At 39.6% G+C, this 60,948-nt stretch overlaps 2 protein-coding genes and 1 long non-coding RNA gene across 4 annotated transcripts; 2 read left to right on the forward strand and 1 right to left on the reverse strand.

Moving 5' to 3' along the window:
- Positions 1 to 21,735: 21,735 nt before the first annotated feature.
- Positions 21,736 to 30,731, forward strand: LOC113008670 (arg8-vasotocin receptor-like). Its single transcript, XM_026146260.2, has 2 exons — positions 21,736 to 23,090; positions 29,171 to 30,731. The coding sequence occupies exons 1-2, from the start codon at positions 22,169 to 22,171 to the stop codon at positions 29,452 to 29,454; spliced, it is 1,206 nt and encodes a 401-aa protein (XP_026002045.1). The 5' UTR covers positions 21,736 to 22,168; the 3' UTR covers positions 29,455 to 30,731.
- A 4,964-nt stretch (positions 30,732 to 35,695) lies between these two features.
- Positions 35,696 to 45,671, reverse strand: LOC145421269 (uncharacterized). Its single transcript, XR_013902603.1, has 5 exons — positions 45,536 to 45,671; positions 45,354 to 45,441; positions 37,585 to 37,698; positions 37,113 to 37,489; positions 35,696 to 37,030 (listed from the first exon to the last, which is right to left on the reverse strand). It is a non-coding gene; the product is annotated as an uncharacterized LOC145421269 (long non-coding RNA).
- Positions 42,949 to 55,482, forward strand: LOC113008669 (acyl-coenzyme A thioesterase 1-like). Of its 2 annotated transcripts, none has more exons than XM_080291332.1 (11): positions 42,949 to 43,115; positions 45,576 to 45,781; positions 46,399 to 46,498; positions 48,782 to 48,966; positions 49,427 to 49,587; positions 50,610 to 50,729; positions 50,859 to 50,944; positions 51,013 to 51,106; positions 51,218 to 51,298; positions 51,458 to 51,599; positions 53,911 to 55,482. In XM_080291332.1, exons 1-11 carry the CDS (start codon positions 42,964 to 42,966, stop codon positions 54,033 to 54,035), a joined length of 1,452 nt encoding a protein of 483 aa, XP_080147458.1. In that variant the 5' UTR covers positions 42,949 to 42,963; the 3' UTR covers positions 54,036 to 55,482. The 2 variants fall into 2 exon arrangements, with proteins under 2 accessions (XP_080147458.1, XP_080147459.1); XM_080291333.1 differs by lacking the exon at positions 42,949 to 43,115 and adding an exon at positions 43,182 to 43,317.
- The last annotated feature ends 5,466 nt before the right edge of the window (positions 55,483 to 60,948 follow it).

The following is a 60,948-nucleotide window of genomic DNA, read 5'->3' on the forward strand; positions in this document are numbered from 1 at the left end:
TGTCACAGCTGTTTCGGCTGCTTAGTCCATCTCATGATGTTTTTAAGTGTCTCGATGGTTTGGCACCGCCCTGCTAGACCAAACTCATACATTGTTACACTCCCACCAGAGCCCCGAGGTTTACAAACCAAGTCCTTCTGGTAGAGCATGCCTGAAACACCTCATCTCAGAAGTGTCCTAGTGGTGAATTAAAAATGACTTGTGATCCTTACAGACATAAATCCAGTCCAAATGGCCTTATAGTCAAGATTTCAAAGACACATTTTATGCGATCCTAATCATGTTTGGACATCATCTCATGCTGCATTGCTGGTTAAACTGTCCTGAATAAAGTGATCTAATCTTGGATCAAACCAGGCCACAAATGTTTGCTCAAATCTTATCAGTATAGCTTTTGAACCTCATGAGGGCATAAAGTTATTTAGTTTTTAATACATGCAGTAAAGTAATGCTCTTATATTTTATCAGAGGAGAACAGGCTGTATTCACCATGGCAACCAACACAGTCACTGAGAAATGTTCACATCAGCTTGCGGATATGACAGCGTCTGACTGCAGCAGCAAGTTTGACATAGTCTCCAGTGCTTCAACTTCTTGCCGATGGTTGGATGACTTTCCTTGTGCAGCATGTGGCCACCAACTCTGCAGAGCTGCACAGAAACTAAGTGGACAGCAATTTTAAATGTATGCCAAGTCCAACATTTTTCCACCTATCAGTGTCTGCTCTCATCTCCCTCATCTCCTCTGTGCTTCTCTCAATCAAATTTTCAGTGTGTTAATTAACCCCTGGCTCATTATCCGCCCTCCACAAAGGGATTCATTTCATTTTAATTTTATTTCCTCGGCCAAAATAAAGCAAGCAGGGGTGGACAAACTAGTACGCTTCACAATGGCAAAAACACAATATTACATAACACACAATAATATATTAATATGATTAATATGATAATACTTAATCGGCAAAGCCGAAGGGTCCCAAAGGGTCATGATGCCCCCAGTGTTCACCTTCACTCATAAAATATCCAAGAAAGAAAGACAAATTCTTCAAATCTGATGCAAAATTGCTTCCAAGAGGCACAATAACAGCAGAGAGTGACCTAAAGTGACCAGAATAAGACGTAAGAAGACACAAACAATGGGCTAAAATATATAGAATCACAAATATACACAAATGAGCGAGACAAAGCGATACAGAGTCACAAAATGGCAAATTTGAGACTTAATATGAAAACAAAGAGGACAGAAAGAACAAATTCAAGCACACTAAGCCTGAGCTGTTTCCTGTAGCCACATGGAAGTTCTGTACTCTTGTTAGCGTTTGCATAAAAGTCAGATGTGGCATTGAAGAGCACTCATTGCTCATGTATATGTCACATAATGTCCTGACTCCCTCCACTCACCTCCAACCAGTCGCAGATAGCTTCCATGAAGCTGGTTCTTCCTGTTAAAGGGAGTTTTTCCTTCCTACTGTCGCCAAACACTTGCTCATAGACGGTTGTTTGATTCTTGGGGTTGTCTCTGTATTGTTTCAGTGCCTTTACCTTGCAATATAAAGCACGTTAAGGTGACCTTTATTGTAACTTAGAGCTATATAAATAAAATTGTATTTAATTAAATAATGCTGATTTTGACATTAGGTGATGCTATGACTCAATGAGTCTATGGGAGCGTGTAGACATCTCCCGGCCTGGATTTTCATGAAATACGTTAAATTTGGTGAATGTTGGACAATGTAAAGTAAGTTGGACTGACCAAATACGATGTGAATAAATCTCCAGGAGTTTTTAAGTTAAAGAAGTTATAAAAGCTCTGAAATTGAACCTTCCTTTTGATTCAGGAGTCTATTTTTTGTATATCTCTAACTGATACCTATGTGTTACTGAATTCATATACGTCTGTAAAACATAGCAGTGAGGCTACTTAGCAGTAATTTTGTTGCCTCTATATGCAAAATGTGGAGGAATGTGTACATTTGCACACCTGACATGCATGCATAATATCATCTTTTAAAAGTTAGAACTATAAACAGGTTCTTTATGGGTTGTTGTTTTTTTTGGTTATATCTTGTGTTTCCTTTACTTGCCCACTTCTTCCCTCAATTGCCAGTTGCTTTCTGATCGGTGTAATCAGATTCTTAGGGTCTTTTCTTTACAACTTAAAAGGCCTTAAGATGACTGTTGTTGTGAACTGCTGCTCTATATAAATAAAACTGTCTGCAAGCCCTGATTGTTTCACTCTGCCCAGTTCCCACAGCTGTGTTGGAGCTTCACCTGATCAGAACTCGAGTGTCAACATGACCCAGCAGACAACTTTCCGGGCATGTCAGGTTGCCTGTATTTAATTGTCTAAATAATTTCCTGTGGCTGCTGGACGGTTCGGCTATTTGTCTGTGTCTCTGCAGAGGGAACCCATGAAGTGGATTAATGCCTGGCAGATAGCAGAGCAGCTCAGTTTGGACAGATTTTCAGGGTGACACAGCTGATCAGACTTAACTCTTATCATCCTCTAAACACGCCCAACTGCACACACAGTCCGTCCTTTCATGTCCTACACGGCACAGATGTGTCCACAGTCAAGAGACATGAACTGAACTCAAAGCAGTCAAGTCACGTAAAAGGCAAAACAAGGAAGCGACTGACAGTATGATTGCAAAACTCCCAAAACTGATATCTGTCATAATAAATGGTATCTTCAGTAGTTATGTGTAATGGTCTGATTCCTGCTTATAGGGCAAGGACTGCTTTGTGTCTGTAGGTAATCAAACAGCAGAGCAAATAAAAAAGATGCGGAGTACCACAAGGCTCCATCATGGGGCCTCTTCTGTTCAATATCTACAACTCCCACTCCCACTGACCCAGATAATGAATGGTTTGTTATTGTTTCAGCAACTTTATCAGAGTTTAAACTGTGTGTGTAAAATTTTGTTATTTTGTTATGGTTTTTGCCTGTTTTCTTTTGACTAGCTTCCTTATTCTCATAAACAGATAAATGTTAACAAAGCAAAAATATTGATATTATCTTAGGATAATGACAAAAAAGTAATTTCATTGAAAACAAGTGCATGCTAAGTTTACTGACTGTCAATTAATTTGTATTTTTAAAATCCTAACATATATGATTGACTATCAAAGTCAATTATATCGTTAAAACTATCAAAATTTTTATTTTAACACAGATTAATGTGTTGTATATATGGTGTATGCAATTTACCACTGAGGACACTGCAGCCTGCAAAATGCAACACAAAGCCACTAGCCTGTAACATAATTTCTCCTTTGTCCTGTATTTAATTGTCTTTTTGTCCTGTAATGTCATATGTAAGATCATATGCATGGAATAAAGAGGGATTATAAATAAGTATATGTTAAAGTAATGTTTATATTTGCTTTTGTATCACTCAAATTAGGCCCTGTTATACTACAGAATTTTTCAAAGTCAAATATTTTTCACATAACAAATTGACAATGAGAAAAATATTGTCAACTGCCTTGTGATTTTTGTATTTTGTACTCGTGTGATTTATTCTATGGTTTCTAGTTTTGATCCCTTGCCCTTCATGTTTCTCTGTGCCCCCTCTGTTCTGTGTAAAGTCCGTGTTTCTTGGTCTGTGTCTTCGCATGTTTTGAGTTTCTTGTGTTTTCTGTCACCCTGTAGCAGCACTCATGCAGCCCCAAACAATGACGTTCCACTACCATGCTTGACTGTAGGCAAGACACACTGTCTTTGTACTCCTCACCTGGTTGCCAACACACATTCTTGACACCATCTGAGCCAAATAACTTTGTCTTGGTCTTATCAGACCACAGGTAATCAATGTCCTTAGTCTGCTTGTTTTCAGCAAACTGTTTGCTGAAAACTGTTCACTCAATATTCTTATAGCCTGGGCCATCCTTACATAGAGATTTCTTTTCCTTTTTTAGATCCTCAGAGAATTCTTTGCCACGGTGTACCATGTTAGACTTCAGTTGACCAGTATGAGAGAGTGTGAGAGCAATAGCAAGCAAGCAAGCAAGCAAGCAAGCAAGCAATTTATTTATATAGCGCTTTCAGATCAGCCACGAGCTGAACACAAAGTGCTGTACACTTGACATGCCAAACATGATACATTGAGCTTGTTAAAAAAAATGAGAAAAATAGTAATAATAATATAAGATAAGTAATATATATATAAACACATTTAAAACAATAAAATCAGCACATTAGATTAAAACAATAAAATCAGGGTCAGACTGTGTCATAAGCCAAAGAGTAAAAATGAGTTTTAAGATGTGTTTTAAAAGTGGACAGTGAAGGGGCCTCTCTAATGTGCTGGGAAAGATTGTTCCACAGATTAGGAGCAGCAATAGAGAAGGCCCTGTCCCCTCTGAGCTTCTTCTTGGACCTGGGTACCTCCAGGAGCAGCTTGTCAGCTGACCTGAGAGACCTGGGGGGTGAGTAAGGATGCAGAAGCTCAGAGAGGTAAGTTGGGGCAAGACCATTTAAACATTTAAACACAAACATGAGAATTTTAAAGTGAACTCTAAGATATACAGGCAGCCAATGGAGTGAAGCCAGGACGGGAGTTATGTGCTGTCACGGTCCGGGGCAGCGGCCGTGTGGAGAGCGGAAGGAGGACTCAAAACGCAGCACTTATTCAGGTGTGAGGGTGATTTATTGATAATATCCAATATAAAGTGGGGATGGTAAAACAGAACTAAGGATGAACTAACTGGGAGAAACTACACAAAGAAATAGCAAACCTGAGCATGAAGGGAGAACAGCAGGGAGAGCACGCATGGGATTACACCAGGTATGAACACAGACGACGCGACGAGGAGCAGAGGAAATCACACACTATAAGTACACGAAGAGACACTGGGAAATCACACACAGGTGGGGGAAACAGCTGGACCTGATTAACCTGACGAGACAGGGGAACACTAACACCAGGGACCAACAGAGGGAGCACAAACCCAGAACCCAGTGTCTAAAATCCCAAACACAAACCATCCCAAAACAGCCATGAATAATAATGAAAGTAATAACAATAAAGAACATAAACATAAAGTCACTGAGTCATGGTCGCAGGACCATGACATGTGCTCTCTTTTACGAGTTCTGGTTAAAAGTCGTGCAGCAGAATTTTGGACCAGCTGCAGACGAGAGAGAAGATGCTGACTAACTCCACAATATAGTGCATTACAGTAATCTAAACGACATGAAATAAAAGCATGGATTACCGTTTCAAGATGCGGCTGAGATAAAATAGGTCTTATCTTTGCCAAGCGCCTTAGATGATAAAAACTGGACTTGACAGTACCCCTAATTTGACTATCTAATTTAAAATCACTGTCCATCTTAAAACCCAGGTTTGTAACAACAGATTTAAAATACTCTGCCAGGGGTCCCAAATCAATAGCGGAGGGTTCACAAGGTCCACTAGGACCAAACAGAATGACCTCAGTTTTGCTGGAATTGCATCTTAGAAAGTTTAGGGACATCCAAGATTTAATGTCTTCTAGACATGCTAAAAGTGGCTTAATAGAGAAGGCATCGTTCTGCTTCAGAGGCAGATAGATCTGACAGTCGTCAGCATAGCAGTGGAAGGATATTCCATGCCTTCTGAGGATGGTTCCCAGGGGCTGTAAATATAATGAAAAAAGCAGAGGCCCTAAAATTGAGCCCTGCGGGACCCCAGACTGAAAAGTGGCAGAGGAAGACTCATACCCTAAAAAGTTAACACTAAAAGTTCTGTCGCAAAGATAAGACCTAAACCATTTCAAAGCAGTACCACGAATGCCTGCAAGATGGTGCAAGCGAGACAGTAAAATGTTGTGATCTACAGTGTCAAAGGCAGCTGTTAGGTCAAGGAGGACAAGAACAACATGATTGCCAGAGTCACAGGAAAGGAGGATATCATTAAAAACCTTTAAGAGTGCTGACTCCGTGCTATGCAAGTTTTTAAAACCTGATTGAAAGACCTCCAGGATACCATTCTCATTTAAAAAATCCATCAATTGGCAATGTACAATTTTCTCTAAGATTTTAGACATAAAAGACAACTTGGAGACAGGTCTGTAGTTAGCCAATACAGTGTGGTCCAGGGCAGGTTTCTTAAGCAAGGGTTGTACTACCGCATGCTTAAAATTAGCAGGGACTACACCAGATATTAAACTGCTGTTTATAACACTAAGAACAGCCTGGCCTATGCTAGGAAAAATCTCCTTAAAAAATTGTGGTGGGACAGGATCATTTGGGGAACCAGAGGGCCTCAGGTGGCCAACCACATCCTCTAAATAAGAAAGAGACACAGGCTCAAACTGGTTAAAAACAGCAGAGCAAGGGATCAAGACAGAGGGGTCAGACTCAGGAGAAGAAATGAGAGCCCGCGTGGTTGCAACCTTCTCAATGAAAAAACACATAAAATCATTAGACAGTTTATGAGAGGCCTCCAAACAGTCACTTTGTGGAGCATTTAAGACTAAGTCAATAGATTTAAATAACACACGTGGATTGTGACTGTTGGAGGAAATGATCTTTGAGAAGTATTTTCTTTTAGCCTCTTTGATTGCATCCTGATAGAGGCGCCAGCAGTCCTTTAGGATTTGAAGAGACACCTGCAGCACCAAATTCAACACACCTTCTCCCAGTTTGCAGTTATTTGAGTTATTTAGAGGGAACAGCAAATTTACACTGCTGTACAAGCTGCACACTGACTACTTTACATTGTATCAAAGTATGTATGTATTCAACATTCTCCTATGAAAAGATGTAACAAAATATTTACAAAAATGTGAGGGGTGTACTCACTTTTGTGAGATACTGTATATCAATAATTTTTATACACTGATTACAGCTAAAACCTGAGTGAACTTCATCACTTGGACCAACTTCATCAACATGAGCTCATAAAAATATTATTGACTGGAAAAGAATAGTGTTACACCAGTGTCATTTAAGCCAAGCCAGAAATCTTGGATTTCAAGGGTTAAAAGCAGCAGGATTTTGATAAACCCCTAATGCACAGACTGAGTTCACACTATTCACCAAAGACTATCTCATAATACCTAAAGTATCCAAAAGAAGTCAGCAAGAGTTCAAAATATTCAACTGGTAGGAGATTTGACCAAAAACAGATTGTGGTCTGACAGTTCTAGGCTCTGTCTTTATAATTATGTGAAATCTGAAGGTTACTTCAAATGGATTTTTTTTTCCCAGTGTTTACTCAGCATAACCACAACTGACTGGGACTCTCTGGCACAGTACTAAACTGCTTGGAGCCTCATTTAAAGAATGGGAACTTTTTTGTGTTTGCAGGTAATTACACACCGATTACTAAAGAAATAGTCAAATTGCTCTTGAAAGATTGTCACATAATTGCTCAAATAGCAAAAAGTAAGTTGCTAAGTGGATGAAATGTTCATGTTATGCAGACTCATCCAAAAACACATTAAGTGCTGACAGTTCAATGTCTTGGATTCACATTTATGCGAAATTTGAAAGAAACTTCCATCTTTGCCCAAAAAAGAAAAACACAGAACACAGCTGAACTGTTTTGAACTAAATTGTTTTGAATAATTTTTAAGGACAGGGGTGCTTTGTGTCTGTAGGAAAGTATAAGTACCTCAGGAATCCATTCTTGGGCCTTTTCTGTTTATCTACTGCTCCCACTGGCTCAGATGATGGAGAGCAACAAAATGTGTTTCCATAAGTGAGAAAGTGATGCACAGATTTATATATTCATGTCACAATGAGAGTAAACTGCACACATTTGGTGGTGGAAACATTTGCTAAAGCTAAACAAAGATTAAATAGAAAGCAGTGGGGTTTTTGTTGTTGTTGTTGTTTTTTTAACTGGGGTAGTTTTAAAAATCAGTGCTCAGCTTCAATCTGCAAACCACATCATAGCTCATATAGCAAAAAAAGAGGCTGAAATGTTCAGGTGGTAGCAGTAAATGCAGACTCGTCCAATAACAGATTAACTTCTAACAGTTCAAGGTCCTGGCTTCACATTTATGTGAAATTTGAAGGAAACAAAAAAGGATTTTTATTTTTTATGTGCACTCAACATGACCACAGCTGAGTGGCAAACTGTGTGGCCATCTGGCATGGTACTAAACAGGGTAAAAGAATAAACTGAAATGCTCAGCTTCAGTCGGTAAAGCTAATAACTACAAACCAACTCAGAAATCTTGGATTTCAGTGATTAAAGAGCATTTGCCTCTGCAGGATTTGGGAAAAAAATAAAGAGAGTGGGTGGCTGAAATGTTCAGCTGGTAGAGGTATGAATGCAGTTTAAGTTCAGATAGTTTGAGGTCACATTAATGTGCAGTTTGAAAGAAAATGAAACTTTTACCTAGAAAATGTTAAAAGGTGCATTCAAGTACACCCACAGACTGCATCTAAAGAGTGGATTACTGCAATGTGGAGCTGAGGTCCAAAATGAAAGGTATGAAGGCTAAACTCTTTGGCTAAACCTGCTTTGACAGGTATTGAGTGTAGTAAAAATAACATTGGGAGATTATAACGGACAAGATAGTACATGTTAACCACATTTAGATTAATCTAAATATCAGTTGGTATTGGTATTGGCTCGATACAAGTGCCATTGGGTTGATATTTTGTTTCTATCCTCCAAGTTTAGGATGCAGCCCACTGAAGTGTTCTAAATTATTTGGGGGGGGGGGGGATTAAAAAATATGCCTCAAACATGCAGTATGAAACATGTCTGAACTTTTTTGTGTTGATTGTCACGTCTGTTTACAGGTTAAAGGTATTGGTATCATAGTGGCCCTGTATTTACTTGGTATTTGGTCGATACCAAAATTTGCAGTATAGCACTGCACTTCATCCACCACACATGTGTGTGCCTGCTGTATTTTATCGCTTATCATTTTATACTATTTGTTATTATCAAAAGATATGCCAATTAGCATTCATTAGCTGAATGCTAACAGAGCAAAAGCATTCTTTTGTTCCAGTGTGGACACGTTATCAGTGCTGTCTGTGAAAACTAAACTAGAACGTGAGGTTTTGTTTATTGAAAACCAGTCATGTTATCTCATGAGCTCCCTTGCTGCAACCCAAGTTAGCTCCACAGTGGGATGAAGGAGAAGTTGGGTGGGGTTGTAAAGAAGCCACGCCCTAAAGCAGTGTCTTTTAAGCTGTGATTTATTTATTTATTTTTTCAATTTGTGTTTATGTTGTACATCTAGATAAAAAAAATCTCAAAGCAGCCCTTTGCTGTGCTGAGTGTTTATTCAAAAATGAAGAAATTTTCATGCTGTGACTCCCGAGTGAGTCTCCACAGCTGCTGGTGTGTGCGCTCAGTCGGATCCTTGAGCTCAGTGGCTGTTTCGTAACTTTAATTAAAGGGTCGTGTTGGAGTCAGATAAAAGTGCTGCTAATCAAAGCTCATTTCTTCCTTAGCTGCACCAGCCATTAACAATTCTCAGAAAGGTCATTACACATGTAATCATGTTTCAGTGCGTATGTCAGGGACATGTTTTTCTACTCGCTAACTAGGGTGTGTGTTTGTGTTCTTGTGATTCTAACTTCCAAACATGCCAATCATTCTGTGAAGGGCAGCTTCGCTCCCAGCTGAGAAGTATCACTAAACTAAAGCTATTTCTGTCTCCAAAGGGACTTATCCACACTTATCCACGCTTTGATTACCTCTTGGCTGGACTGCTTAACTTCCTGTATATATACAAAGCTTGAAAATAGTGCGGCTGCTAAAGTACAGAAGTGTATCAACGATCTAGAAACAGCTCACAAATATATTACAGATCCATTATTTGCCTCCAGGTCACTGAGGTCCACACCTCTCACTTAAAAAAGTCTGTGTGTCCACTGTCGGTGCTTTTTTGCTGCTCTTCTAGACCAGCCTGATTCAAAAGCAATGGAATGGAAATAATAGCAAGGCTGAGGCTGAATGAGAGGCTAAGGTCGGCTCGGTGGAGAGTGGGTTGAGAAGTAAGGTGTAGGTAAGGCTTTGGTTCTGTGTGCTAGGTTTAATGAGCTGGCGTGGCTAGAGGTTCACCACAGGGAAAGGGATGATTTCCAACACAAGCTGCACAGAAGGGAACCAGGAAAAGGATGAGAAAACCGCATCAAACTGGAACGCACAAAGTTTCAAAAACATCATGGACAGTCAATTTAGCATAAAGCTGGTGAAAACTATCTGGCAGAGAACAGCTGCACCTCCTAGTCCTCAATTACCCAGAGAGAAGGCTCTGCTTACAACTCCACCTGAGGGCATGACAGAAGGAAAGAAAATCATATCAGAAGAAGGCCACACGTCTACCTCGACTTTAACATAGGGTGGTTTTTTTAATGTTTTGATCTTTTATGAATAGTTGGATTCTACCGTGAACAGTGATATCCATTTCATGGTTACATGAAGAATCCAGTTGCAGTAGCAAAGAAAGCTTTCTCTGACTTGGAAAAGACATTATGAAAGATTTTTGAGACAAGAAAAAGCCTTTGCTTCCATTACAGCTATGTCCACATATGGAAGCAAAACAAGGACAATAAACAGGAAAACTGTGAATACATCACTGCAGCATATGTGGCTCATCTGGAGGATGAAAAACAACAACAAATGAGTTACTTCACGGTGTGAGAGACAGGGCATCTTGGAGGACCATGACCCCCAACACCGTTTATCAAGACACTTCAGAAGAAGATGTTTTTGAGTGTAATGAATTGTGACATACAAATAAATGTGCATTGTTTTTTTTTTCTACCTTCAATATATAAAAGGGGAATGACACAGATCGTAGGAGAACTCTTCTAAAAGAAATTCATTGAGCATTGTTCCAACTGCAATGATAAAAAACCCCCCAAACATCTGTAAGCATTCATAAAAATATGGACAGGTGATGCAGCTGTGAAATGATGGCTCCTAAATGAGGGTGTCTCTTTCAGTTAAAAACCTGTTGCCTCAAGCCATCGCCCCTTGGCTGCACCACGCAGGCTCCACGCAGGCAGGAGGGCGTGAGGTGTGACGAGATGAGTCGAGGATGTGCAAAGGCGGAGAGGCACAGAGATGGAGAAGCGATAGGAGAAATGACTGAAATGCAAAGAAACAAATCAAAAGTTGAGAATAGAAATGATACTGACTATGACAGTAAAACCAAACAGAATTCAAAACTTCGACATAAACACTGATCGAAGCATCACCAAACTCTGGGGTCATGATGCTTTTATTGTTGCTTTTTTAGACTTTTCAGGAAAGCGTATAGGAAGAATAATTTATTTGGATTGCAAGTCCAAGAAGTAAGGAAGCAAAATCCAAACAGACACTCTGGACAGAGCCTGATCCAAGAAAAGGGAAATGCCAGGATAGCAAAAAACCCACCTGAACATAATCAAGGTAATGAGATGGGAAAGCCAAAGGGAACAAAGGCTTCACAGAGAAACACAGAATCAGGATACTAAGAAACAATAAAAACGTGTGAATAAGAAAGCACTCAAACCCAGAGGAGCCATTAACCAGAATATTAATTAGAAATAGAAAATAAGCCCACAGACCATGAAAGTTTTATTATATCTATTAAAATTAATCACACTTTGTGTTTTTCTTAGCTGCCTGAACCATTCATGATAAGAGAGGCTACTTATCTAAAATCATGTTTTAATTCATTTTTAATAGTGTGTTTTTTTCTTTCTTTAACTTGGACTTTAAATCTGTTCTCCTCTACTGGAACACGCTTGGGGTTGTTTTTAAGTGTACATTATGAATAAACATGATTTGACCTAACTGAATTTTATCCACACAGGAGTGAGTGAGGACATTTTGTCTCTTTGCGTTATGAAGGATTTTCACTGTCCTAAAGGGGGAAAACGTGACAAAATGCTGAATAAGAATATTAAATGGCTCCTGTGCTGGGATTGTGTTTATAAACTAATGGTTACACCTCAGGTCATTGAATCTGCAATAATTCATCATCAGGGATCCTCATGCTGATGTTGAGCTGCAATAATGAATGGCGGCTGGTTTTTTTTTTTTGTTTGTTTTGTTCAGAGGCTGTTAATGACTTCCTGCCTCTTAGGAAATAAATGAGAAAAGTTTAGACGACAAAGATGACTGACTTTGTAAGCAGCTGCCATTTTTTCAAAAGCTTCCTTAGACTTTACAACAATAAATGGTAAACGAATTGGATCTTATAAGGTGCTTTTCTGCTGTACCATCACTCAAATCGATTTAAACACCAGGTCTCATTTACCCATGTGCCTTTCTTCTAAGTGCTTTTTACTTAACATTAACACTCCAGTGCAACTCAGGATACGTGCATGCAAATTGGAGCAGCGAAGGACCGAACCACCAACCTCCTGCTTAGTACAACCACCCCAGTGTCACTTGTCAGTCCTTCTCAGTCAACATGGATCCTTTCTCCACTTCATCCGTCCAAGTTCTCATTTGAGCATTTTCAACAAACAGCTAGATCCACACTTGTGGCACCTCCACCTGGGCTCATGCTCTCGAGGCGTAGCTCTTGCAGCTCTTATTGCTAACAATGCCCAGTTATGGGCCAGACGCTCTGATGCCATCCATTTTCAGGTTTTAGTTGATTCAACAGGTCAGTTGTTATGTACGCCTTAGAGGATTCCAACTTCCATGGTCACCGGTGTCCCGCAGGTTTTAGATTTCACCCTGGGTCAACACACCTGGATCTAATGATTAGTTCATTACCAGGCTTCTTGAGAACTTCAAGATACAGTGAGGAGGTCATTTGGCCATTTGAATCAGCTGTGTTGGATCAAGGACACATCTAAAACATGCAGGAAACCAGCCCTCGAGGCCTGGAGTTGCCCACTCCTGCCATAGGCACTAAAGCCTCAAGACCAGTTGGTGAGTGGTTGCTAAGGTTGCTACATTAAAGCCCTTCTTGCGATTGCTTTGGCCACTGTGACAGCAGAGCAACTCTGCTGTCACTTCCTTCCCTATCCCGTCCCACTTTTCAGCCAGGCAGCATTTGGCCGATTGTCCGGGCATTCGCATCCATTTTTGTGCAGTAGGTGAAAAGCGCTTCCCGTGGGGTTACAAATGAGTATATTTCAATTGTTTTATAGCCCAGGCCACACGTCAGTAGTGCAATCAGCAGGAACATGTTCTTCATTTTCTGCAGGTTGTGCAGACCTGAACTACCCGTCACATTTGACTTGGAGGATGCTCAGATGGGGAAAAATGCCTAAATATCAGGAACGCTGAAGGTCCACAAGGAGACGACCTTGAAGGGGAGACTCATCAAGTTTAAATCAGAGTTACGATATTTCTGCTAAATTGGGGTGGCTGTAGCTCAGGTGGCAGAGCAGGTCAGCCACTAATCAGAAGGTCGGTGGTTCGATCCCAGGCTGCATCCTGGCTGCATGCCAAATATCCTTGGGCAAGATACTAACCCCATGTTTGCCTACTGGTGGTGGTCAGAGGGCCCGGTGGCGCCAGTGTCCGGCAGCCTCGCCTCTGTCAGTGCGCCCCAGGGCAGCTGTGGCTACAATGTAGCTTGCCATCACCAGTGTGTGAATGTGTGTGTGAATGGGTGAATGACTGAATGTAGTGTGAAGTGCTTTGGGGTCCTTAGGGACTAGAAAAGCGCTATACAGATGCAGGCCATTTACCAAATTAAATTTTAATTTCACCTCGCATTCTGTTTTTTCTATGTGTGTTGATAAAGACCCGTGAAAATAAAATGGTTTATCTGAAGTGGTTTAGCCTCCTGCTAAAATTGTAAATACATTTTTAAAAAGCAATGAAAGAATAAATAAATTCTATAAAAATAAATAAATAACAAAACAAATACAAAAAATGAATTGTAATAAAAAAGCATGACTTATGAGGTTTAAGATATAATTGAGAGGCTTTGTTGTTCTTGGTTTATCTTACAAAGCAACACTAACATGTGAATTTGACATATCTAGCCTTCAGTTCAAACTGAATCATCAAAATAATTTTAAAGAGAGGAGAGTTTGGTGCACAGGGTGAATTCACCATGATTCAACAAAAGAGCACAGAGAGGATAAAAGAAACTTCCTCCAACAAAACAAGCAATCATAAAACCGAGGAAAAGATTTGAAATTGAAGTTTTGAGTTTTGAGACAGGAAAACGCAGCTTTGTTGTTCTTTGATTGGCCTGTAAAATTAGACTACGTGCATTTTAAATTACAGCATTTTCACAATAAAATTTAATTAGAACCACAAAAACATTCATTTATGTAACATCTTCAGTTCAAAATGACTCATCAAAATGATCAAAGAGAAACATTTTATCAAACCGATGATTACGAGAAGTTCACAAATATTAAAATATATGAAAAAACTGGAAAAAAGAAGCACCCAGAGGTTAAAATCACCTTTTCTGTTTTTCATTGTGTTTCCTAAAAAGCAGTTTGAAAATGTTTAATGTCAGGGATTTCAGATGAGAGCTGTGGTGGAAGCTCACGTTGGTAAACAGCTCTTTCTAATGTCATATCTCCCAAAAACACACTCAGTAAGAGCTGCAGCAGCAGACAGAAACGATGGTCCGTTTCTCACCGTGAGGTTTTAGAGGACGAACCCACTCAGATGCTGTTTGTTTGAGGTTGTTTCCCACTGAGGGATGTCAGACTGTGGCGATAAAACCTGTGAATCTTTTCCATGCAACATTAAGCAATTTTGAGTTACTTTGCTTCCTTTAAAAAAACAAAACAAACAAAAAACAACTTTATGTTATTTTTATTCCTCTTAGAGGGAGATTTAGGTTTCTGCATCATTTCTCTGACTGATGGAGTTCCAGTAAATTAAAGAAAAGCTCCTGCTGTCAGGTAAAAATTGCATTTGGTCTGAAATGTATTTAAAACTTGAAAAACCAGCTTTGTTTCAGGTCTGTGACAGCAATGTAAGTAAAGTTACAAAGTTATATGTCTGATATACGGGAGTTAGTTAGTACGTGCCAGGTCATCAGCCAGACTTTGTGGAGATGTGTGATCCACATGTCTCAAATCATTCATTGAGGCTTTGAATGTAGCACTATATTTTAATATGTACACCTTACAAGTTTTCTTTGGTGGTAATTTTACACATGTTATCGTTTTGAGTCTCTATGTGCGCTTTTTTCTTTGTGTTTGCTTTAAACTGTGAGGTTGTCAAGTGTGTTTCTTTGCGTTGTTATCAGTCTTTCTACAAAATTATCCTTGTGGTGCTTCTTTCTTACATACACCACTTCATTAGGCACACCCATTCAGTTGCTTGCTGAATATGCAAATATCTAATTAGTCGATTACATGACAGCAACACAAAATATTTAGGCGTGTAGACGACCCGCTGAAGTTCAAGGTGAGCATCAGAATGACAAAAGAAAGGTGATTTAAGAGACTTTGAACATGACGGGCTGGTCTGAGCATTTAAAAAACACTGCTCATCTGCTGGAAATTTCCCACACAATCATCTCTAGGTTTTACTGAAAACAGTATAAAAAAGAAAAAGAAAACAGAGAGAGACTATAACCAGTGAGCATCAGTTCCACAGGTGAAAATGCCTTGTTGATGTCAGAAGTCAGAGAAGAATGACGAGACTGCTCTGAGCTGATGGGAAAGCAACAGTAACTCAAATAACCACTCGTTACAAACAAGATATGCAGAAGAGCATCTCTGAATGCTGCAACAGCAGAAGACCACAACCTGTCAGGTAAGAACAGATAACTGAGGCCAAAATTCAACAGCTTTCCAAAATTGAACCCCAGGCACAAGGGACGAATAACTAAATAAACAGGAAGTGAAACGTGATAACTAACTGGGGAAAAACACAGACACAAATGGACAAAAAATTGACACAAGACCATAGAACTAAATTCTAAACAACTGGGAGCTGGTGGTCCCTGGCAGAAACGCAAAGTAAAACAATAAAACAAAAAAATGTATTATAAACAAAACTATAACCAGGAACTACAGAAAAGATAGCTGTGAAGCAAGAAGCAAGGTAAACTAATGATCACCAAAATATCCAAAATTCAAAATAAAACAAAACTAGTACAATGACAGAGGCCTACTTGACGTGAAAGCATGGATCTATCCTGCCTCGTGTCTTCACCAGTTTAGTGTCTTTGGCATAGAGGGACATAAAAGAAACATTCATATCGTAGATGGGCTTTAAACTGTTTTCTGATTAATCATTAGTTTTTATTTAAGTCTTCTTTTTATGTCTTTATATTTTATCCTGTCTTACTCAACGCCACCTCTTGCCTGGTTCTTCTTGAGGTTTCTTCCTGTTAAAAGAGTGTTTCCTTCCCACTGTTGCCAAGTGCTTTCTCATAGGTAGTTGCTTGATTGCAGGGTTTTCTCTATATAACTGTCAGTTTCAATCACTCTTTTAATCACTCTCCATTTGCTCACCTGCTCCAGCCAGCTTTAAGTCTCACCAGCACAAACCACCCCTGACAAAGTGCATGATTACACTAAAGCTTTTGCTTTCCAGCTGCTACTTTGGGGTCCAATTTAATTCATTTTAGGTTCATTTTGAGCCTCTTTGTAAAACATTTAGGACTGTTCTGAGTCACATTTGCATGTTTTGTGTCTTTCTTAAGCTGGTTTGAAACTCTTTGTGGTCCTTCTCTAAATTTGGAGTTATTACAATAAGCTGTAAAGCTTTTCAAAGAAGAAGCTCTTGCTTCATCCAGAAGCTCATGAGTCATGTGTTTTGGTACAAACTTCCAGTAGAAAAGAGGCTTTGATTCATTTGTGGCCAGCACTAAAGGGTTTGAATGGTGGAAGAAGTTCTGGCATCTCAGTTCATATCAGTTCTGGTGTGCTTTCTTTCTGGCTTCTCACAGTTTGGACCCGAGGCGTGCTGTTGATTTAGGATTGAATTATTGTGTATTGAAGTGCCCAACCTGGACCCAGGGAGATAATAGAGAAGCCCAGCACACTGACTGGGATAATGTATAGTTAATTAAAGTGTACCGAGAGCTAAACTCAAAGGGGCAATGAGTGAGATTTAGTTAGAGCCTCGGAGCAGAAAATCCACATCTGTGAGTCCTGATAGCGTTGTAGATCGATACTAATGATCTGCCTGGAACAGATGCTGATACTTCTGGCTCCAGAAAACCTACATAATCTATTTTGGAACAAAAATTCCTGAACTGATGATGTTAAGAGACTCATAGCCTTCAGGGACTGACAAACACGTAAATGTATAGGCTAAAAATGTGATAGGAGACAGAAAAATGTGAATTTTGTGAAAAAAATATTCTGACACAGTGCTTATTTGTCCACATCACCTCCAGAGAAAGAGTCAAAATTAGGAAAAGTGTTTATCAACATATCAGTCAATCCATCCATCCTTCCATCTGGGTGGGCTGAAGTCTTTCCCAGCTGCCATAAGGTGAGAGGCAGGGTGCACCCTGGACAGGTCAGAACGCACCAAAAGCTAAAATTACCCTCATGTTTTTTTTTCTTTATTAAACTACCAAAATAGCTACAGAGAGACTCAAACATCCCTAAAGACACACAAAGCACTGAAAAAAGACCACTGTGGCTATGCAAATGGTAACCTGCAGTTTCTCTAGTGGTCACTTGAGGCTGGCTTCAAAGGTGAGTCTGTCCTCATAGCCTCTTTGCATAAACTTTGCAGCAGAAATAAACATGTTTGCAGCCTGACACAAAACGCACTTGTCTCCATGAAGAATTTCCTCCTTCATAATGATAATGAAGACAGTAGATTTGCTTTTATAAGTCACCCATTTAGTTTCTATTACAGCTTAAAGTTAAAGTAGTGCCACTTTGAGTTCAGTGGCTCCACTGACCTCTTCGTTGTGTTTGCAGTTTCGCTACCTTTTGGAGCATTTTTTGTTTCGACTTGTTTCAAACATAAGAAGTTTGTACTCACTTTGGACTGTTTAGCAAATATCTGCATCTGTGCCTTACACCTTTATAACCAAGCTTTCTAGTATTTGCTAATAATTTACTTATTTTACTTAAACCTTTAGTCTGTAGCGCTCAGTGTATCATCCCACTTTTTATGAGAAAGTTATGAGACTTTTCCATCATCCTTCTGTTTTTTCCCCCTGAAAAACAAATAAAACCCACAATACATTTTAGGCAATTTTCATCTTCACAAGTTTTGAAAGAAATTTGTCAAATGGTTCAATAAACTTTCCATTCTCAAAAACTTTTAAATTTTGGGGGATTTTCTGGCTTTTGTTTCATGATCCAAGCGTTAAACCACTTCACATCAGCTTCACTTGTTCTGCCTAAAATCTATTTTTTGACTCAAACTTTGTGTCCACTTGTTTACCTACTTGCCTGCCTTTAACGGCAAGCTGCCTTTTTTTTGTTACAGATTTGGATTTTGGATTTTATTCTGCTTCAGGAGTCAGACCAGTGTCAGGCTTGAGTTAGCTTTAAGTGAACCAGTCTGGGGGCAGAAAACGACAGTGGCCCTGAGAGTTCAAGCGCATTGCAACTTAGAAAACAACAGCTAACAGAAAAATACCTCGAAAGCACAAAAAACAAAACAACCGCGAAACAGAAGGAAAGTGTTTCTGGGGACATAATAACGTGACGGAACAGTGACAGAAACAAAAACGTGAGACACACTTTAATCACGCGACTCATATAATACTGTAGACACACGTTTGCTATTAACTGTTTACTGTTTACTTTGTCACTTCTTTGAGCTGTTCAAAGAAGTGACAAATATTTTTCTTCCCCAGAAACACTTCCATTTTCTATTTTTAAAATTTGCTGAGTTTTTGTATTTCCTGGTGTTTTTGACCTCTCAGGGACCACCACTGCAATCAGACCACATGTGTCTAAAATATCTTTCTCTGATGTCATGCTGGCTATGTCCATCTTTTATATACAGTCTGTGGTTTAAAGCAAGCGATTGTTATAGATTTTGCTTTCCTGTTTGGTATTAGCTGAATGTTTTTGTTTACATAATATAAATAACTGAAGCTAGACACCATGTTGTGATTAGGATCGCACCAGCTGAAGTAGATCCTGTATTTTGAACTGAGCTGTACACCTGCTAAGTTTCATGTTTGAATTTTGCACATTTTGACAGACAGACAAAAACACTTCTGCCGAGCTCCTGAACTCTGGCTTTGAGGTGGTTTCCCCTGCTTTGCTGAGGTCTCCAGGTCTCCAGTGAAATCAATATGTCTAATATATGCGTGCTTGGAGAAAATACTGATTTTTGTGGCTTTGGTCACATAACCCTTTCAAAACAGAGAATGGAAGTGTGTTTGCCGTGTGCACCTGTATATCATACACATGTAACATGCGCCTTTTCCCATGTGTGCCTTCCTCTGAGGCCTTATCAGTGTGCACGCCGGCCTGGGCCATGCATCATTTTCCATACCAGCCTGACAGCTTTCCTAATCACAGCGTAATTAATCTATAACTCCTGACAGCCCTGACCATTACCCACCATTGTTTAAACACAACACATTATGTAATCGTCTGCATCAGCAGCTGGCTCTGCCTCTGACATGAAAAACAGTCCGCTTTCTCCACCCCTCGCTCAGCTTGCGTTCTTTGCATATAGATTGAACATTAAGATACTAAGTTGTGGCCTTGTAAGGCAGCAAGTGCAAGAAGTGACGGTGTTATTTACTTCATTGGCAGAGGACGGCGGGACAACGAAGTTCTGCCACAGAGGAGGAGAATTAAAGGTCCCGTGAGGCAAATTTGGTTTGGAAAATGTGCGGGAAGCCTTTAAGCACTGCTGTTTATTATTTCTAATGGTTGCGGTGTCATCTTTTTATTTCTATTATGCACATAAACTGAAAACAAATGTGGATTCACACTTTATTCCTCATAAGAAAATCAGCCTGTTGGCAAGTGGGCTTCTGATGCTCATGGAGGGATTTTATTTACCTTTTGGATCTGCTGTTTTCAAGCATCATGGTTTGCTTCTGCCTACTGCACATGCTCAGTATCGTTTCATCCACCTGCAGGCGTTACATGTGATGCCACAAAATGTAAACTGACAGCTAAGCTGTGGTGTTGTATCTAATGGTATTCATTATTTCACCCAAGTTTGGTGGTTTTAATTTTTAATTTTTAACTTTTTAAGTTGGATTACTGAATGCTTGTTTGACCGCATTATAAAACACTTATTAAAGACTCGCAGAAAAAAACATATACAAGTAAATGTAGTCGCTCTCAAAGTCCGACTCAATTAATTTTATGATATAAATAAGTTATACCGTAAATAGAAATAATAAAACAGTTCTTTCCACTCAGGCACACAAAACATATTTCTACAGTGCCATACATTTGTTGTCACTGTGTGCATTAAAAAGTCCATTATTGCACATTAAAAATCCATCAAAGGGTTTACTCCTGTAACTGTTGTTGCATGTGTTGTAATTGGTGTGTGGTGTGTGTTGGTTGGAGGGGGGGGGGGTTCAGTCATTGTTTCGGATGATAATGGCTTTAAGATGGAAAAGTGTGCGTTTTCTTGGGGGTAACAGGTCAGACAGATTAAGCTGAGTCTTCCAGGATGCTGAACATGTCTCCAGGGCAGCCAGCTGGTGTTTTCTGATGTTTTTATCATTTTTTGCAGAGCTGAGTGAGGACAATTTCAGTGGAGCACCAGTAGAAAGACACCAAGAGATGCTGTGTGAGGTTCACCTTCCTGAGCACTCTCAGGAAGTGTGGACACCTTCTCCACCTTCTCCCCGTTGATGTATCAGGATGTGTGTGTAACCGGGTCATAAATGACATATTCTTATAATTATACAAAATGTGTCCTAAACCCCAAACTGTTTGTGGTATGCCAGACTTCTAACACCTCCAAGCCTGTAGTTATCTTCATTATCAGCTCATTATCAGCCCCTCCTCATCCTTTTCTTCTTCTTTGGTGCAACCCTAATTTTGTGGTACCCGTTTGGCCTCTCTCCTTTTCTGCAATTCCTCTGTAGCAGAGGTCAGTGTCATTTCTTTTCTAACACTAATTATATCTTTCTCCACCCTGATGTTTCTGATTGTGTGTTTTAGTTCATTATTGTCATCATTACGCCTGTTTTTACTAGATGCTGTGAATATGTGGAACGTGTTTGCCGTGTGCAGGGACACACCAGTTACACACGGAGATTCTGCTTCCTCCCAAAGTGAATAATCATTTCTCTTGCCTTTTTTGTTGTGTTATGGGATGTGACATGCGCAGTGTTGATCCTGGTCAGACATCTTGGCGCAGTCTACTGGGTGGGATGGTCTCAAAGGCAGAGCTGTAGTCCCCATGTTGCTCCACTGATATTTAAAACACAAAATACTGCTGTGTTTGACCAAACATATCATTATGTTATGATGAGAAAATATAAATATACCTTTGATTTTGGTAATAAAATTATCCTGGACAGGTCACCGGTCTCTTCCTGTTAAATAGTGTTTTTCCTCCCCACTGTTGCCAGAATCTTGCTCATGATCATTGTGATTCTCTCTCCAATAATATGGCCCGTGGTGTCCAGTGTGCACCCTGAGATGTGACATTTTGAATTTCCATTATGTAATTTTAATTTACTGGAAAAGGGGTTCACAGGAGGGCAAATGGGAAAAATTTTGAGAGTAACAATAAAATATTCTGGGTCACAAGACAGCAGCAGCAGTTATGATCTTCTGATTTCACATATTTGTAGCTTAGGAAAAGTTTCTGACTTCCAGAACTGGAATTTTGTGGCTTTTGTTACTTTTCCAAAAATGTCAGAGATGAAGTTCAAAAACTGAAACTGACAAATTATTATAGTGACATTTACAAAAAAAAAAAAAAAGAGTCGATCTTGAAAGTAAATTTTTTAAAGACTAAATAAATAATCGTTCTTTCTTTTTTTTTAATCTGGTATTTTCAGTTTTTATTTTGTCCTCTATGTTCGTCTTTTACTCCCCCCCCCCCCCCCCCCCTTTCACTTTATCCTAAGCATGGAGCTGGTGGGAGGGAGTAAGGTGATGAAGTGCGCGTGTGTGGGGCTTTGGATACAGTGAGGCATGCAGAGGGCTGGTTCTCGGGGGCAGTGTACTTTAAAAGGGGCTAGATCTGCTGCTCGGATTCAGGTTGGAGTTTTTGTGCACCTCGCAGGGAAACAGATGGATCCCTTCTGGCTTTTTAACCCGTGAATTCTTCTCAATAGTCCCGTACACGCTGGAAGAGGGTTACGGTTACGCACAAGCGCGCAGACACCTCCATGCGCCCGGAGGAGAAACGGTGACCATGCCGCTCTCCTCGGTGAGCTCCTGCAATGCCACGCACCAAAACTGCACCGATAGCTCTAACTTTACGCAGCAGCTGAAGAGAAACGACACCGACCCGTTCGGACGTAACGAGGAGGTGGCCAAGCTCGAGATCACCGTGCTGAGCCTGGCGTTCGTGGCGGCGGTGGTGGGCAACCTGAGCGTGCTGCTCGCCATGTACCGAGCCCGGCGGAAACCGTCGCGCATGCACCTGTTTATGAAGCACCTGTGCCTGGCTGACCTGGTGGTGGCCTTCTTCCAGGTGCTGCCGCAGCTCTGCTGGGAGGTCACGTTCCGCTTCTATGGGCCGGACTTCTTGTGCCGCATCGTGAAGCACCTGCAGGTGCTGGGCATGTTCGCCTCCACCTACATGATGGTGATGATGACCGTGGACCGCTATATCGCCATCTGCCACCCGCTGCAGACGCTTCAGCAGCCCACGCAGCGCGCCTATATCATGATCGGCTCCACCTGGGCGTGCAGTCTGGTCCTCAGCACCCCACAGTACTGCATCTTCTCCCTGAGCGAGGTGCGCCCCGGCTCAGCCGTCTACGACTGCTGGGGGCACTTCGTGGAGCCGTGGGGGGTTCGCGCGTACATCACCTGGATCACGGTCGGGATCTTCGTGGTGCCCGTGGCCGTGCTCGTGTTCTGCTACGGATTTATCTGCCGTACGATCTGGAGGAACCTCAGATACAAAACCCAGAGAAGAAAGAGCGCGGAGGCCAGCAAAAGCGGGATGCTGAGCCGGAGCTCGGTGAGCAGCGTCAGCACCATCTCCCGTGCCAAATTACGCACGGTCAAGATGACCTTTGTGATCGTGGTGGCGTACGTGGTGTGCTGGGCGCCTTTCTTCACGGTGCAAATGTGGTCGGTGTGGGATGAGACATTCTCCTGGGACGGTGAGTGACCTGCTGACAGGACCAGAACCTTACTAAAAATATAAATCACACTTGTGGCAAAGTGTGAGTAAAGCGAATGGGCAGACTGAGGTTTAAGTAAATTTAGCGAACTTCACAGGTTTGAAATTACAAAGCTAAAGGCAGAATGCAGATTTTTAATTTAATTTAAATTGAATCACAACTTCTTGTGAGAATAAACAGAAGCTAACAGCTCCCTGTAACACTGTTATTTCAGCCTGTACACACGTCCACGTGTCTCCGTTTGAGCCACATCTTTTCTGGTGAGACATGTGTTCACCTTTGAGCCACAAAGAGGCACATCCCCTCAACATATGAGGCAAAAATGCTTTGCGCTCATCTACAAATTAGCGCACTTGTCCACCCCGGTCTGCAGTCAAATTTTCTGCTTTGTAGCAACTTTAGACGTTCCACCTTCCCTGGAAGGGATTTTAAGGGAATTAAAAGAATGCTAAAGAGCAAATTTTCTTTAATTAAGATGTCTTTGGTTCAATTATTGGCGGCTCCAGTTAAATAAAAATCACAATGCAAAGCCTATAAATCCAAATGTAATATTGCTATTGGTAGGCACGTGTTTAGCCTCGTGCCCGCATGCAGATGTTATTTTGCGCAATAATTTAAACGTGCTTCAGTGCTCAATAACTTTTTTTTACAAGGTAGTGAAACAATTTTTTTAATTAATCAATTAATGTAGTTGATTTGGGTTTATTTAACAAGAACAATGTGCACTACATATATTACAACAGATGCTAAGGGCTCATTTTCCTTAGATCATCCGATGGTGCAGATTAAAAAATGTGACATATTGAAAAATGTGCGAAATGAAGCACCTTCATAAAACAAAGTGTACTCATAATGAAAGTACTTAAAGAAGAAGAAGAAATTACAGTTGAAGAGCAAACCATCAACAAACCCACAGATACATTTCTTCAGTGCAAAGAAATTTAAGGCATGTGAGCCAAAGCTTCGCACAGGCAGTAACTGCAGACCTGAAGATATTTCAGCCACATTTTCAAACTAAAAGCGAAATTTTTCTTTTTTTCTGTGAGATTTTCTGGTATGAAAAAAGAAAAAAAATTCCAAATCTCTGCAGCCTCCGGTGAAAAAACGTTTGGTCCAAGTGATGTTTAGACTTTTCCTCAAATAATAATCATAATTATATACCCAGTGTTGCCAAACACGGCAAAAGTTTTAGCATAAAAATGTTAAGGCGATAAACATAAAGATTAATATGTTGCCATCACTCTAAAGATGCAGCTGGAGATGACTTTAATGACCTGATTTACTGCTGGTTAGTTTTACCTTCTATCTATCTATTTATAAATTTTTAACATCAGCATAAAAATGAGTAACTGAAATTTTAAAACTATAACACGGAGTACAAAACACAACATTCTCACTCAAAATAGAAAAGGAGCAGAACATAACATCAGAACTGCATATCAGTAAAACACCTGAGTAAATATACTTTGTTACATTCCACCACTGGAAAAATATTTTGCAAACACAGACAGTGATTGAATCAGCGAAGTCATGAAGCATTTCTAAACTCTTTAAATAAGATCTTGATCATAGCTTACAAAATAGAATATGCTGATAATCGTTTGGCAGTTTGGTAAACATTTGGTCAGTTTATAAATCGACAGATTCTAAGCCAGTTTACTGTCTCGCATATTATAACATTTCTCTCACACGTGAGGCTCAGTTTGGTTAAAATCTTTCATTTTAATTTGCTCCACTCTGCAGCAGTTTGGGTTCAAAATGAGACAAAGTGGTTAAATTGTTCCTTGCACTCAGAAAGGGATTATATTTAAAAAGTTCAGAGCTCTGACTGGTTTTACGCCAGAAAATGATATAACCCTGATGTTCCCTGAAAATGAATTCCTATCAAGCTGCTGGAAGCAGCACTCATGCCCTCACCAGTCAGTAAGGCTCTGTATGACAGTGATAATGAAATTCTTCAAGTGGGTGAGCAGACCAGGGCAGCCTTTTCTCCTTTAACAGACTCCGAAGCTGCAAAATAAAATTCATATCCTGACTTCTATCATTGGAAAATTACTCAGCACTGACATGCACAGGCTTGAGGTTTAATAAAAAACGTCAAAAGATAAAAATAAAAAAATTTCACATATCTCCTCTTTTAATTTATTCGGTGGTTAAGGTTGGCCACAAGTTTCTGCTTTCCAATTTCTCTGTGACCTGCCACACTTCTCTATATTTTCTACTTTTTAATTGGTATTTGAAAAAGCTGGAAACTTCACACATGGTTAAACTGGCTCAAAGCTAAACAAAGAAAGCCTTTAATTGGCCTTTAATTAAAACTTAAATAATTACAATATTGCAGGGAAATCTTCCAAACTTACACAAATGCCAACTCTTTCCTTCCAAACCATATCTGTTATTAAAGCATGCATTTAATGGCTGAAGCAGAGATGAAGCTTTCTAGTATCATCATATAGGGACCCTGTTGGGCTTGTTGGGTTCTGCTGGAGTTTCTGTACAGTTGAAAAACTAGAACATATCAGATTTGAGATTCTTTTTCAAATGTTTTAAAATGCCAAAAATTCAAACAATGATCAATGTAGTGGTGTTGGTCAGTTGGCAAATGCTTTTAAGTCTAAATTCTGGTATTTGGTCATCAGGAACATGGGCATGACCAGGCTGGACCTCTATTTCTTCCAGAGCTTCATTAATTCTTTGTGGAAAAGATTCAGCAAGGTGCTGGAAACATCATTTTTGGATCATTCTGACACGACAGCATCAAACAGCTGCTGCAGATTTGTCTGCTGAACATCCACAATGCGAATCTCCCATTCCACCACATCCCAAAGCTGAGCAGGCAACATTTTTCCAATTTTCTGCAATCAAGAAGACCCTGTGTGTATTGTAGAGTCACTTAAATCACTTTTATCTCAATCCTGCTGTTCAGTTTAAACTTCAGCAGGTCATCTTCATCGTGTTTACGTGCCTAAATGCACTGAATTGCTGCTCCGTGATTGGCTGGTTACATATTTGTGTTTCTGTCAACACACACGGGCGGGGCCACACTGGGAACCAGCGATCATATCAGCAACTGGATGTTATGTACGTTGTTTAATGACATTTTTGTCCACATAAAGGCCCCAAAAAGTCAACAAAAGTTCAACAGATTGCAGAATAACAGTTTTATGACAAGAAGCACGGCAAGAGAAACTTCTGATAGGCCAGAAAGTTGAACACTTTTGTATTTTCTACAAATTTACATAGTTTTAGCTGTTCTTTTAAATGTACCTTAGGACATTTGTGGTGATTTGTATAGAAGTATACTTCTAACAAACTATGCAGCTCATTCTCTCAATCATTTCTCTCAAATAGAAGACGTTTTGGCTCATCTTGAAAGAAAGGCAGCTCTGAAATGCAAACGTGAGGTCATAGTTCACAGGACAGAGGTCAATATAACATTTAGAATCCCTCGCTGTATCCCAATTCAGGGTCTGCAGCCTTAAAGTACGCAGCCTTAACGGTCCTCAAGGGCCGTACTCAAAGACTGCTGAGGCCGGAAGTGCGAGGCTTGTAAGGTTGTGAAATGGGACGGTCTAGCCTCCCTTGTGCTGCCCAGGTTGCCTAGCAACCATGATACTAACAGCTGGAAACGTTTCATACAGCTTTGTCTGACAGAAATAAAGGAGAACACATTTTATACATTTGTTTCTACATGAGCTTTGTGTGATTTGATAAGTATCTGAGGCTGAGACCACAGGACTGTAAAACATGATTGTTGGGCTTCATTTCTTTACTGAACAGTCATTTAAGATTAGCTATTAAATAACAATTAGCTAATGTTGTTCATGAGACTAAAGTCATCTCACTTTGGTAATGTAAATATAATATGGCCAATATTATGGTTATTATATTAATCATTATTAGTTATTACAACAGTGAGTTTGAACTCCGTGTCAAATACTGAGCTTCAGTAAAGAGTAGAGTTGCATTTATTTATATTTCCCATCACCTTAAATCTTCACTCAAAGACAAGTATCTTTGACAGTGTATCTATAGATGTATTATATATAAGAGACAAATATTGTTCTTTTAATATGTTGGCATTACTAAATTTGGCTCAATGCTTACATATATGTGTAAAAAGCAAATGTACGAGCTGTGAAAACTGTGTCTGATAAAATGAAGAGTAGACTGATATATGAAATATTCCTTTATTGGGTGAGAAAATCAGACCATGTCATAACTGCTTTAAGTCATACAGAATAGATATCAGAGCCTTAAACAGGCTGGCTTCTGCTAAATGGGTCAAACTGGGCACAAAGTATACAAACACATAACATCCTTATAGAATATGATGTAACACTATAGATCAACTTACCTCAGAATATATAAAACATATAAACAATTACAGCAATATGATGCAACAAACACAGCAGTGCTACTAATCCAAAATACTCAAAGCTTCATAGAACTGAAACAAACATTTTTAGGTCCATTCTGCTGCTGATACAGACTTTAGGTTTCTGAATATTAAACTTGTTTCTGCCTTTCATAGTGTTTAACTTGAAGGCCCTGAGTACTTTCTCCCACACTGAAAACACTGGGATGATTAAATTATTTAATAAGACTGATTCAGGACAGACAATTAGTTATTTTAAACTTTCCTAGCAGTCCTTCACAAACAGGGAACAGTCTGTCTATTCTCTCCATCTGTCAGCTGCTGCTGGCTCTTCCTCCTCCTCTTCCTCACACACTGCTGAGTTTGTCCTGGTGGATCATCAGGGGTGCAAAGCCTCACAGATGATGTGCAGCAGTGGGTCCCTCAGTCTGTGACGTAATCGGCCTTAAAATGCGGCCTTTAAGGCTGCAGACCCTGAATTGGGATACAGCCCCTGTATACCAGCATCATCCGGTCAAAGCAGATGGCCGCCCCTCCTGGAGCCTGGGTCTGCTTGATGTCTCTTCCTGTTAAAACTGAGTTTTCCTTCCCACCGTTGCCAAGTGCCTGCTGATTGTTGGGATTTCTTTGTATTATTGTAGGGTCTTTACCTTAGAATATAAAGAACCTTGAAGGAACTGTTGTTGTGATTTGATGCTATATAAATACAATTAAATTGAACTGAATTGAAGGCAGCAGAATTTTTATAGAGTTTTAAATATAAAAGTCTTTTTATTAAAGTTTTACCTTATTTGACCTTAAGGAAGAGTTCAGAGGTTCAAAGTAACGTGATATTTAGTATCCACATACGTATGGCTATATGTTGTCAATACAAACAATGGCAGTTCAACGAAAAGTTTTAAATAGCTCGACATAGCATTATCTTTACTTTGACCTTCAGATTAATCTATTCACCTTGAAGGAGAGGTCAGAGGTCAAATGTGACATGATATTTAAAATCTTTATGTGGTACTTTCTATGTGTTGATAATACACAGCACACTTATAAGAGGTTATATACGTTATAAATCACTAAGTTGACCTTGAAGACCTTGGTGAATGTAAGTTATCGTGCTTACAAACAGAATGATACGCTGACTCTTCCAAACACATGACCTTGGAGGACATAAAAACAGGAGGCCTGAATATGATAGCAAGGCCAAATAATGTATTTTTAGAGTAGTTAATGTATGTATTTCTATTTGATGCACTCTTGTTTGAATGCCTCACTGGACTTAACCATTTGCTCTGCTGTAATGAAACTTGTCTCAGCGGCTCCATCACGTCAGTAATTATTACCATTTCTATCCCTCCAAACCTCTGCTGCTGTCTCACCGCAAACGATCCGTCTTTAATCAGGAGAGAATTGCAGAGTCTCACGCGGCCTTCAGCATCAGCTGTCCTTGTTATCGGTGGTGCAGGAGAGCTGAGCTGGTCTGTTAATACTGGCGTTCGCTCGGGGTTGCTTTGCAGGCCACAGCTACATGAAGGCAGCCAAACCTTATTAAGAGCTGCCCGGCAGGCTGGCAGTACTCCAGTGTGTTTCAGACTAGTACATGTACTTTAAAAGGAAAAACACTTTGGTTTAGTTGCTGACGTCTCCGAGTGTGCTTCATAAATCTCTCTTCCCGTTTCCCCTGCAGACTCTGAGAATGCCGCTGTGACGCTCTCCGCCCTGCTGGCCAGCCTCAACAGCTGCTGCAACCCCTGGATCTACATGATCTTCAGCGGTAACCTGCTGTCGGACTTCGCCCGCAGCCTGCCGTGCTGTTGCCACCTGCGAAACCGGTTCCACCACCAGGATTCGGACAGCAGCATCCGCCGGACCACGCTGCTGACCCGCCTGCAGGGTCAACGCCCTTCAGAGCCTGTCAGAGACCTCAACCACACCCCCAAAAGCTGCCCGCCAATCCCATCTGCATCCTGACCCCCAGAAACACTACCTTTGTGTGTTTATGTGTGTATGTGTGTGCGTGGTTAGTAAAACTGCAGCAGGTTTGAAGCAGTGAGGGAAGGTATGACATCATCTGAGGGTGCGTTCACACCTACCCTCTGTTTTTTTGTTCCAATCCAGTGGGAAAGTTTACTCCAAAGGACATTTTTGGTGTTTGGCTTGTTTGGGTTCACACAGCTGAAGTTTAATAACTCATTTCCAGTCTGCGGGGTTGGAGACTGTGGGGATAGTAAATAAGTGCTGTACAGTACAGGCAGTGTGGATGTATTTCACTTTGAATGCACTATTGGGTGTGTTTCCTTGGAGAGCTGCTCTCATTGAAGTATTTAAAGCATGTTTACGAGATCATTTTTTAAGACTTGAGGTTAAGTCTGGTGTTACTCTGCAGTCCTTGAATTAATTCATGTACAAATCCCTTCCCTCTCAAAAAAAAATGTGTTTGTCCGTTTCTGCTTCATACTTTCTCGCTTTTGCTTTCTCCCTCTGAACATACAAAACTTAAAAAAAATATTTCCAGCTCTTAAAGCCTCAATAAAATCCTCTTTGTTGTGCTGTTTTCTAAATTTAACAATCAAACAGGAAAATAGTGCATTTTGGGGGGACTATTTTCAGTGGCGGATGAATTTGTCTACATTGGGATATCCAATGACCTCACCTGATGTCATTCCGTATTTAATCAGTCAGTGCCTCTATCACAGTGTACTTAATGAAGCTATGAAGTTTAACCTTCATACTGTGAAATCATTGTTTTAAGAACGCTGGAGTGGAAAGGTACTTTATTAATAATTATTTAATTCTTTTAGTTATAAAATGTGGAAAGTTTGGGTTGAACTTTTTTTTTTTTCAAAATTAAAAAACCAACCAAACAAAAATACTTTCACAAAAAGAAATTACGTTAGAAAATCAACTCATATTTACCTTTAAGGAGCTGGAATGACTCTGGGACGTGTATCCACACTACCCTGCTTAAAATTGTAAATCCTAATTAAAAGTGCTATTTGTTCAGTATAATTAACACTGCCTCTGTGAACATCTGTTTAATTATTAATTTTTATTATGATGCTCTGATGCTCGCTCATGCTTTGCTGGCTTCTGTAGCAGCTTTGAGCCTCTTTAGAGACTCATTCTCAGATGTGTTTGTAGATATTGAAGATATTTCATGAGTGTGATGTTTTCTGTCATCTCTGTATTGCTCTAATATGTATTGCACGTTTTGTAAAGGCAGATAAAAGCTGTTGTTTGTGTCGTCACGTGATGTTCGACTGCTTTCTGTCTGTAACAGGAGGGTTTTATAGGTGATCACTTACCTGCTTTTAGTAACTTTCACTAAGTACAAAAGCAGTGAAGAGCTAAAGTAATGAAAAAATATTAGTTATAGATCTGTGGATTGATCCGGCCTGCATAAGTCAGTAATCTTTCATAAAGACTATTATGATCATCAGAGTTATGGGTTTCCTGCAGTGCCACCATAAAACTGGAATTTCAGGGGTTTTAAGTGAAATATCCAAACAATAAATTGAGGTTCTTCCTGATAGGATCAACCTTTTTCCTCTAGAACAGGGATCACAAATTCAGTGGCTTGCGTGAGAAACATGATATCATTTTAATTGATAAAGCTCAAGCATGTTTTGAGGCTCCATGAAGATTTTTGTCTTTGCTCAAAAATGTTTCTTGATGGTAACTGTTTCTGATCTAACCTCTTTAGATCTGGTTCTCTTTGTGTTCAGAGTCAACATGTTCTCCAGTGTGAACGTGTCAGGGTTGAGCTTAATAGTGAAATATTTATATTTTCTGGCCACTTGGAGCACCAAAAAGCCAACAGTGTGAGCTCAGTGTAGCTCAGACGTTTATATGTTTAACAAACAAATGCTTATCTCCACATATTACAGCACAGCATTATCATCCATTTCCAGCTGTTTTTGTCTCCGTCTGATAAACGTATCAGGATCAGATAAAGACTTTCCTAAAGTGTAACCGTGGTGACATCATCAGCTGGTTTGTGAGACTGCATTTTGAGTGTTTTTGCTAAAGAGTGGACCTGAGTGACCCGAGTGACATCATGAACTCACTGCTCGAGAGTTGACGTGGTTTAACCAGCAGACGAAAGGGAAAAATGAGCACTCCTTAACTGGTTGCTGGAGGTTATAGAAAATGGCAACTGGTCTGCAAACACTGGCTAACTAGCAGCTTACCAACAACATTGGCATTCAAATGGCGTGACTATTACTTTGAACAAACATTTACTATTTCCAGTTTGCACTGTCCTTTTTAAAGTTTTACTGTCACTCAGCTGGTAGTTGGTGAGTCTCTGCAGACATGTCACCATCTTCCATGCAAACTAGAGGCGACTGTGGCAGCCAAAGTGACTGCAAGGAGGTTTTTGACTACCAGCTGGGGAACACACACAGACAATGAGTGTCACAGACGGGTTGGTCACCTGTTCTTCCATTTGCGCAACATCTCTAAAATTAGAAATATCCTGTCTCAGAGTGACGCTGAAAAACTAGTTCATGCATTTATTACTTCCAGGCTGGACTACTGTAATTCATTATTATCAGGATGTCCAAAAAACTCACTGAAAAGCCTTCAGCTAATCCAAAATGCTGCAGCAAGAGTACTGACAGGGACTAGAAAGAGAGAGCATATTTCTCCTGTTTTGGCTTCCCTTCATTGGCTTCCTGTTAAATCCAGAATTGAATTCAAAATCCTGCTCCTCACATACAAGGTCTTAAATAATCAGGCCCCATCTTATCTTAATGACCTTGTAGTACCATATCACCCTATTAGAGCGCTTCGCTCTCGCTCTGCAGGCCTACTTGTTGTTCCTAGAGTATTTAAAAGTAGAATGGGAGGCAGAGCCTTCAGTTTTCAGGCCCCTCTTCTGTGGAACCAGCTTCCAGTTTGGATTCAGGAGACAGACACTATCTCTACTTTCAAGATTAGGCTTAAAACTTTCCTTTTTGCTAAAGCATATAGTTAGGGCTGGACCAGGTGACCCTGAATCCTCCCTTAGTTATGCTGCAATAGACATAGGCTGCCGGGGGATTCCCATGATGCATTGAGTTTTTCCTTTCCAGTCACCTTTCTCGCTCACTATGTATTAACAGACCTCTCTGCATTGAATCATATCTGTTATTAACCTCTGTCTCTCTTCCACAGCATGTCTTTTATCCTGTCTTCCTTCTCTCACCCCAACCGGTCGCAGCAGGTGGCCGCCCCTCCCTGAGCCTGGTTCTGCCGGAGGTTTCTTCCTGTTAAAAGGGAGTTTTTCCTTCCCACTGTTGCCAAAGTGCTTGCTCATAGGGGGTCATATGATTGTTGGGTTTTTCTCTGTATCTATGAAGCGCCTTGAGGCGACTTATGTTGTGATTTGGCGCTATATAAATAAAATTGAATTGAATTGAATTGTTTGCAAAACCTCTGTATTTGTAGATGTGGTTTTAATTTAATAGAGCCGTCTGTGAAACTGTAAAGTGATTGGCTAACACTTTGCCCATCTGGCCAAACAGGAATTTGGCCTTTAGGTGAAAATTACAGTTGGGATCAGCAGGGAGTTCAGCAGGGATTTTAAGTCCAGGAGTGATTACCTGATTTTCAGGTTCAAGATGTCTCCTGCAGTGTTTACTGTTACTGTTAGCACAAGACAGTTTTTGTCTCACACGTGGCACGTAAACGTGAGCTGCTTTTCTCTTAACAGCTGCAGGTGTTCTAATGATGCTGCTTTTCTGAGGTTCAAACATTTCTGAGGTTCTCCATTTCTGACATTGCTCTGCAGTAACAATAGCAATTGTGATGGCGTGTTTTTGGTAGCTAAACAACAGATTGGTGCATGAATGGGTTTAACAGGAGATGGATATCGTTACTCTTGCATAAGGCCGAGATGCAGCAGGTGCAGTGGCCACTCACCAGATTTAAATGACTAAATTTATCAGCTCATGCCCGACAGCTGCCCAAGGACACTTCAGAAAATTACATGGGAATATTAAACTTCAGACCTTTTTTTTTCTCTGTGCAATATCTCGGCATAAGTATGCCTCTCATAAAAACACTTCAACAGGATTTTTCCTTGTTTTTTTACCTCACGCAGGGAAACAGGAGTAATTGGAAGCAGGTTGGGTGCATGACATGCAACAGATGTCTGAAATTGAAAACAAATAAAAAGGTTTCAGCGCTTCAATCAAAGAGTTCATCCTGTGATTTTTGATTCATTCCTTGCAGGAAAAGTGAGAGCCTCCAGGCTGAAGTGAACCCCTGAGAGGTGGCAATGAAAGGAACTATAATTTCCTGCCTGAGCCAACTTGATTAGTTTGAAAGCACCTACAAACCAGAACTTCAAAAGGTTCTTTGTGTACATGCTTAACACTCTTGTTCCAGGATCACATCACCCCCACTGACCTCTTAGAGATGTGTTTTTGTCTGATTTCTGCCGTGTAAACAGACACACAGAGCCAGTGCATATAGGTGGATCTCAGATGAAAATTCAGACTGACTCTCATAACTCAGGACAGCTGAGGGGAAACAGGAATGCAAAAAATGCTTATCTTTACGCACCAGGGCCTCATATTTCAACCCAGGCTTGAGCCTGCAAATGTAAGGCAGCTCAGAGGCTTCATAGGAATCATATCTATGAAAACAAATCATAAAAAAGAAACACAGAGGGCAGACAGACCTATATCAGCAGCACTTGTTTTCCTAATTTGGTCAGTTGTCACCTGCAATCTAACCACAAAAGACATTTGATTTCATTTTAAAAATGTTCTCCAAGAAACTCTGGTAATTTATTCAAGTGAAGACTAAGTTTTTACTTATTTTCTATAAGCTGTTCTAACAGTGGATGTTCATATTACCCATGGCCAAAGTTTCTAATATTGAGGTGATTGTGTGTGAGAGTAATATCTTTGAGACAAATGCGTTTTTACATAGTTTTTTTCTACTCCTTGTCTGTCTGATGTCATAGAGAGGGCACGTCCCTAATACAGTCATCTCATTCATAGGCTGTATCCCAATTCAGGGTCTGCAGCCTTAAAGTACGCAGCCTCAACGATCCTCAAGGGCCGCGTACTCAAAGACCGCTGAGGCCGGAAGTGCGAGGCTTGTGAAATGAGACGGTCTAGCCTCCGTTGCGCTGCCCAGGTTGCCTAGCAACCATGATACTAACAGCTGGATACAGCTTTGTTTGGCAGAAATGAAGGAGAAAATCTTTTGTTCATTTGTTTGTTTGTTTCTACATGAGCTTTGATCATTCTCTGTAAGATTAAGCTCAGCTATTGAACGGTGTATATTTTAAAGTAAAGGCTCAAGTTAGTACAAACGTCACTAATGTCACATAACTTTGCCGACATGTGGCCAACAGTGATGTTTTAATGTTCTTCGTTATTAAACATTTGCACATAAATAAGTGACATAATATTCAGTACTTACTTAAAGTTTACCCTCGTCCGCCGTTTTTTTCGGCAAAATTATCCACACCCACCGCCGCGCTATGCATTCTGGGATATGTTGGGCCACGAAGTCTACACTGCCACAGCCTTAAAATTCAGGGAAATGAAGGACGCATTTCAGGGTCGCATTTCGAGTAGCCTTTGAATTGGGACAGCCTTCGGCGCGCCGCTGTGACGTAATCGGCCTTGAAATGGGTACTTTAAGGATTGGGATACAGCCACAGACTCCCCACCTACCAGCTCTTTAAACTTTCTCTCTTTGTGGAGCATTGTGTATAAACTAATATTGAACATTAACAGAATTAATACTGATGTATTAACAGCCTCATATAGTCACATAAATGCATTTGTTATAAATTCATGAAGCGTTTTACACTGAATGCTTGCAGAGCAGTATTTGCAAAGCGGGCAGTAATTGTATATAAAACACTCAAACTGCTTGCTGCACTTTAAATCGTAACCACTGTGACAGGGTAAAGGGTTTGTTCACATGGTTACTGTAATTTCCTGTTCACTCTGAAGGCATTTCTACTGAGAATCAATCACTTTGTCTGTGGAGGACGCCATTTATGAAAGAGTTGAATGCGGGAAATCAGAGAAAGGAAGGAAGGAAGCAAAGGTGAATGTGGCAAAGCAAGGCCGGTTTAAAAAAAAAAGAAGAAAGAAAAAAGGAAGCTGCTTTCAGCATTAAAGACATTGGGCGAGGCTACATCCTGTGGTGGTATCTTTGCACAGATCACCCTGACTCCATTTCCTTGAACTATGTTTAGTACGTGTGTCCATTTCCTACACACTCTTCCCCAGAGATCTTTTTTTTTTTTTTTTACAGATTTTTCTTCTTCTGACAGAATTTCTGTTCCTGAAGAAAACTCAGAAAATCCCATCAGTGTGTAGAAATTATATTGTTACAGTCCCAGATGATCCCAGGGTCAGAGCTGGCCCACCAAAGTGTGAAGTCTCTGTGAAAACACCAAAACACACAACAAAGAGTCAGTGATAGAGAAACTGTTAAAAGTCTGTTATTTCAGTTTAAGAAGAAAATCAGTGAGTCATCTTTGTATCCAACACTTATCTCTGAAAATGAAATGCTCGTGCCGGACCTCTCAGCTTCATGTAGTCTTATTATAATCATCTAGACTTATACCAAAGTAACAAACATTGACATAGATGGTGGCCACATACTGAACAATATTAGCTTGAATAACAGCTGGTGTTGTCATGTTAATAATGCCAATCTGGAAACACAGATGTAGTCAGAAGTTTACATCCACTCATCCTGAGCATGAATGCCATTTAATTTGGGACTTTTAATGAGTTCTTTGAGCTTTTCTTTTTCCACAGTGGAATGATTGTACAGGATACAACTTTAATTACTTTAAAAGTTTAGTTTTTTGGGTCAGAGGTATGTATTTGTACATTTGTAGTTCATTAACAAGCTTCTGGCATAATTCTGGCTGGATATTTGACCACTGTTCTTGGTAGAATTGGTAAAGTTCACTTAAATTGATCGTTCCCCTGGCATGGACCCAGCTCTATGTGCAATCCACAAATTTTCAATAGGTTTGAGGCTTTGGGAAGGCCCTTCCACAAGCTTAATGTTAGCCCGCTTTATCGATTCCATAACCAGTTTTGGTTATTTGAGGTCATTGTCCTGTTGTGTCCAAGTTTAAACTTCTAGCTGTTGATTTGAGGTAAAGTTGAAGAATTTGGAAGTAGTCCTCCTTCTTCATTATTCTAAGCATTTTGTGCAAAACAGTCCCAGTGCATGATGCTACTACCACCATGCCTGACAGGTGGTTACTGCTCTTAGGTTTGGAAGCCTCATCTTTACTCCTTTAAGCATACCTGTTGTCATTGTGGCCAAATAGCTCAAACTTCGTCTTGTCTGACCATAGAACTTTTCTCCAGAAGACACTTTGCTTGTATATGTGGGTAGCAGCAAGTATCATTCAAGAGTGAAGGTGTGGATTTTTTTTAAGGACAGGCATCTTTACTGATCAGCTCTGTAACTTTGGATAGTGATATGGTGTGACTGTCCACAGTGATGTGGAGTTCCAGCGGTTTCCAGGTCGTGGCAGGCTTGAGAACTGGTAGTTCTTGGATTGTTCCTGAACAAGAAAAGGGTGACAGTTTGGATTTTTTGTCCAGACCTTGGTTAAGTTGTGACACATCTAAATAACGTGTACTTACATACAGTTGTTTGAACTGATGATCTTTGAATCTGCAGTTGTTTAGAAATGTGTAAATCTACAGTTCTCCTTCTTAGATCTTCTGTGAATTCCTTGGACTTTCCCATTGTTCTGATCACTCCAACTAGCGCTGTCAAGAAAATGCTTTTTTATGATGCAAAGATAAACTACCAGTAGTAGTCAATCATGCTTACAAATGAGAAGTTAACAGGCCTTGGCCTTCTCAAGTTAAGATACATTCTAGAAACCCTTATAAAAAGATTTAAGTGAGTGCATATATAATTTAGCCTGTACATGTAATTTTGACCCTGTGTGGATTAGTGAACCTCTTGTTTTTTCAAAAGTCATTAAAGATGTATGCCACACAGTCATTCCACCCTGAAACAAGAACAGTTCAAAATAACAATTAGAAGCTTAAAATTACCATCCAATGCCCATGTTCAGTTTATGTAAACCTCTAACCACGGCTGTACCTTTATTTTCTTCACATAGTTCAGTCAACTGGAGCAAGGCTCTGACGTCTGCAGGTTCCTTGGACTGTTGCATCAGTTCTATCAATCTTACTTCGTTGGAATAAGCATCATTGGCTGAAACACAGAAATGAGAGTTAGACCATCGAAGAGTTGCTGTGAGGTCAGGATCTGATCACTGTTGGTTTCTTACAAATGGACTCAGGCTGCAAAGCATTTAATATTTCCTCCAAGTCCAACACATGAGCTCTTGTTTTCTGCAATAAGTTGTCTTTGATTTGATCACGTATACTTATTGAAAACATTGACTGTAGAGGTATTGGTATAAAGATCTATCACCTCTCACATTTTAACTGGGCATTCTAAGCATCGCTGCAAACTGCCATATCAGGAGGTAATAACATTTTTAACTGAAAACACTTGCATTTTACTGCTGTGATGATCTGCCATATAAAAGGCCAAATGTCAGCCCGTCTGATTATGCATAGGCAGTGGAAGATCCACATTTTGATTTATAACAACCTTTCTGATAGCAACCGTAACGAGTCCTGTGGAAAGACGCCCACATAATCTGATCAGCCCAAAGCAATCTGAGTCTGCTGCATCCTGTGTGGGTGCTAAAAGGGTCATTCCGCAGCTTCATTTAGGATCTCCATCATCACTTTGGGCAGTTCAATCAAGCTTAAATCTGAAGATGCAGATGAGATCTTTCCAACCTGCTGCTTAGGGAATTTTTCCAGAACCCCACAGCATAAGAACTCTCTGGGTTTAAGAAATGTAGAAATGATCATTTTTTAAGGGTTCAACAGGTCACATTTACAAAAGAAAAAATGTAAATAATTAACCATAATAATGTAGAAATTCAATAGTGAAAATAAGTTCCTCCAGAAAACAGCACTTCCAGGATTACTCCGCAGGTTGATTGTCATAGATGCCTGAGAATGCTGGTGCCTCTAACTGGAAAAATAAGATTTTTTCTAACTCAACTTTTTGTTATTGATATTCTAAAAGCAATAATAACAGTAGTAAAAACGTAGCCAGTGTTGTGTCTACATAATATAACAGACAACTAACAAATGAGCAGTTTTAAATTGTATCTTTAGGCTCTTTGTTACAAGCAAACACAATTTCTTCCAATTTATTTAGTTGAAGCTAGAAAAAATGCAAAAGCTAACACAGTTTGACAGATATGAAATAGCATTTTTTCACCAACAAGAAGATTCCTAAAGAGCTATTAGCTGACAATTTTGCATATCTATGCATGGTGTGCAGTGCGCCATTAAATATTTTTGAGGATGGTGGACAATTTGAGGACAAAAAAGAAGTAGCAGGCCTAAAAAAACTACCTACAGCAGTTGAACATTTGAGAAATGGGAAATAATCCAGCAAGGATGTGACACAGGACCTGAGAGATGCATCTGGCCTTTCAGTTGATCCATCTACTGTTCACTGAAGCCTCATCAGAAATTGTGTCAGTGGAAGGGTTGCTGTCAAGAAGTAAGTAAGGGAAATAGACATTAAAGGCTGGTGTATGCATTACACCAGTTTTTACTGAATTTCAGTAAAAACTGGTGTAATGAAGTGATGAATCCAAATTTGATACTTGTGGTTCAATCATCATCAGTGTACATGGAGGAGGTCAGGAGAGAGCTAAAACATGGTGGAGGCTCTGTCATAGTTTGGGGCTCTATTTAAACCAGTGTTGATGAAATTATGATCGGAGAAACGTACCATCAGATTTTAGCCCATCTTACAATACCATATGGAAAACACCTGATTGTCAAAGGCATCAATTTCTCAGGTGGACAATGATCCCAAACACACTACCAACACAGTAAAAGCATATCTGGATAGAAAAATACATTGTGGAAGACTGTTAGTCGTGGATTGGCCTCCCCAGAGCTCTGACCTCAACATTATTGAAGCAGTAAATGGTAAATGGTAAATGGCCTGTATTTATATAGCGCTTTACTAGTCCCTAAGGACCCCAAAGCGCTTTACATATCCAGTCATCCACCCATTCACACAGACATTCACACACTGGTGATGGCAAGCTACATTGTAGCCACAGCCACCCTGGGGCGCACTGGCAGTAGAGGATCATCTTAATAGAAAATTGAACAAAATGCAGAAACATCCAAAGAAGACCTTTGAATGTCCTTTAAGAAGCCTGGAGAATTGTTCCTGAGGACTGTTTAAGGAAATTATAAGAAAGCTGCCTCAGAGAGTTCAGACTGTGCTGAAAGGTTGTCACACTAAATATCAACTTTCAAGCCCAGAATTATTTAAACTCTGTTTTCCCTGATATACTGCATTACTATGTATGTTTGCACATTTCAATAAATCATTGCACATATTTCCTCTTTTCAAGAGTTCAAAAGCTTTGCACAGTACTGTTTAATAGTACGTAAGTATGATATAATATATATATTAGATCTAGAAGCGGCACAGTGATGGACTGCATAGTTTCAATATGCAGAAGTAATACTGGTCCACATAGAAGAAAAACTCAATGATTAAAAGTGGGTCTTAAACTGACAGGTCATCATAAAAATGTAGTTTTATTTTTCTGAAATATTTTCTGTCGGGGTAGAAAAGGAGCAACAGTGCGCTGATACTTCACCCAAATCTTTGGAAAAGCCACATAGCAAAAAGAATTATGCGGGGAACAGCACCCTCTGGAGGTTATAAGGCAGAACTACAATTTATATCTGGTATTTGGTCAAGTGGTGAGTTTAAATATTCCGTGTATTTATTATTTCATGTACGTATACATTTGTCTTTTCATAGTTTAGTGTCATTTTATATCTGTATTGTGTGTTTACTTTTGTTTTTCCATGAATTTGTGCTACTTTGTAATCTTTTAAAAATCTTTTTCCATTTTTGCACCATTTTACATTACTAATGGAAGACTACCACACTTTGTGGTTCTTTTGATCCTTTTTGCTAATATAGTGTTAGTTCGCATCATTTTCTGTCTCTTTATTTGCTTATTACATTAACTCATAAACTGTTGGCTGAAAGTAGAGGAATGTGTGACTCATGACTGTACCAGCTTCTAGTTTTGTCCATCATCTTTATTTATGTATAGGTTTTACTTATTGCTATTGTTTAGTTTACTTGTAGCACATAAATTATGAATATTCAGTAGCTGTAAGTAAATAGGGGGGATGGGGGGACACCACTATTAATGAAAACTTTAAATACTTAGCTATTATTTGGTAATTTAAATAGTAAAAACTGTGTTACCTGTTTGGAAACAAAAAATGTTTTAAAACTGCTAGCTGCCATTTGAGTGATTAAAAGGTAAAAGTCACATGGGTGCTCATATTCATGTAAGGGTGACTGCTCCTGTCTCGTTAGTTGGAAGACTTCTGATCAGGGAACAAAATGTGTATTAAAACAGATCACTGGTACATAGAAAGTGGCATACAAAAAACCTCCAAAACAGCAACGTTTGCTCACACACAACAGAAGAATACCTTGTAGTTGGTGTTGCTTTAATCCCTGGAGATTTACACAACATGTGGGCGGAATTTACAGAGGAAAGTATGCGGGTAGAGTTTAAAGTCCACCAGAGGGGCCAGGTGCACCTGCAGACTCAAACTCTGTGCTTTCTGACCACTTTTTTTCTGAAAGCAATGAAAATCTGCTGGATTAAAGGCCTTTTTGTGTTTTCACATGTGCCCTTACTTCCGAGTTTTCCATGTCTGCAAGAATATTATGATGAAGTGGATCTCTTCCACTCATTTCCACATTAATCCTCCTCCTTTTTATTTCTGACTCCACTAGAGTAGCTAAAAAACATATTTATTATTGGTTACTCATTTATCTCAGCAGACGCCCATTTGGGAAGAATGCATTACACTGAGAGTTGCTATTTTATACACTGTAGGTTATCTAAACTACAGGAGAAGTGCAATGTTTTTCAAGACATTTCTGCTCTGTTGTTCTGCATTTTTGCCTTTGCTCCTGTGAATGTTACTCCTAAGCTATTACATTAGGGATATCTGCTGCCTTTGACTTCACAGAGACTTTCTAGCGCCTGATCTTTGGCTCACATACTCATAAATATTTTGAACCTTTGGCTATGTTTAATATAAATATCCACCGTTCTACGGCATTTAAGAAAATATGGAAGAACATAAAGGAGGATGAAAGGCCTTACTCCCCTGGCAGCCCTTCAGTGTGCTGAAATCAGAGTATATGTTTGTAGATTATCTATTACCCTATCAGGAGTAAGTGTTCTTTCCTCCTGCATGTGCATTTACAATTTAATGCACAAACTTATAGTCTACGCCCACGTGTGACACCCCGCCTTAAACCCCGCCTCCTCTTCCTGGCTGCAGTCAACGGATCCAGTCGATGTCCATTAATTTAGGCCTTTACTAAAATTCACGAACAACAAGGAGAAGCGGTGGAAATAATCGTCAAGAATAAGAGAGAGAAACTTGTCTCCACAAAGCGAACAGGTGGAACTTTGTCACACCCTGTTGGAACTAATTCAGGAGAAAATCGTCTCTTCGTGATGTACGTTTCGAAGGTAACAGAGGACAGCGGTTATTTTTACATGTGGTACTTGAACGCAGCACGCTTCTATTAAACCAGTAGTTCCCAATTTTTTTTTTGCTGGACCCCCCTTTGTTTTACAAGAAAAATATCCCCCCCCCTCCCCCCGCTCACGCACACACGCACGCACAAACACATCCTCCAACCACACGCACCCGTATTTTTCTCCATTGCGGTTTATTTCACACCTCAAACATTTAGTAAACAATTAAGCAAATACAAGTAATCTGCAGGTAGTAAGAAAATAAACTACTAACTCTTTTACGCTGCGTCCGCACGTACACCGGTGATTTTGAAAACGCAGCTGTTTCGTCCACACGTAAACGGCGTTTGGAATCACCGAAAACTGAGATTTTTAAAACTCCTTTTTTGGGTTTATGTGTGGACGAGGAATACAAAGTTCGTCACGCAACATTAAAGGTGTGTGCCTTTTTCTACGTCACGCTGTGCGCCACGTTATTGTTTACAGGAGATGAATTGCAGAATGATAGATAGTCAGATTAACAGTATTTTGTCTCTATCTTCAGGTTTTACACATGCAGTTACTGTCCCTCTATTTAGAAAGGCAGAGGCGTCACGGTGTAATTATTTTACATGTAGTTGGTTTTTTTCCCTGTGTAATAATATTCAACATTGCTATCAATACATTTTTCAAAAAATGCCTCTCTGTGCAAAATGGGTTTAAAAACATAAACAGCTGTGGGATACTGTCTGTCTCTGATTTGAACCGAGGGAACAAATCGTGGCAGGATCAGCCTGATATTATTTGTATCCCACTGTAACTTTACTGTATAAAGAGCTAATATCTCCAAAATGTCAGGAGTGGTTATTTATTACAGCAAGTCTTTGTGTACTAAAAATCAAGAATGTGGGATACTGTTTGTCCGTGATTTGAAGAGCCCAGCGCTGATCCCGACGCAGGGAAAACCCATTCTGCAGGGGAGACCTAATTGGCACTTGTGCAGGTGAAACCAAACGGAAGATATGCTTCACCATATTTTCTAGTCTTTGGCTTAGAATGAAATTGGCTTGGGAACATATTCAGCTATGCTTCATCTCCTGCTTTGCGTTTAGTAGGCGCCCCATGCTAGCAGTGTCCAAGCGTTGTTTTGTTTTTCCCTGTTCATGCCGCGCCGCCCCCGGGTGCGGGCCCCACACTTTGGGAAGGTCTGTATTAAACTGAGATTGGTTTTTAATATAATTAGGGGAGTTTACTTGGGTGGTGGCCCAACCGCTGACTTTTAGGGTGTAGTTGCACGCTGGGTCTTGGGGTCCTGGCTACATTCGGCTAAGCTAGCACGGACCTGCAGCCGAACTTTAACAGATAAAACGCTACCTTCAGTTAGGGTGAAAAGTTTATCGTGTTTCTACTTGTCAGACACAGAAATGAGCTGAGGTGTTTTAGCCTTAGCAGAGGGGCTCTGTGGTCTGTTAGTAGGCCTCACCCTCAGCAGCGTACTCCTACCAGCCGCAGGTGGATTTCTGCCTGACTGCTTTCTGTTTCCAGTGCAAGAAGGAAACAGCTCAGGCTTCCATCTGTAATTGAGACAACATGACTGTGTATTTCCTGTACGAAGTGTAGTTGGATGAGTTAAACACCTGGAGTCATCCAGCCAAAGCAATGGGTAGTGCTCAAGGGACCAGGGGCGGATCTAGAGAAATTTTCTTAGGGTGGCATGAGGGTGGCAAAGAAATCAAATGGGGTGGCAAAATCGAAGCCCTTTTTTTCCCCCCCAAACACATGTGCAGGTTGTTACATATGGTTAAAATGATTCAAATGCAGTAAGTATACGCATTTTTCATATAAATATAGTCTACAACTTAATTACTGTCTGTAGCCCACATAATTAAACACTTTAGTTACATAAAACATGTGAGTTTTGATGCTATGTACTGTATAGCCTGTATAATAAATACATATGTAGCCCAATAAGTATAAAATCCAGAAAGCTACACAACATTGAGTGGTTCATTTACAAACACACGTCTAAGTTTCACTGTTTTTTGTTAGAAAACAATCACATTGTTACATGTTAAATTACACAAAATGCCAGAAATCTGCACTGTCATGAACAAAAATTTAAACCTAATTTTTCATGATTGGTTGGATTAACCCACTGAGGTCTGAAATACAACCAGCCATTTTTGACTCCTTTTGAGTTTACGTTTGTATTTCACCATCAGATTGTTTCATTTTATTTTTTTCCCCTTGTCTTGTTTGGTATCTTTTCAGCTCAACTGAATTTAGTTGTTTTTTTCACTGACATACTGCATTAGTACTACTATTACTATTAATAGTACTATTACTGATCTGAAATCACACAAAGAACTTAAAATCCTAGTTGTATTTTTTTACTGTAAAAAAAAACCCACAGACATGTTGGGTAAATTTTTATAACTTGAAATGCAAATATAATATAATTGTACATTTTGTAAACATGCAACTATTTATCTAAAAATGCAGCCAATACACCTGCTGTTTTTTTCATTTTGTGTAAGAATTTAAAAATATTACTAAAACTAAAATGAGAGAACAATCAGGTGTCGCACTATATGCACCACAAATGATGTGTGCCAGTAAAAAAAAGTTTGTCCACCAAAAGACAGAACAGCACAGGGATAAACCTGCAGGCCTGACAACAGGAGGTGTATCACTCCGCTGGTTTTCTACTCAGTGTTTACGTTGCAAATGTGCCTTTGTGACATTCATTAGTGCCCTCACTGACACACAAAACAAAACAACGACTACACAACAGAACAACTACACAACACAACACACTAAGTAAACACTCCACACTAAACGTCACAAATCTCCCACATCTAAAAACTCTCTCTCTCTCCCTTGCTCTGTCTCGCTGCCGTTACCGTCACTCCTAAAACTTTTCCCTCTTCCTAAACAATCAAATCCCACGTGTTGACTTTTTTTTTTTAATTGGTCGACATGGTGCATTTTTCCACCAATAAGAAAGAGGTGGCTTTTTTTCTTTCTTTACTGTTTTCGCGCTGTCCTTAGAAAACGCTTAAAACACACACACACAAAAACATGACGACAGTATTTAGAAAAAAGCGTGGCTTATATATATTATCATAACTCTGGATTTACTGGCCTGTAATTAAAATTTAAAAACTTTAAAGTCTGAACTTTCAATGTGGGCTGAAATAGAGAGTCAGCGTGGCTGCAGCTTGTTGCTATGTCAGCTTACATCAGTCATGTGATTTGGAGGTGCAGTGTCCACAGAGGGTTAATAACAGTCACCTTCCTTCCATTTCCAGAGTGTAACATCCAACCACCTGTGTAAAAAGCGAAATTCCCATGGTGTTAATGAACTTTGGCCACCAGTCCAGAACATGAACTTTGAACATGAACCATGAACATGAACTTTACCCTGTCTGTGTTACTCAGTTGTCACAGTTTCTCTCCACAGACTGTTCTCAGCCATGACCCAGGTCGTTCCTCCGATCCTCTCCGTCACCCCGAGTCGGGCTCTGGTTGATGAGAAGTTTAAAGTGTTGGTGGAGAATCTTCCTCCGGGATATCCGGTAACCGTCCGCTCCCTCCATAACTCCGAGGACAAGCACGACTGGGAGGCTTACGGGCACTACGTCAGTGACCACAGTGGCGTCGTGTCAGGTGGGCTTCTTTGTTTTCCTTTTTTTTTTAAACTTACCAATACAAAAAAAAAAAAAAACCCAAGTACCTGAAAAGAATAATAAAGTAAACCATTGAACAGATGCATAAGAAGCTGACATTAAAAATTATATTTGTACATTCACACATAATTGCTATAATCAAAGTCATATTTAGTTTGCCGTTTATGAAGCAGGAAGCATTGAATCCATTCCAGCTCCTTTGGTGTAAATCAAAGTGATGACAGGTAATCTGGAGATGGATACCTGCAGCTCATTTAGGTTGCACAGGTAGTCCAGCTGAAGGCTTCCTGTGTCCCAGAGTCTGACATAATGCAACAGATGTACTCCAGTGGGATTTTTGTTTGGTTTTTTTTCCTCTACATAATCTTTAAATTCAACCAAATACTTTTTGGTCTTACTTTTGGTATTACTATTACTTTTATTACATTTTTTTTTAAATTTTTAACTAAAATCAGCGAGTGTTGTTGAAAAAGGTGTTTTACTTTTGATGTTTTTGTTGCACATGTTCTATTGAACTGTAAATGACATAATAAAATGTTATCTCACTTTTAATAAAGCAAATAAAGCGAAAAATAAATTGCTCCCCCCCCTTTGCAGTATCAGAAGACTTAAGTTACGGAGGCACATACACAGGAAAAGAGCCCATGGGTTTGCTGTGGAGCATGCGGCCCGTCCCGGGCAGCCGCCCAGGCCTCAGGTAACACATTCAATCTTCTAGTAAATCTCGTAGCATGGCTCTATAAATGACTTTTAATTACTAATTACTCAAAATTTGTACTCCAGGCTTTTTCCCCAGTGACATCATCGGTCTGCATTAAATCCCAAACAGCAAAGGTAGTCTGGACATACTTCTGTCCAGATGTGTTACATATCTAGATAGAAATTTGACGACTAATCTGCCAATTTTTCTCTGATTAATCGATTAGTCAACAATTATTTCAATAACTCTTATCACCTTTTCTTGTGGGCAAACCTCCTGTTCTAGGCTCCAGTACCTCACCTGCTTAAGACTGCCCATTTGTGAATATCACCCTGTTGTCTCATCCCACAGCAAATTAAAACAATCACTCATATGAATTTGAAAATAATCAAACGTATTTTTAACATTATTCAACAGGACTCTCAGATTAAAAACGAAATAAATACAAATGTTAGGTAATAAAGATTAAAGTGCTAGAAGTATTTAAAAAATAAAAATGCTAAATGGAACCTAAATGGGTTCTGCACATAAGTTCAGTTAAAGCTTCAAATTAAATAAAAAAGATTTTATTTTCCGGTCCAAAATAAAAAGTTTCCAGATAATTCAGTTCATGAATTCACGATTGCAGTATATGCTCTGGAGTGACGCTTGCTTTTGAGATGATGTTCCCAGCTGCTGATAACCATGCTGAAGATGCTCTCGGTAATGACTTCAGCTATTTGAGACATGCAAGAGCCTATGAGCTGTAAGACAGTGTAGTTACTCCTGTTTAATGGTTTACTATCACATTTCACTCATTAGCTAACAAAACTGAACTGTTTTGCTGCTTGCACTTCGCTCTTTGTTAGTATTGAGTGCAGTCTTGGCATATGATATAGGGAATACTTCCCCCATAGCTTCCTGGAGTGTATTGCAGTTACAAAAACACATTTACCCGATTTGAAAATATAACGCATCAACAAATTTTTATAGTCAACATAATCTATTATCGCAACTAATCGTTGCAGTCGTAGTGTGTTATCTGGCTTCATCGATGGATAAAGTTGTGGGTCATCTGCATAGCAGGAAAAATGCATGCTACGCCTTCTAATGATACTGCCTAAAGGAAGCATTTAGAGTGTAAATCTAATCAATGTGAAAACAGTCCCCACTTCTGGCAATCCAGTTATTGTGGCGTGAGTGAACTTATCAAAAGTTCCATGGCGATCTGCTGCACCTCCCCTGTCTCTGTGGCTGCCGTGCTCTGTCAGAAAATGACTAATTGCTGATGCAATACCTCTTGACAGTCCATTGATTTAGCATTGTGGCCTCACTCAATCCATTCGACAGCAAGTCAGCTACTTTGTTTGTTTTGTTATCTTGTTCTTAAGTGATGACGTATGAACCCTGCTTCCAGGTCCAAATTACTCTGCGTTTATTAAGGCTGTAGTGTTTTTAACATGTTTTAATGTTTTGTATCTTCTTCTATTTAATCTGAACAAGCCCCTAAAAAAAGTCAGTGATCACTTTCAGCCTCTCAGTTTTTGTTACCACTGTTCATTTTAATGCTCAGTTTTTAAAGCCTTACGATGTAACCACAGCCCAGCCTATGCAGCAGTATATTAATGACTAACCTCGAGTTGTGGATGAATTATTACTACAAACAAAAAAATCAATGGGAAGGGACATCTGAAGATGTCCATGTAGTAAGGTCTAAGATATGATGGGGCCTGATCATTCAGGACTTAATATATGAAGAGAAGGATTTTAAACAACTCTAAATGTCACAGGAACAAGAAGCTAATACAGTTAAATCTTCAGGGATCCTTGGTAGTTCTTATAAATGACGAGTCTTCCTCACACACAGAGTTCCACAGCAGGTGGCTCTCTCCATAGCAATCACAATAATGCCATGCTTTGTGATAGTATTGCCTAAGGGAAGCAAGTATTATGTAAATAATCTAAGGAGCTTGAAATGAAAAGAGCACAGTCCAGAGATGGCAAATTATTATCCGTTGTATCTTCCCTAGGGCTTAATACTCACCACCATTTGATCTTAGAACTGAAGAAGCTTCATGGATGAGAGGTGAAACATCTTCAGCACACCTAAAGAAGTTCAGCTGCTTTTCTTCCCAAACTCCTTAGATTACCATGATCTGGATGACAGAGAACATACACAGACCTCTAAAGTAAATAGTATTGGTCCTACTACAGAACCCTGTTGAACTCCATAACTAACTTTTGCTTGTGTAGGCTACTTTTTGTTTAATCTGTCAGGTAACTCATGTCATTATTGGCCAGGTTAAGGAAGATGAATGTGTGCACACCCATGCTGGTCACCATCTCGGTCCACAGTGGACACGAGGGCTTCAGGGACCAGGCCCCTCTAGCCTCAGTCCTCACAGAGAGATGGTACATGGCCCCTGGCATCCAGAGGATCACTATTAATGAGCAAGGAGTGCAAGGGACTCTGTTTATACCTCCAGGTACACCTACAGCACCTGTAATGACACTTTTATTCTCTTAAATACGTATTTTGTTGATTTTATTTTTTCAGAGTGGCTGGGGTTTTTCTTTCATAATGGTGAAATGTAAATTTAAAAAATCCGTTCTGCTTTTCCTTAAAATATATTCTCATATTAAACATGGCTAAAGGTAAAAAAATAAATAAAAAAATAAATAAAAATCAGCCTGTGTACAAGTAACATGTAAAAAAAAAAAAAAAAAGCAAAAGCTCAGGCTTCAAGCTTCAAGCTGATCTAAATGCTGTGGCATTGAAACATGCGGGCAGGGCTTGTGTGCCTGGTGTGACCATATTAGTGAATTCCTCTCTTTCTGACAATATACAGATCCAAGAGTAGGAAAAAAATCCACCTGATGTCCGAGTTTTTAGCTCACAAGGATGACTTGAACCAAAGTAATTTTGTCCTGTTTGTCTGACTTCAGGTCCTGGACCGTTTCCTGGGCTGCTGGATATGTGGGGAGGTGGTGGAGGGCTGCTGGAGTATCGTGCTGCCTTGCTCGCGTCTCACGGTTATGTTTCTTTGGCGCTGGATTACCTCGGATTTGACCAGGAGTCTGAAAATTTGGAATTGAAATACTTTGAGGTTTGTGTGACAGGTCACCATCCAAAATTATGAATTAAGGCGTTCCAATCACTTTCATGGCCACAGGTGTATAAAATCAACCAGCTAGGCATGCACACTGCTTAATTAATAAAAGAAAATGGGTTGCTCTTAGGATCTCAGTGAATTCCAGCATGGTACCATTATAGGATATCACAAGTCCAGTTGTGAAATTTCCTTGCTACTTAAATATTTCACACTCAACAACCGCAACTTAGCCATAAAGTGGCAGGCCTCATGAAATCACAGAGTGGGGTCAGCAGATGCTGTGGCACCAAGGTTGCCAACTTTCTGCAGAGAGGGGATGGCCCCTTCTTGATCCTACGTGACTGTGCACCAGTGCACAAAGTAAGGTCCATAAAGACATAGAAGAACTGGACTGGCCTGCACAGAGTCCTGGCCTCAACCTGAAAGAATCGGAGCGAAAACTGTGAGCCAAGCCTTCTTGTCCAACATCAGTGTTTGACCTCACAAATGTGCTTCTGAAAGAGTGGTCAGAAAATTCCCATTGTCCCCTCTGACCATTAGACTTTTCTCCAGAAGGCATTTGTCTTGTTCATGTGGGTAGCTGCAAATTTCATTTGTTGGACTTGGACCCATTCTTTCCAGTATTGGTCAATTCAGTGAGTGCTGTCAAACAAATCCGTTTTAGGCTGCAAAGATAAACTATCAGTTGTAGTTAATCATGATAACTTACGAGAAGTTAAAAGGTCTTGACTTTGTCAAGTTAAAGGACACTCGAGAACTTTCAGGTCCACTTAAAAAGATTGAAGTAAGTGTATGTATGTATAGAAAACCCAAAATAAATTCAAACTTGTGCACCCATTTATTATTGTTTAAAGTCACGCATGTTGTACAATGATTCAACTCTGGCAAAAGAACAGTTCAAAGAATTCATTAAAAGCCCAAAATTACTCTGACATTCATGTCCATGATGAGTGTTTGTAAACTCCTCATTACATCTGTACTTATTATTTAATATTCTAATATTCTGATCTCTTCAGACGGCGTTTAATATTATTAAGGACCATCCTCAAGTGATGTCAGACAGAGTTGGAATTTTTGGTCTTTCTCTCGGTTCACTTGTTGCTGTCACCTTGGCAGCCTACAGCACCATTATCAAGGTCAGAGTGCGAGGGAAATGACTTCAATTTCCTCTTCTTTTACCTTTAAAGTAGACCTTAACCCACTGACCTCTTTCTTACTCCAACTGAGGTATAAATCAAATTTCGTAATTTGTCATTTCATTCCAGCCTTGTTGTATTGTTTGTATCAGCTCCAACCACTATTATCCAGCACAGGGGAGCACAGTCGCATCCAGGTTTGAAGGAGTAACCAGGTGGGTCCGTGTTTGTCGGTCCATTAAATTATTATTGCTGTTTCGTAATTACTAATATGTTATGACAGGCAGCTTTACAAGGCGCGTGTGAATGAGGACAACCAAGTGATCTGGAAAGGTGTTGGTCTGGAGTTCATCACTGACCCCTCAAACATTGCCGAAGTGAGTGCTGGAATATACTGCAAACACCTGCATGTTAAATACCAATACAAGTCAGTGCTGGACCTGTTTTATTATTTGTAACATTGTTGTAAAGGTGTTTTTTGTTGACAGGTAGGCAGAATTAACTGCCCGACATTGCTGGTTAACGGCTGTGATGATCAGAACTGGCCCACAGTGGAGACGGCGGAGGATGTGAGGTCACACACACTCACACAAATGCTGTTTATGAGAGTGATGGATGTCAAGAATACTGGAAAGTTGGCAGTTCTTGTTTGAGTATTGTGAACATTGAACAAATATGAATGTGAACATTAACATACAGTTCATTTAAGGTTGACCTCTGACCCTCAGGTAGCCAGGTTGATGCGTGAAGCTGGAAAGGAACACCTGTTGAGCAGATTAGCATATCCGGACACCGGACACCTGATTGAGCCACCGTTCTCACCTCATTTTAGGGCTACGACCTTTGTCATACACAGCAGTAAAGAAAAAGGTCAGATTCCCACACCTGTACAAAGGCTTTGGCCTCACATCCTGTTTCTTACCTTCTTACAGATTCTGGTCATAATAACAAAACTTCATCAAGTACTATAATACACTGCTCAAAAAAGAGAGTATAGCATCAAGTCAAACTTTTGGGATATTGACCTGATCAGTTAAGTGGTAATTAAAGACTAAATGAAGAACGGTGTACTAGACAAGCAACAATGAGACAAACAGGAATGGCTTTACAGGTGGAGACCACGGGTATTTTATGCTCCTACTTAGTGACACCAGTTACAGGGATGTTTAATCACTCTGACCTTTTGTCTTTTTAACTTTTTTTTCAGTAAAACAGCTGCAGCTTTATAGCCTTTGTACTTTGTCATCAGTTAACTTTGGAGTTGGTACAAAAACCTCCAAGATTAAATAAGTGTATTCAGCATTAAGAGGGAACATATAGGGTATCACTGGGTGGTGTTGAGGTCTGAATCTGAGGGCAGCTCCTGTAATCACAAAGAGAAAAGCATCATCTCAAACTATCAAAGTTTATCCCTCAAATCTAAAATAATAAATAAATCTTGCCAGTCCTCACACACTGATCGGAAGTTCTGCTCTTAGGTTTTTTTTTACTTACCTCTGACAGCTGACATGGGAACTGTTCAACATAGGCAATAATTTATATGTTATCTAGTATAATATTAACCTTTGAGTGGATGGTGCTTTTTAAACAGAGGTCTGCAAAGATACCTGGGACTCTCTGATCTTAGAACTGAAGAAGCTTCTCGGGTGAGAGGTGAAGCGTCTTCAAGAAACTTAAAGAAATCTGCTTTTCTTTCCAAACTTCTTAGAGTACAATGACCTGGATGAATGAGAACCTTCACAGACAAATCGACCTCGTTTCCTCAGCGCAAATCTTGTGGAGCTTGTGTTTATCCTCAGAGCGACTGATGTCATTTAAAATTGATAAACGAGATTTAAAACGAGGGAGTAATGGACACCAAGCAGCATAGAAACAGGCTGTAAGCTGAAAGAGCCAGGCTGTAATAATCTGTTTCTAATGCTCTATTTTTCAAAGTAAGACGTGTGGCTTAGGTTGTTTAGAGGACTTTGTGCTGGGCATTGTCTTAAAATAAGATAAGATAAGATAAGATAAGATAACCTTTATTAGTCCCACACGTGGGAGATAAAAAATGGAGATAAAGAAAAATGTATTTTTATTTGCTGAGGTGGCTGTAGTGGAATCACCAATTTCTAAACTGCTAAAAACAAGTCTTTGTCTCCTAATGACATTCGGGGCATCCTGAAATAATTTATTATATCAACGTAGAACAAAACATTACAAATAAATTTACTCGAGCCTATACTCCATAACACCCGATTGATTATTTAATGATCTCCTCTGTGTTTGTCACAATCTTCACTGACTGCCTTTGACTGTCACTACAGTCACACCACTCGTCACATCGTGAGGGGAGGATATTTGGTCATTTGAGCAGATCGGTTGCAGGACTATATTACTGAGGTACACGGGTACCAGTCCATGTGCGTCATTAACTCTGTATTGAATGCAAAAAGCCCAAGTGCTCATTAAAACAAAACGTGTGCCAATAAAGTACTCTGTCCATTGATCCCTCCTTTTAAATATGTTAAATCGCATCAGTCAGGGTAAACACAAACTCCAACAGATTTGTGCTGAGGAAATGAGGCATACTTGCTTATTTTGTGCTGAATATTGTGAAACTGATTATCACCAGTTAATGTGGGCGGATTCCTGATTTTATGTTACAAAAACACAGATCTTTTTTTTCCCTTTTTTTAAAAAAACAAACCAAAACAATAATTTCATTGTTGTATGAATGTAATTTTGATAGATATATGCATTTGCACAAGATGGAGACCTTTTTATTCCAGCATCTTTAATAAATCAAACCATATGACACACTGTCGGACAGATGACCATTCATAAATGGCCTGTATTTCAGTGAAAATAACGAATCAACACGTGAGGCATCATTCTGAACACGGAGAGTAGAATACGTAAACAAATCTAATCGGTTAAGGTAAAAGCCTGAGCACTGACTACTCATCTTAGCTAGCTAGCTAATGACATCATTACTGATTCGCTTACAAACACACATTTGACTTAAGAAAAAAGTGCAACGGTACTGCTGGTCCTTCCTTCGATAAGTCCAGTTTGCTGCAGAAAACGTCAGACTGACAATGGACTGTTCTTTATTTGTAGTTTGACGTGTGTGTGTGTGTGTGTGTGTGTGTGTGTGTGTGTGTGTGTGTGTGTGTGTGTGTGTGTGTGTGTGTTGCAGTGCTACTACTGTGGGGAGGAAAGACCAAACCTCACTCTGATGCTCAGGAGGACTCCTGGAGGAAGATTTTGAGCTTTCTGCAGTTTCACCTGTACTGTGGCCCATGTCTCAAAGCAAAGATATGAAAAGGTGCATGATGCTGCTCAAAAAATAAATACATCATGTGCCTTTTTCAACCATCCATGAATTCAAATTTTTATGGTGGGACATCAACCAAACTGTTTTTCTTGATTTGTATCTAAAAACTAATTTAGCCCATTTGAGGCCCCTTTGTTAAAGGCCCACTTTCCTCTGATTGGCTAACTTCTGGAAGCCAGCTGAGGGGTAGCACCCATAAATTTGTTAGACAATGTATGTTACAGATTTTTACAGATATCTATAATTTTCCCTGTTAACTAAAAATAGCTCACTTGCTTCCCAATAGAAAACCTGTTTGGTTAGATTTATAAAAAATTATGATGTTTTTGGGTTAAATTGTTATGGTTGAGTTTTGGTTTCCCCCGGCAATGCAATTCAAATCATGCTCTAATATGTTACAATAGCATCACTGATGCCCAGATTTGACATATTTGACAACATAGGAAAACACGACAAAAGTTAGAATATATTTTTAATTTGGATTTTTTCGAATTCCATGGATTAGACATTTTATAATTCAAGTGGCAAATAACGAGTCTCATCTGTGTTTTGTTCTGTAAGATCAACAACCTACAGTGTTAGGTTTTGTATTGCTGATTGTCATTTATGCTTAGAGTTTTATAATTAGTTTTAGATTGGTAGAGGTTTGATCCTTAATAGTCTGCAAACTTTGTGTGCATTAGAGAGCACTCTGGGAGCATGGGAGAGGTCGTACCTTGTCTTATTGTTTTATGGTAGGATAAACGTAGCTATATCTGTTTTAGGCTAAGTGCCTTTTGTTTAGATGAACTGCTGGACTTCCAGACCAGCAGGTTTAGAGAAGTCATTTATGGGGTCACACTCTGACCCCACACACACACACACACACACACACACACACAGGCAAGGTACTCTTTGTTTGTATGTAGACGTAATATGTTAATGAACCTATGTATATTCATGTAACCCCAATAAAAGCAGTGTTATGGGGGAGCGGACAAGAGCAACTGGGGTCAAGCGAAGGAACGGCGCTTGTCGTGGTTGTCTCCCTCATGCATGAGTAACACGAAGAACTTTGCCTACTTGGTGTTTAATGCTTTTTGCTGTGTAGTTGAATTGTCCTCAACGTTCCAGCGAATAGGTTTATGCTACAAACCCATCATACAGTATTAGAGAGAAAACCCCAGCTATCAAACTATCCTGTGTGAGCAAGCACTGGGCGACAGTGAGGAGGAAAAACTCCCTGTTGACAGTAATCCAGATGGTGGATGTGCTTATTGACATATTATGTACTGTCTCCCTCAGTAGATTCAATTCAATTCAATTTTATTTATATAGCGCCAAATCACAACAAAAGTCGCCTCAAGGCGCTTAGTCGCAATTAACAGCAACATTTAGATGCTGTTAAATGTTTTAGTTGTTATTATGCATTAAACAGTGTTTGTTGATCTTGAAGCTTCATTCACTCAGAGGTGTTTTTTATTTTTAATACAGGCCTCAATGTCTCTTTGTGTATACTTATATACTCAAATAACACCAAAAAAAACAACAACCTGGGGGCTGGCTTGGCCCTCGATCTTGACACCAGGAACTGACTTCCAGTGAAAGCTTTCACTAATGTCATGTTCCTTGATATACAAATGCCAGCCTCAGAATACTGAGAAATGTTAATTCAACACCAGTGAAATTACATTTATTTTATAAAATGTGATTACAGTTTAAATATGGAGGGCCCGGAGTGTCAAAATGAATTAATTAAATACGCCATTAAATAATTGTTTCATTAATTAATTAAAATTATATTTAAATGAATATTTCAATAATTAAATGCCCATTCATTTTATTTAAAACATTTAATAAATTATTTATTCAAATTTAATGTAATTAATGACACAATTCATTACGTATTTAATAAATAACACATTGATTCTTTATTTTACATTTTTATTAATTATTGAAACATTTAATTGTTTAATGATGTATTTATTTATCATTTTGCACTTCTGACCCTGCCGCTATGTTCTTGAATTTATTTTATCTGTCAGCCTCACTCGTCAAAGTCTAGATAATCAATTGCTATGACCTCGTGGTAGTGTGGACTTGGGGCAGCCAGGTATCCCAGAATGCATTTCAAAACACAAGCAGCACTAGTGGTGGTGTCTAAAATGTAAGTTTTATTAGGGCAGGTTGTCAACATAGAACATGTTTGTAGTGCTCTGATGTTTTCAGTCGCTAGCTTTGCTAACAGTCAGCTGACAGAGTGTACCAAGCTCACAGCCCCGGGACGTTTCTCGGTACTCAAGTATGCAAGTCTGTACCCGTGTTTTCACTAGTCTGTACTTCTGAACTTCAAACGGGAGTCCAGACTTCCCGAGAAAGCAGCCCAATCATTCTACAATTGGAAGGCAGTGTACTTGATGACATCACAACTCCAGAGTTTTTACTGCCATCCCCCCTTAATTTAACTGTGATTAATATTTTCAGTTGGCAAAATTTGCTTTTACATGTTATCTGTTTATAATGTCTAATAAATGGTAAATGGCCTGTATTTGTATAGCGCTTTACTAGTCCCTAAGGAACCTAAAGCGCTTTACACATCCAGTCATCCACCCATCCACACACTGGTGATGGCAAGCTACATTGTAGCCACAGCCACCCTGGGGCGCACTGACAGAGGCGAGGCTGCCGAACACTGGCGCCACCGAGCCCTCTGACCACCACCAGTAGGCAATGGGTGAAGTGTCTTGCCCAAGGACACAACGACCGAGACTGTCCAAGCCGGGGCTCAAACCGGCAACCTTCCGATTACAAGGCGAACTCCCAACTCTTGAGCGACGATCGCCCCTAAGCTTCATACAGGTCAGCACAATCACTACATGACAGAATAACAAGTTTAATCTCTCTTAATAAAAATGGTATAGAGCTATACTGCTTCTTGAATAAAAACAAACAGGTTAGGATGCTTTTATTTTTATTTTAGTAAACACTCAAACCTACAATAGACTTGGGAAAGAAGTGAACAAATATTTAAAACATGATCATTTCTGGAGCAGCCTTCAGGATCTGCACGTATTAACCTCCCGTTTCTATTGTGTCTCAAAATGTTTGCAGCAGACAGCATAAAGCCAAATAAATAAAGGTGTCACTTACAGACACTACACCCCAGTGACGCTGATAAGCCACTTGAGTTTTTTCAGCAAAAACATGCCGAATATTGCCCACAATCATCCCTCTTTGTGAAAGCTACTTCAGTAAACCAGCATTAATAAAGTTTTTCTTTCTTTTAAGTTTTTGTTTTTGTTTTCTTTAATGTTAATAAAGATACAATGTTATGCAGAGATGTACTTATAATAATAATTTTGTAGTCAAATCTGTTTATAGTTTTCTTCTTCCTAAGCGGAGCGTAACAGAAAATAACTTCTTTTTTTTTAAGTACTTTAAAATTCATTATATACAGATAGCAGTTTAGAACAGGATTGTTTAAGCACTAAGGGGCAATGGCGTGTCCAGCGGGGTGGCCTGGGGGGGCACAGGCCACCCCCCCAACCAGACTGGCCACCCCAGGTGCCACCCCAAAGGTAAAACAATAAAATTCAATCAAATATCAAATGTACGATTATGTTTTCACGGTGAAGCTCAGATATCCGAGTGTAAGTGAATGCAGCATCGGCTTCTGCGCTATGCGCATCACGTTAGCAAAGGTAGGAGAGCCAAGCACGAAGGACAACACTGCAGGAAACAATTTTTCGGTGAAAGAAAATGAGGACAGAATAAATGTCCCGGTAAGTAATATTAAGTTTGTTGAGTTTAGTAAACTTCGGTGAAATTAGAATACCAAGGAAAAAAATAACACTTAAAGAATTTTTGCAACCATCGAATATTTCAGACAGTATGCTACTGAGGGCAGCTAACATAAGAGTTATGAGTTATAAGATGCAGGTCGATGTGTAAAAATAACTCAGTGGTTTGGTGGTGGCTATGGCGGGGCTTCCACAGAGGCCAGCAGGTGGATGAGGGAAGGGGAGGCAGGAGGAGAGACCCGAGGCGGCCACCAGTCCGAGTGTCAGGTGAACTGAACTTCAGGTAAGAAGTTATGACCTGCAGTCTATCTGGGTCAGATATAAACCAAGTTTAGGTGGAGTTTATTTTCGTTGTGCTGACTTTTTACAGTCAGTTACAATACCTCATACTGCGTGAGCTAGCATGACGAGTTTATACAGCTGTTCGGTTGCTATGATGTTACTGATAGTGAACTTTATTTTATTCATAAGGTTAGTTAGGTTAGTTAGTAGAGTTGCCAACAGCTCCTTAAAAAATGGAATGGTCCCTCATTCATAGAAAATATTACGCGTTTGGTATTGAGCTGAGAAGAGACGCAGTTTGTCCCGGACTTCAGCTAGGATGGAAAAAGACACAAAACTGGAGTTATTCTGTGTCTTTATGCTGCACAGCTGCCTCTTCTCCTCTCATTCTCTCTCCTCTCTCTCCTGTTGCTACTTCAATCATGAAACTGATCAATGATCAGCTGATCGTCTCTCTTGTTTGTTTATCACCCACTTTGAGCCAGAAAGAGGAAACCAGCAGATGTCGCGCTAAACAGCAGCAGCACGTTTAAGCTTGATCAGCTGTTGTTAGAATTTATTTAGTTAGAATGTTTGCTGGAGCCACAGCTGTAAAGCTGTAAAGCTGCTGGTCATGATGTCGGTTTGGATATGTGGTGAGAGGGAAACATGAAGATGAAACCAGGAGATGTCCTTACTGAATCATCAGAGCTGAACAGGTGATGGAGAAACAGGTTTACCTTTTAGGTGACATGAATGAGTTGAAGTTATGAACTGTTTCTGAGAGATAAATAACACCAGGATCCTTTTTTTATGTAGCTGACAGCTGGTAACTGTGCAGGGGCGGGTCTAGCAAAGTGTTGCCAGGGGGCCAGGTAGGGCATTAACAGGGAGAGGAGGGCATAAAGAAATACTTTTCTTTTTTATTCTCATTTAAAATATCTAGCTTTTATTAAATAATTATCTGAATCTTGCGAAGAAAGTTTTTATCTGACGTAAAATGTATAGAAATCATACATATACCAAAAAGACTGTACATCACTGTCACAACAGCATTTGTTTTCATTCAAAGGCTTTATGGCTTTAATACCTGGTGGGCCAATCTGTAGTGAAAATGCCCAATTTTTTGTCCCAGTCCAGCCCTGCAGGTTAATACTGGCAGTGTCACCATGCCAGCTGACTGCATTTCATCATCAGCCAGTGTTGTTCTCAATATTACCAAAGTAAGGCAGCATATAAAGTATTTACTTGCTTTCAGGTTTTATTCAAATGTTAGTCTTTTCAGTTGTTTCCCCACTTTTTTCCTGTTTCAAAATCAAACACCAGTTTGTGAGAAGATTATCTTCTTCTTTTTTTTTTTAACAGGCATTGGGTTTGCATTGGAATTGGCTAATTTGCCAATTGTATGTTAAAAATGTTCGTATTTTAATATTCAAAAATGTTTTTGCCCAAAACATATGTGCACTACATGTCAGTAAAAATACTATGCAAATATTGATGTCCTTGAATGCTGAATAAACACTGACTGATTGTATCTCTTGTACTTAATCAACACAGTATCTAAACACTTTGCACCGTAGTGGTTAAAATCTCATTCTAATAAGGTTACGGTTATTAGGTTTACAGGGTTATTGAATTATGGTTAACGGTTGGTAGAATTGTTTTTAACATTATCTGACAATTACATCTGCCACCCTTCTCCAAATCTGTGCCCCTACCTGGCCCCCCCAACAAAAATTTTCTAGACACGCCACTGCTAAGGGGCAATAAGAAACTACAGAAAGAGGTTGACCCTAATGCAGGCTTCTACAGTTTTAATTGTTTTGGGGTTTTCTGAAGCGTTTCTGGATATAGACTTTAGCCAGATAAATGTTATGAATTAATTTAAATGAAACTTGTTTTGTTATCCTATGAGAGGAGTTTACCATTTCATTAAATAACTGAGCCACATGTGTAATATTATCAAGAAACCAGTATTCCAAAAAGAGGGATTTGTGTCTGTATAAAATGTCCTTATTGTTACACAAATTATGTTTATAGATGAGATTCCATGACAAAAAGGCCTGGTGAGGAAAAGCAAATATCTTAATTGTGATTTTATCAATGTCATAATTGCATATTGTTTAGATATCAACAATGGAGGGGAGGGGAATAACATTCTAATTGGAGTTGGGCTATTTTTGTAAATATTGTAGCGAATTAATCTTAAATGTATTATTTAAATAGCTAATATCTATAAAATGTAGACCACCTTTATCATATCCATTCATGAAAACAGGTTTTCTTAAATAATGAGTCCTATTTCTCCACACAAAGGTAAAGAGCATCTTGTCAGTGTCATTTAAAAGTTTTTTCTCCACATGGAGAGGCAGAGCTGCATATGTTAATCGTAATGTTCCCTCCACTTTGGTAATCAGAACTCTTCCTTTTAAGGAGGGATCCACTGGTTTAGTCTACTTTGAGTTTTCTGGATGATGGGTTCCAGATTTATGGATGCTCTTTTTTGTTGATCCTTGGTAATTATTATTCCTAAGTATAGCACTTCATTTTTAATTTGTATATTACAAATAGATGTACTGGAACATTCCTAATTTCACACTTGTTAATATTCAGATCTAAGCCTGAAGCTCTAGAGAAGACTTTTACAGATTCCAGAGCTGCAGAAATTTGGTTTGGTTTCTTCAGAAAAAGAGGAGTATCATCAGCCAGTTGAGTGATGATCAGATTTCTGTCCAGCAGAGAAATACTTTGAATTTTACTGGATCTAATATGGTCTGCTAAGAATTGGGCAACTCGTAAAAAGAGTTAGAAAGAGGCAAGGCATCCTTGTCGAATGCCTCTTGACAGATCAAATCTAATC

The sequence above is a fragment of the Astatotilapia calliptera genome, chromosome 17 (assembly GCF_964374335.1).
Source record: "Astatotilapia calliptera chromosome 17, fAstCal68.1, whole genome shotgun sequence".
Lineage (NCBI taxonomy): Eukaryota > Metazoa > Chordata > Actinopteri > Cichliformes > Cichlidae > Astatotilapia > Astatotilapia calliptera.

Coding starts and splice junctions, on each gene's coding strand:
- LOC113008670 (XM_026146260.2), top strand. CDS start 22,169: ATGCCGCTCTCCTCGGTGAGCTCCTGCAATGCCACGCACCAAAACTGC. Junction 23,091..29,170: donor TGAGACATTCTCCTGGGACG/GTGAGTGACCTG, acceptor TTTCCCCTGCAG/ACTCTGAGAATGCCGCTGTG.
- LOC113008669 (XM_080291332.1), top strand. CDS start 42,964: ATGTCAGGAGTGGTTATTTATTACAGCAAGTCTTTGTGTACTAAAAAT. Junction 48,967..49,426: donor GACTCTGTTTATACCTCCAG/GTACACCTACAG, acceptor GTCTGACTTCAG/GTCCTGGACCGTTTCCTGGG. Junction 51,299..51,457: donor CAGTGGAGACGGCGGAGGAT/GTGAGGTCACAC, acceptor TCTGACCCTCAG/GTAGCCAGGTTGATGCGTGA.